General features: G+C 42.1%; 2 protein-coding genes and 1 pseudogene across 2 annotated transcripts; all 3 read right to left on the reverse strand.

The window, feature by feature from the left end:
* Positions 1–2,127: 2,127 nt before the first annotated feature.
* On the reverse strand, positions 2,128–2,972 carry LOC147879605 (calmodulin-like protein 3 pseudogene; annotated as a pseudogene).
* Positions 2,973–18,563: 15,591 nt separating this feature from the next.
* LOC147879606 (uncharacterized) lies at positions 18,564–24,036 on the reverse strand. Its single transcript, XM_087371407.1, has 3 exons — positions 23,772–24,036; positions 22,241–22,269; positions 18,564–18,953 (listed from the first exon to the last, which is right to left on the reverse strand). Exons 1-3 carry the CDS (start codon positions 24,034–24,036, stop codon positions 18,564–18,566), a joined length of 684 nt encoding a protein of 227 aa, XP_087227533.1.
* Positions 24,037–29,168: 5,132 nt separating this feature from the next.
* Positions 29,169–33,960, reverse strand: LOC147879607 (calmodulin-like protein 3). The gene is made up of 2 exons (XM_087372169.1): positions 33,929–33,960; positions 29,169–29,650 (listed from the first exon to the last, which is right to left on the reverse strand). Exon 2 carries the CDS (start codon positions 29,634–29,636, stop codon positions 29,175–29,177), a length of 462 nt encoding a protein of 153 aa, XP_087228295.1. The 5' UTR covers positions 29,637–29,650; positions 33,929–33,960; the 3' UTR covers positions 29,169–29,174.
* Positions 33,961–72,089: the final 38,129 nt, after the last annotated feature.

Consider the following 72,089-nt stretch of genomic DNA (forward strand, 5'->3'; position numbering starts at 1 on the left):
CTCTCTCTCTCTCTCTCTCTCTCTCTCTCTATATATATATATATAAATCGTCTCTCTCTCTCTTTATATATATATATATAGTCTCATTGTTTCTCTCTCTCATCTCTTTCTCTCTCTAAAACTTTCTCTCTTATCTCTCACTCTCTCTTCCTCGTCTCCCCCCCTTCTCTCTCTCTCTTTCTCTCTCTCTCTCTTGTCTCTCTCTCTCTAACTCTTTCTCTTATCTCCCTCTCTCTCTCTCTCTCTCCCCCTCCTCTCTCTCTCCCATCTCGCCCCCCCCTTCTCTCTCTCTCTCTCTCTCTCTCTCTCTCTCTCTCTCCCTCCCTCTCATTCTCGTTGGCTCACCCTCCCGCTCTCTCTCTCACTTATCTCCGACTCTCTCTCTCTCTCTCTCTTATCTCACTCACTCACTCACTCTCTCTCTTATATCTCTCTCTCTCTCTGTCTCTCGCTGGCTCCCCCCCTTATACTCTGTCTCTCTCTTATCTCCGACTCTCTCTCTCTCTCTCTCTCACTTTGTCTCACTCTCACTCTCTTTTAACTCACTCACTCACTCTCTCTGTTCTCTCTCTCTCTCTCTCTCTATCTCTCTCTATCTCTCTATCTATCTATACACACACACACACAAACACACACACACACACACACACACAATTATATCTATATTTTATATAATATACTATTATACAATATATTTAATATATAATTCTCTCTCTCTCTCTCTTAAATATAAATAAATAAATAAATAAATAAATAAAGACTTATTTATAAATATATAAAAACGTTCCCCTCTCTCCGTCTTCATCTCTCTCTAGTGCTCTCTTTCTCTCTCTCTCTCTAGTGCTCTCTCTCTCTCCAGCTTCATATCTCTCTAGTGCACTCTCTATCTCTCTCTCTTTCTCTCTCTCTCCGGCTTTATCTCTCTAGTGCACTCTTCCTCTCTGTGTGCGGCTTCTGGCACCCATGCCGCCTTTTGCTGTCGTGCCACATGGTGCCCTCTTGCGCAATCCACCGCATGTAATGCTCGTAGTTGTGTAGTAACCCACGTGTAAGTTCGCAACACTTTTGTTTAAATTTTCATGTAATGCGCAGTCCAGCTTCCAAGACTCTGAGCAGTCCTCCTTCTGCCCACTTGCAGTCTCGTAGTCTGCCCTAGTCTGAGCAAAGAGTCTGAGCAAAGACTGGTTGAAAGCCGTGTGGCAGTTGCCCTTCATTCCCTGTGCTGGCCACTAGCCAGTGCCCATGTTTAGCACATGGTCAGAGTCTGCGACATGGTTAGAATCTGCACGTCTGTAAGCTGGTGTTGTGCATCAGAGTCTGCATGTCTGCTGCGAGCTCGTGCGTACCCCTGTTTCATCGCCACGTGGTGCCTCGGACCTACGTGAAGCTCCAGAAACCCCTCTCCCTCCCGAACCTCCGTCTAACTCCATCGAAACTCTCGCAAAGCTCCCTTTTGCTCTACCCGAACCTCCCAAACTGCGCCGCGTCAAAACCTCTCTAAAGAAGGCGAGGGAGATGAAGCCCACATCCATGCAAACTCGACGACACGAAGCCATGCAAGGATGTTAATTGGAGGGAATACACTGACAAATCCATTGGAAACACCTGCTGTCACAGCATTACTTAGGCTTCCACATTAAAAGTGGTAGGCCAAAAAGACCTCATTTATAGAAAAAAATGGGCATTTCCCCAAAATAGCTCAGCGATGCGGAGAGTGGGGTCAAGAAAATCAGAATTTCTTTTCTATCATAAGAAAAGTGCCGAGGGAGACGTGCAGGCGATTGTCAACGTTCGAGATCTTGTCACATTGACTTCTCGGAGGAAGGATGGAGATTGACAAGCGCGACCGATTCGTCCAATGGTGAAAGTGACCAATTTGTAAATTCTGCCAATGTAGGGCATGCTTCCATGTGCCCTGGCGCGTGACGATGAGAGATCAAGCACCATTGCGTAGGCCGATCAACCCTTGCCTCCATGGGCTGGATTGGCCACCCGGTGCGCGCACCTAAGGCACGTGGAAACAGCCCGTTAGCCATCGACCAATTTGTAGATTCTCCGAGTTTAGCCGGCACGTTGGAGGACGACCTTGACAACGAGTTTGCTATGGTTGTTGCTCGCAGCGTAGCGTGGTTTTCAACAGACCGGAAGCCCTTGAGCAGATTCACTTGTCAAAGAGCGTTGTGAGATGTGGCATCCTTGGCACAGCATGGCTTTGAACTCCTCCAAATCTACCAGCCCGTTTCCGTCCATGTCCACTTTATCTAACAGAGTTTGACACTTCGCAAGATCCGTTCCCTCTGCGAAGCCCAGGCCGCAAAGAACCTCCGCGAGTTCCTGTGCGCAGATGTAGCCGTCTTTGTTCTTGTCATACACGTTGAACGCATCGAGAAGGTCATCTGAGTCCAGATCTGCTGGATCGGGTCGCCGCACTCCCTCTTCTACCAGGGAGTTCTCGTCTCTGTAAATCGAGTCGTACAATTGGATAAATTCATGAAAATCAACAGACATATCGTGATTCTGGTCAATTGTTTCCATGAGAGACATCAAGTAGCTCCGCGACACTTCTTTACCCACTTTGCTTGACAAGCACACCATTTCATCCAAGGTTACTTTCCCGTCCTTGTTTTCGTCGATCAGTCGAAACAAGGGAAGCAAGTGGTGCCCGGAATCGGCCGTATAGGGGGAAAAAGGAAGACAGTCAGTTTCGTGTAGATGAGAGCACGCATGCCTCTTTTGCGATGGCGTCATGTTATGGGCACTCGGAGGCGAGAGAACGGAGTCGTAATGCCACAAGCTTTGAAAGCAGTCCTCGAACTCAGAGTGGGCGAATCCAGAAGGGGAAGAAGGGGGAGCGAGGCGGGGGGTAAATATAAGGGAGGCGTACTCCATGAAGGAGGTTTGAGGCAAAAACGAAGAAAACGAATATCAGAGGAATTGAGGAATCAACAGATGAGAGGAAGGAAATGCAGAGGCGTTATGTGGATTGAAACAGCCAGCGGGAAGGGGTTAAAGAGGATGCTGAGGGGCGTGGACGAGATCGTTGAGCAGTTGAGGCAAATAAGAATATAAAGAGGAGTTGAGGCAGACTCCAGAGGCGTTGTGGATTGAAGCAGGCAGCGGGAAGACGTTAAATAGGGTGCGGTGGCCCGTGTTGGGCCGTTTGGATAATTTCCCAGCATTTCCCACGGAAAGTTCCTTGTGTCCAATTTCAATGCGCTTTTGGTTTTAGTCATGTATGATGTATAGTATGCTGCTGCCCCATGTGGGTTCATGACAAATTGGATGTCGGTGTTTGCCCCCCACAGCTTTGTCAACGCCGAATTGAAATTGTTTGTGTACACATCCTAGGGGTGTCTTATCAACAAGACTTTTGCTTCATAGAGGCTGCTTCTAATTGCTAGCTCATAATCCTCATCGGTTATTGGCAATACTTGGAGGAAGTCATCGATCGTTGTTGCATCAATTGTTTTTTCAGGCAGGGTTCTTTTAATCTTTTGAAAATTGGCTTTGTGCCCCCATGTCCATATCGACGGACAAAGGTCTTAGGATTTTTGTCTGCCACATTGGGAGCACATTGGCGGCCTGGGAAATCCGAACCTGCAATCCCTTTTTTTCTTTTTGCAAGTTTTCGTGTGGCGGTGTGTTTGCAAATTAGATTGGCTGGCTTCCAACTTGGTGCTTTCTATTGTGATCCACATGTCGATGAATTCAAACTACTCGTCCCAAAAAGTGGCATGTCATCTATCCATAGCAATCCATGGTCATGCCGGCTTCCTTTGTTTTGAAATTTTCTCACGAAAAGGAAATCATTAATTTTTCCTAGAAGGCTTTTATCTTGTCAGAGCAAAGTCTTTCAAGACCTGAATCGATGCACATAATACTACGCCATTGTTATGGGGTCTACCCTAGTCAACTCTTGTGCATTGGCGTCAATGTTGCTTGCTCCTTGAGGATTGCTGGCTTGTCTCAATTGACACAGGCATAGTATTAGCGGCTCCTAGTTTTTCTTAGTAGCAGAATGCATCATGAAGAATGTCAGGGCCTTGAGCTTCCTGACCATGGCAAAAAGGTTTCTTTTGAGTCACTGCTTTTGTAATCTACTAATGTTCAGAGGCAGACGAAGTCCCAAAAACCAATTTTAGATTGCAGTAGTCTTTCAATGTTTGTGTCCATCATCATCGAGCATACCTCAATTGTTTTTCCCGGCAGTTGTGCTTTCCTTAGCTAGACCCACATAGAGGATAACACTTGCCACACTAGCACTTTCATTGTCTTGAATAAAATGTTCTCAATGGAGAGTGCAAATCGTCGATCCTCATTGTGTAGTTCGCACTTGGCTGTCCTGGTAACTTTCTCTATCGAATGCGCAGTATGTTCTTGGGCACCCAAAAAAGAGAGTAAAAAATGCAAGCTCTTCACAATGCTCGTCTTTGAACAGTCCGAGCGGGCAGTAACCCTCCGATGGGGCAACCACATGACAAAACATGTGTGCCTCAGGATCTATAGAACACTCTAAGGTGGATGAAACCTGTGTGGAGACATGATGAAGAGAGTGCTCATGACATGTATCTCAAGTCAATTAGGTTCCAAGATAGATTAGCTTGGACTCATAAAGAGAATCTTGAGATAGTGCAAAGTGCTTGATTGATATTCCTTCAAATGAACCTCCCTTTTATAGGTGAGGGTACTTACATCCATTTGCTTGCTCACATGTGGGATATCTCCTCCATGCCATGTGGCAGCTTTCCCTTTACTCATACCTTTGCTCTACAAGTGCTCATGGCACCACAACTCTCAACACCTCCCCTTGGTGCCATGATCCTTTGGCTACTGCAAGGTGGTCAGATGTGAGTTACATTCCATCACCTCCCCTTAGTGCATGCATAGCTACTTAAGGTGGTCAAGTGTGGTTTTTACATGTCAATACCTCCCCTGGGTGCTTTCATAGCTACTCTCAGGTGGTCAGGCTTGATTTACAAAAGATAGGCAAGGTTGGCAAGGTTTTTGCTTTTCAATACATTCCATTGATGTCACCTTTTGGCTCATGGCTTGATGACGACTCATTTGCTTCTTTGTTTGGTGTTGCTACCTGCATGATGCTGTGTTCTTCCATGTGCCTTGATGCTTTGTGTGTGGATGCCATGTTTCGGGCTATGGTCATCTCATGCACTTGTGCTTTTGGCATGCTTTCTACATTCATGCGGTGCTTTTTCATTTGTTGCAAAGGTCTTACCAATTGATTTCTTTCAATATTGGCAGTGTCTAATTGCATACAATGATTCTGATTCAACAACGTGTAGAGCTTGAAAAGACGATCACTTTTCCTTTTTGGAGCATGTGCAAATTCTTCCTGGATTGGAAGTTATGGCTTGTTGAAGCTTTTGTGAAGAAGAGGGGGCCTGATGATGTGGCACATAGATTCACATGTTGCTTATAAACTATGCTTAGCAGGGGCTGTGTGCTTAGGTGGCAGTTAGCTAACCTTGAACTTAAACTTAACCATGGTTTAGTGTGAGTCGCTTGACCAATGACCAAACCCAGGGTGGCCTAACTTAACCATGATCCAACCCTATCTACCAACCTTGGCTAACCAAATTGAACTGCACTTAACCAAGGTAAAAACTTATCTTGCCACGTGTCAATCCAAGGCAACCTTCAAGGAATCCTTTGAACCAAACTCTGCTGCGAGCGATGGCGCGACGTAGCTGCTGTCGACCGCTCTTTGGATGAGGTCGATGAGTTCATCTGCAATATAGCAGAGCTAGAGTTGCTGTGAAGCAGCTGTTCATATCAAGAGGCTGGCTCGTCGTTAACGATTGGAGCCATGGCATTGAGAGCTGTCTTGTTGAAGCCGTAGGAGCCGCTCAGAGGTGTTTGAGCCTTCTTGTTCTTGGAGGCTCGTTGCTGTTGTCGATGGAGAGCCGCTTATTGCAAGGCGCTGGCATTTCGTGGAGCGACTTGGTTGTTGGACGTGTTTCAGCACTGGGAGTTGTTTCCTTGGAATCTCGAGAGCGTGGAGGCGGCTGTTTTGCAACAGACACATTAATAGAGCAAGTAGACTGGTCGTTGAAGCTGGTCGAAGAAGACGCTGTTGGCTTTGGGGTCCTCGTTCATACAAAGATCCTGGCTGGAGCTTAAGGAGCCTGTTAGGAGTCGCTGCAGTAGGACATGCGGGTCGTGGGAGCCAGGCTATTCCTCAAAGCCTTAGTTGCTAGTTGCTGAGAGCTTTACGGGTTGCTGCTGAGAGCTCAACGGACGTTGGAGGTTGCCCGTGAGGAAGTTGCGCTGTGCGTGGCGTCTGCCGTGTGGAGCTAGCATATGCTGGAGTAGCAAGGTTGTGTAGGGAGAGCTTAGTTACTGGGCACAGTTGCATGGAGCTCATCCATTACAGAGTCGAGGAGCTGGATGCGCAGCTGGGTCAAGGATTCTTGTAGAGAGGGGCCTGGAGCTGTCGTGGAGCCTTGCAAGAGGACCTCTTTCATTGGCGAGGCTTCTTGCTGTAGGGAAGAGTCATTGAGCCACTCCAACCTCAGTTGATGGTCGTAGAAGCCGCTAGGGAAGGCCGTGTGCAAGGCGTTGATGGAGCTTGCAGCCAAAATAAACTCTCCAATCCTCTCTCTCTCTCAAAAAACTGATCTTTCTGTGAGCTGTCTCAAACTTAGATCTATCCGTTACTCTATTTCACAAATCTTTCAGTCTATCTATCTCTTTGGAAGAATGAGCAACTCACTCACAAAAAAGAAACAAGATCTCTCTATGTCATAGAGATGAATGGAATGGACGGAAATTTTCTTACAATCTAAAAACTAAAACTAACCTAGGATGCCTACAACTAATCTAGGAGACTAGACCTAGGCTCTGATACCATGACAAAACATGTGTGCCTCAGGATCTATAGAACACTCTAAGGTGGATGAAACCTGTGTGGAGACATGATGAAGAGAGTGCTCATGACATGTATCTCAAGTCAATTAGGTTCCAAGATAGATTAGCTTGGACTCATAAAGAGAATCTTGAGATAGTGCAAAGTGCTTGATTGATATTCCTTCAAATGAACCTCCCTTTTATAGGTGAGGGTACTTACATCCATTTGCTTGCTCACATGTGGGATATCTCCTCCATGCCATGTGGCAGCTTTCCCTTTACTCATACCTTTGCTCTACAAGTGCTCATGGCACCACAACTCTCAACACCACAATGGGCTTGCTTTCATAGTCCACAACTTGCTGGGATGTGTAAATGCCTTAGACAAGAGTTTCTACTACAACCTCATTTGGTGCGTACTCATCTTTTGTTTCCGGAGTTGATGTCCCAGAATCTTCGGCCCTGCACTGTAGAATGCGCATATGCTCCAACCACATCTGGTTTACTTTGACATTGTTTTCTAAGTAAAGTGGTGTTTCTAGCATTTCATGCAGTGCATGCATTGTCAGTGTCAGGCACACCAAACCACTAATGTAGTTGTGTGTGTACCTCATGCGCCGCTTGATTGCTACCATGACTATTGCAGTATCAGGCAAGAAGCAGGGGAGTATTTGCTGGGCCCTGTAGACATCGGTGAACACATTCACAACAATTCCATGCAAGCCAAGCTGCCCCTCATAAGTCAGTTGCTTGATTTGTGCAAATGGTATTCTTATTGAAATAAGGCATTCCTTGACTTTATTGAGCAATGCGGTATTGGCTCGTGCAGAGGACATCTGCATCTTTGACTTCGAGCGTGCAGGGGTCTTGCTCTTCTTGAGCTAGTTTTGGCACTGCTCGCAGACTACTCTGGGAAAACCTGCAAGGGGGGGAGAGGTTTCGTTGTTGGCTCCCTCCACAAGAATCTCGAGGGTCATGTACTTCAGTTTCGCTTTGAATGTCAGGTAGTCACAACAGGTGCATGTAAAACTAGGCATGTCTTTTGTTTTTCGATGGTACGTATGGTTTGCCTTCTTGATTCTTATTTGGGTTTTGGTTCTAGCTTCTTTGCTGTCTGCTTAGGCCTCCTTTGCAGGATGCAAGAGGATGTTATTTCCTTGCAAAGAATTTGTGTTTCTTGGTATGGTAGCTTCAATTGTTGTTGTTATGCTTGCTTGATAACTAGCTGCCCTGAGCTTCTAGATCTTATTGCAGGTAGCCTTTAGGTCATGGCTGTTGCCCACATGCATCTGCTCATATGACCTCGCTATGTCCTTAGCGGGGATGTCCAAGCTTGTCTTCCTTTTTCCAAGTGTTGTACGCCCATTTTCTTCTGATTTGTATTAATGGCAAGACCACACCGGATGTGATGGATTCGTCAATCAAAAGGCTTTGTGCAGGTCACCATCTGTTTCCCCCAAATCTAGAATGCTGGTAAGCAACATGACGTCATACAAATATATGGAGAAAGAGTGATTGTTTACCCTGTGTAGTGCCTCTATGCACTGGCAGATCACATGTGCATGTCCCCTGCAATGTTGGAGTTGTTGCAGTCCCAGTCATTGGCGTAAGCCATTTTAGGAAATGTTCTTTGCAGGGGAAACAATACACTAGGAGGTACTGTCAACTTGCTGTTACAACGCAGAGTCTCAGCTCTAAGAATGCCAACTATTATATTGTGGGAGAGTGTGGGGAGCAGAGCTTGCAAATGAGCCACCACCTTTGTATTACATGGGTGGCTATTCGAGAACTCCTCGTCCACTTTGAAGTTGAGCTTGGAAAGTGTAGCTGCAAGCCCCATTAGGATAGGCTTAGAGTATTTCCAATGCTTCTTTGGAGTTCTACAATGGCCCTTAGAGGAAATAGTGCATAAGGGAAGCGTGAACTAATTGCAGGCAGCAAGCAAATGTTCTTACTGTTGCGGGGCGGTTGAGGGCATCATGGGGCAAGTGAGGTAGTAGTTTGTACACCCAAACAATAGTGCATTGGTGCCGGAGTCATTGAAGATGGCCCAAAGCTTACCCAATTAGCCCCGAATCTATAGTATCAGAGAAGAGTAGAAAATACTCTTCATGGACTATTAGGCAATGGACTTGTTTACACTAGAAGGCGGAGTTTTGAATATCTATATTTTCTTCGTTACGTGCATATGAACGAAAGCGATTGGAAGAAGGACGTAATACGTTTGCGGTCTTGAAATAGGTTGCCTTTGAAAGCACAGGGGTAGTGGTTGTAATGGCTCGAGTTTCAATAGCTTATGTAGTGCCAAACATTCCACATTGACCAAAGGGTTAATGCTAAGAAGTAGGCAGGGCAATGTGCAGCCTCGGTTGCAACCCAGGGATTGCCAAGAAGTTGCCAAGTTGGTGTTTCTTCATTGTGACTTGCTCTGCAAAAGGATGCAATAGGGGAAGATTTTACTCATGGGTAGTAGAAGTGAGTGCTCGATGGGAAAATTTTGCGTATTTTGTACTTTGGGGGGGGGGGGATGTCTTACAATCAAAGAGAGACATCATGGAGGTGGACGTTATAGAGCAATGAAGGCAATGCATCGTAAGTTTTTTTGTTATATGAAAGCTTTTACATTGGATGTGTTGGTGTGGGAGTGTGCCAATTTGTACAGTGTTTTGCCATGGCTACAAATGCACATGTGAAAAAACCATGGAGGAGGCACAAAATATGTACGTGACCTAACAACTGAAAGCACTGCACAAAGGAGAGCGAGTATTCACAAGGGGTTGGGAGAATTAGCAAGCATCGCTTCTAAACACTCTCACTGAACTTTGTGATGAAGCCGGAACTGTTGACAGTGAACTCTCCCATTGACCTCTTCTTGAGTAACATCGAGCGCGTGGCAACTACGCCATCATGCAGGGATGTTCTCAAGCTCCCTTCGGGCACTGCACCAAGAGTGGTGAAGTCACAAATGCCAAGTGCATGCCCAGCACACATGTAAGATATGTTCTTCGATACGTACGTGATGATCCCCTCATCCAAAAATTCCTGCACTGGGTGCGCAAGAGTCTGGAGTCTATCCGCAATGAAGGAAAGCTGCTTAGCGAGGAAAACATGGGGATCAAAATAGATGCAATGGGGGGGGGAGGGAGGGGGGGCAGGAAGGAGGCCAAGGAAATGTTAGGTTGAGTTTTGCTCACTGTTGCAGTAAGAAAACAATATGTCTGTGCTCAACAGATAACAGGATCTCGTATGCAAGAGAGAAAAGTAGATAGTATGGAGAATAAAAAATTTGATTACAACACCATATTAGAGAATTTGGGAAAATCCTGATAATTTGGGAACTTTTGAGGAGTTGTAATTATGTAACATGCAATGTTTTTCATTGATTTTTCCCATAGATTTGGTAGTCCATCCAAATCTTGCAAATGTGCATGGTTTGCATCAACATAAATAAAATGTCAAATGTTGAGGTTTCGACCAATGCATGGTATTTTTTGAGGGGTTACAATTACAATGCATTGAGTGCACTCCATTGACTTTCTCCCTGGATTTGGCCGTGGATATGAAACTCACAATTGTTTGAGTTTAACGAAGCATTTTTTGCCTCTTCTCGAAAAAAGGTGGTGTTCAAAAACACCATTTTAGTTTAGTTGGAGAAAAAGTAAGAATGCAACACTAGTCCTTGATATTTTGTCGAGTGTGCAGAACTTGCAACCACAAAGCAATGGTCTGCAAAAAAAAAGATAAAGAAAAAAGATCAATGTCATACCTTCCAAATATTTGTCAGTATTCAATTAAATTATTGTTGTGCAAGGAAAAAAAAGTCATGCTTTTCAAGTACCTTCACTCCATTGTGGAGTCAGCATCAGAGTCGAAATCTGTTCTATGAGAAAAATTGGATAAAGCTCGCTTGCGTGCAATGGTTGGTATCTTCACCTTGATGGGGAGGTTGCTGCTCTTTGAGGAAACCTTCTTTGAGAGGTTACATTTTGGAACCCATGACCATACAATAGCATCAACAGATTCCCAACGTGGAGGATCACCTTTATTGCACATCCAAACCTTGTTCCAACAATCTGCATATACCTCCTCAATTTGTGCATTGTGTCTTTTGCATATAGGTGCCCAATATTGTATGAAAACCTTCTTGAAGTTTTTAGATTTATTATCCTTTTGTACATCAGTTTGAGCAATGCCTAGCCAAATCGGGTAAATTTTTTCTGCTGGTCGGACCAAAAGAAAGTGTCCTTTTTGTACATCAACCATTGGATCAAATGATTGTTTTGGCTTTTTCCTTTGAGGTCCACAGTAATGATCATTCAACTCTTCAATTCCTTGAAACTCATCGTTTTCATTATCAACTACTTGCACACAATCAATATGTTGCGTCTTTGGCCAAAATCTCTCGTACATGCCCTCTACACTATTGTTTGGTTTATCAAGCTCATCAATCATGCTCTTCCAGTACTTCACTACTGGCTTGTAAAACTTTGTGAAAGATGCTTCTGGACCTTGCAAGTGTGCCCATTTTTCCCAAAAGCGTACATACTCCTTGATACCAACTATCACATCTAAGTGATCCTTCACATACTTGAACATGGTTACATAAGGTGGCTCTCCACTTGGTAGCATTGGATGACCATCCGGATGTCTCTTCCACAACTCAATGCCACCTTCACTTGGTTGCCAATCTAATGATCGTGGATGCACTTTATATTGCATGATAGGAACTTCATTTCGCATAAAGAACCGAAATTGCAGAGGCTTTGAGTGTCCCACTAAAGAATCTTTCCCATCGCACAGGCATCCATCAACATAGCTCTTGAAATCAGGGACTTCCGTTACCAAAAATGGCATTGGAGAAGACTCCTCACATTGTCTAAAAGTATCCATGAGATGTGCAAATGTCAATGTTTGGCTAGTTCTTAACCTCTCTGAAAACCTGCTAAACATTGCATCAATATCCTCATGTGTATGCCCAACCATCAAGAATCCCAATTGAATTGACTTGAAAATCCCTCGAGCAACAAGTAATGATAGGTATGCAAACAAGTACCTATTCTTGTTTTCAGAACCACAATTATCCAACTGCAATAATAGGTGTTCGGGTAGTTTCTTATAAGGGTTTTCTTGATGGGAACTTCCAAGTCCAAGGTCTTTGAATGTTCCACCCACTGCTCCAAGATGAAGTTGTTGCTTGCCATTAGAAACATAGTGAGAATCCAATGCTTCTCTTGAGGTTAGTGCGTTTAGCAGAGCATTGTCAGACCTTGGCATCCCATCATGTACCAAATCTCCAAGTGCATGGTTATCAAATCTTTCAAGATTTCTCAAACACAAAGCCAATGAACCAATTGTGAAGTTAGGATCCGACAGCCACAAGGATAAAGAAAAGTGACCATAACGTCCTTGACCATGTCCATGGGTTATCATGCGAGTCAAAGCCACTGGGAGCTGAAACGATTTGTCTATGTCCTTTGAACGATTGCGTAATCTAGGGATGGCTGTCTTCTTTTGGTCCATCTTATCATGGATAATGCACAAGTATGTCTGAGGATACATTTCAGAAAATCTGCGCCAAGTGTAGTACACATTTCTACAACTTTTTTGCTGTAACATGTGCTTTCTTCTATCTTCCATCAACTTATTACGTTCATTTTGGCATTTTGTCGCTGCAAGCTGAGCCTTGATTGCACTACATAAACCACACTTAGAGAATTCACTTGTTTTTGACAAAGTTACATGCTTGAATTCAGAGTTCCATATACGGTTGAATGTGGAAGTTGACATCTCCTTACAACCCAAACTATGCTTTAATTGCATGTTAACTTCATAGAGAATATCAACCTGCTTGTATACATCCGGTATCACCAACTGTGTTTCCCTTGATCCATCCTGAAGTGTTCTACTTTTGTGTGGCATACGCTCAGAATTGTTATCCACAAAATCTTGGATTATGGCTCTACCCAGTTCTGTGTGGTCCCAACCTCTCCGCACGATTCCTTTATTACCATGTATGCACCTTCGTATACCAATTTCAAATTGCTCCCTGTATCGATAAAATGTTGTTTTTGGAATACCATGCATTTCATACCATGCTCTACAACAAACTTGAATACCATTTAATGAAAAGACATATTTGAACTGCCCATTGTCATCTTTTCGACAAGCAACCCCAAGAGTGTCATATACATAATTGGTGCGAGCCTCCAAACTTTGGCCCCAATACTCTATGCGTAATTTGGAGATCATTTGACGATCGGCAAATTGACAACAATTTTGTTTACAACAATCAATCATAGATACTTTTATGACTGCATCCCTTGTGAGTGTAGATGATGCTAATGGCATGCCATGTTTTTTAGCTTTTCTCTTTATCATGCAGTAACGCCTCTTTTTTGTGGATTTTTCCATTGGGTCCTCATCTTCCATGTGCTTTTTCCCAGAACCACTTGAAGAATTCATGGTGTCATCGATTCTTAATGAAGTTCCATCTAAAAAGGTTATTTGTGCAATGGGCCATTTTATTAAGTGGATGGTATCAATGCTTGATACATCACTGTGATACTTTTCAATTCCCACACCTAGATTACCTTCACCAAGCATCTCAAAATTTATAGGTTCAAATGGGTAGACATACAAAACAACACCCTCTGCAATGCTCTTGGTTTTCTGCTCATCCCATATTAAGACTTTCTTGTCCTTCCATGATTCTCGAATGGAAAACTCATCATATTCACATAGAGGTTCAACGTCAATGGTATCTAATGTTATATCATTCATTGGTACAATAGCTCCATTGACATTGTCCACACAACTCATTGATCGTGCTTTCCAACGAACAACACTACCCAAAGCCTCATAGACTAAGAATGCATCCATTGTAGGAAATGGAAGAAGTGCACTTTCATCCATACAAATATCGATCGCCACCGATACATTGTTTTCTCCCAAGGGCACACCTTGGCACATGTCATCATGTGATGTAGAGAATATTGTCCCAATGGCAACAATCTTTCCACTGACAAGCAAGTTGACTTTAACCCCCACTTTCAATGTGGCACCTGCATAGTACATAGCATTGAACTGATACAATAGATGGCCCTGCCTCCCAGCCGTGCGCTCCTGTGAAAGAAGCTTCGATGGCAAGTTGGAAAGAGTAGAGGACGGAGGCTGGATGCTAAGGAATAAGGGTTGCTATAGCCATGATAAAATGGGCTTCACGGGCTTGCTCTTACGGTCTTGAAATAGGCCACTGACCACATGATAGAACCAGTGCGCAAAATAGAGCAACCATCGACCACCGACCACACGATAGAACCACCAACCACATGATAGAACCGGCCCAAAGCCATCTGGGATCATCTAGGACTCCAAACGGGCCCTGCAACCCAAGATTGGGCTGCCCTGAGAAATGCTCCATCTACCCTCAGTGTGGTCAGTCATGGGATGCCTTCCTGGACTTGCATGTAGCCTAGTTGGCGGTGTGCCAACTCTATCTGAAGCCGTTCAGCCATCAGGCCACACATGGCCCCCATCTGGTGTCCAAACAAGGACCTACCAGATAACTGAGCTACTCAAGTGCTTTCTCCTCATATGGGAGGCTTACAAGTAGAGTTAGCTGGTTCCCGTGTAGTTACAAGAGAGTGGAGCATTGATATCTAACAAACAGCTCTACTGGTACTGCTTGTGTGCTGTTGGACTCTTTCTTTACTCTGTTCTTCTCATCTACAATCTTCTTTCGGTACTCATTCTGCTTGTGCCCTGCCTTGTTGCAATAGAAGCACTTGATCTTCTTCTTTCTCTTTTTTCATTAGAAGAAGATGGGTTACTAGAGTCCTTACCCTTACCTTTCTTTGATCCAGCGGAGAAAGCCGAATCTTCTCCAGTCCTCATCTTTTGACGCATCTCCTCTAGAAGCATCACGCTGAAATCCTCAAAGTTGAGGGGCGGATTTCTGTTCTGCGTATTCAGCGCTGTAACAAGACCATCGTACTTTGGTGGGAGGATCCATATGCACCTTCGTGCTAGATTCTCGCTGGTGATGGTGATGCCAATCGCAGTCATCTGATCGCACAGATTCTTCACCTTGGTGATGAACTTCTCTTCCGTTTCAGACTTTGACAGTTTCTTGTTCGCGAGTTGAGTCTCTAGATTCTGAATCCGCATCTGATTTTTCAAGACCGTCCATGCCTCCTCCGCTGTGATGACATGTTGAATTAACGCCATGACTGAATCACTTACACTGCAGACAATAGAACACATCACATCTGCATTTCTTCTTGTCCACACGAGAATCTCATCCGCAGTTGGTACTATCTGTTGTCCTGCATTGGCTGGATTCGGTCTCGCAACCGGCTTCACGTCCACCCCAGTAGCAGTATCCCAAATCTCATATGCGCTTAGGATGGTCTTCATCTTGAACTTCCAGAGTGGATAGTTAGTGTTGTCCAACTTTTCGCTTTCGTCGAACAGTGGGATTCACAGTCTTGCGGGCTAGGCCATCTCTCACAATCTGCTCGTAGACAGAAACACACTACCAAATCTTCTTGCTAGAGCCCAAGCTCTGATACCATGTAAGAAAACAATAGAACGTCTGTTCTCAACAGATAATAGGATCTCGTATGCAAGAGAGAAAAGCATATAGTATGGAGAATCAAAAATTTGATTACTGTAAAACTGATACAATAGATGGCGCTGCCTCCCAGCCGTGCGCTGCTGTGTGAGAAGCTTCGATGGCATGCTGGAAACAGTAGAGGATGGAGGCTGGATGCTAAGAAATCAGGGTTGCTGTAGCCAATGATAATGATGGGCTTCATGGGCTTGCTCTTTTATAGCCACTAGTCGTAGTCGGTTAGACCCAATTGGGAGATCGACCCAATCGACCCAAAACGGCCGACTGGAGGTCGGTCCCGAAATAGGCCACCGGCCACATGTTAGAACCGTGGCACAGAATAGAGCAACTCACCTATGGTGTCCGTTCGGCCTAGAGCCATCCGGGATCATCTGGGGCTCCAAACGGGCCCCACAACCTGAGAGTGGGCTGCCCAGGGAAATACTCCGTCTATTGGTCAGTCATGGGATGCCTTCTGGCACTTGCATGTAGCCTAGTTGGTAGTGTGCCAACTCTATCTGAAGCCGTCTAGCCATCAGGCCACACACGGCCCCCATCTGGTGTCCAAACCAGGACCTACCGGATAACCCAGCTACTCAAATGCCTTCTCCTCATATGGGGGGCTTACAAGTAGAGTTAGCTGGTTCCCGCATAGTTCATGAGAGTGGAGCATTGATATCTAATAGGTCCATCAGCAATAGTGATTTGGTTTGTTGGAGGGCCATCTAAATCCACCTTGATAATCACGAAGGCGATTGAGTCAATGACGGACGTGAAATGTGCCCTCAAGTTCTCTATTTGATTCACGGCCCATGGTGTGTATCGGTGAATGAAATTCTTTGGGACAAACAAAAATATTACTCACGAAAGGCTCGCCCTTGATTATTGTTGTTATCACATCAACATCTAAAGAGAACGATGATGTGCCCCCTTCTCCAGGTGCTCTTTTGGTTATCTTAGGCCCTTCCACACGATAAAACTCGTCCACCTAGAAGACTTCTTTGAACTGCATGATGTGTGAGGGGGGGGACATGCAAAGTGATTGTCTCTGAGCAGTCACTGTCTGTGAAATTGATGCACATGTACACAGGGTAGGACACATCCTTCGCTTTGAATGTTCCGTATTTCGCAAGTGCTTTGCCTTCGAAAGCAAAGCGGTATGAAACAAACTCGGAGAGTGTGCTAATTGGAAGCACTTGGAGAGCAAGTACATTGGTTGCTACTGCAGGTGTGAGAGCGGTCTCTTGAGCTACATTGTTTCCATCGGTGGCTGCATTTTTAAATTGGACCTCATTTGGATGGCTCAAAATCTCTATGGGGGTGATTTCTAGAGTGTGGCGTGCAATGTTTGAGATTGCTAAAAAATCAAGGACAATGAACTTTGTGAGCACGAATGTGTGAGAAGAGCCAAATAGTTTGCAGGTGCCTTTCATGACACTGTGTCCAAATTGTGATGCTTGGGACGTTAGTGCATTTACTGTCTCCAAGTGTAAGCAAAATAGAACGTACCATTGCAACTTGAAGTGCAAGGAGATTCTCAACTAGTGTGTGAACAAGTTAGTGGAAGGTGGAAGGTGCGGAGCAAAGGCTTGGTTCCACGACATCAACAAGTATTGGAACTTTGCAACCAATTCGGAGAGGTAAAAATTCAGCATATCCCTCGAGCTCAAAATCTAGTTGCTGATTTCTTGGGACGTGAAGCTTATACTTCAATCACGCATGACGCGAGTAGAAGCACCACCCCAACAAAGCCACAAGCCACGAAGGAGGGTGATCATTTGTAAGGAATGCAAAGGTTGTGGTCATCATGAAACTAGAGGGAGCGATGAAGTCTTTCATTTGTTTTCACATACTTTAAAATTATACTTTGGAAAGCTTTTTTTCAGCAACTAATATCGAGCTTATTTATTAAAGTGGAATACTTTGCCTTGCAACTTTGTCCGTAGAAAGACAAAGGACCTAAACAAAAACATGTGTTCTTTGAAACGTCCGAGCTTTCATGAAATGATAGATATTGAAAAAACAATTTCATGCTAAAAATTTTGGTTGGATTAAAGTAGGGTTTCTGTGATTGCCTTGGCAAATTGTTGGAGGCAGACATTACTTTACTGCAGCCTGGAACACCGTCTTTGGTGAGGGCTTGGGGTGCTTTCGAATACCTCCCTCCTTCCTTGGTGCAAGATTCAAAGGCATACTTAAAATTGATGAGGGTTTGGAAAATGATGCTTCTATTAGGCATGTTCTTGATGCGGACACCATACCATCCCATGCCAGAGCACACATTGCATCTCTCATTTGAGGGGAAAGACCTACGTAGAAGGTGCAATCGGGGGAAAAACTTATAGACAACAAAACATTTGATGTAGGAAATTAACTAAAAATATAAAACACAGATTACCTTCGATCGGATTAAAGGGTTCGCTAGCAACTATCTCTCTCGCTGGGCCTTCTTGATGCTTTGTCATGCATTGAATGCTCTAAATAAATACCAAGCCTTCACATAAGCACTAAACACTAAAGTAATAATCAACATTGGAAACTAGGGTGATTGACAATTTACTACAATGCAGGAGGGAAAAAGACCTTCGTTCGACTCAATTTCAATGGGATATTGCTCTGCTACAGGCATCAATTTTTTATGTTCTACTCGTAGATCACATAATGGAGGATCCTCAAATCCACATAGGCGTTCATCGTTTTTTCCTGCTGATTCTTCAACCTCTTCTATGGGAAGGGAAATTGCAACCCCATTTGCAAATTAGGAAAGAGAGTGAAGTAATTTGTTCACGTGATGATAAGAGCATGCTAGGTGAGATTTTGTTTGTATGCAGTTTCGTCTCACCATAGCACGTAATGATTTAAATTTCTTAAAAAAATTATGAAGCAACACAGCATGAATAATTAATAATGCTCGCCATATAAGATACCCTCTGGATTCTTAGAAAGTGCTGTGAAAGCACCTACTAAAAATTTGGGGAAATGACATGCTTAGAAAAGCACAACTACAAAAACTTTGGGGAAATGACATGCTTAGAAAATCAAGCATGAAGTAGCTTGTAGAGTGAGCAGTGAACGGATATCCTCATTCTCATGGCTCTATTTTTAGAACTTGCATCTCTATTGCAAATACAACAAGAAGGAGACAACGAACGCCGTTGGCCTTGATACACAGCAACGCTAATTGTGTGGTGATTTCTATGGAGCATGGTTGGGAGAAGCAGCTGGTAAGATCACCCAGCGAGGTCAGCAGGATGCAGTAGCAGATAAATAGGAGATCCATGAGAGCTATCGCCCTAAATTTATCAAACTCAAGATCGCATTGAGTTGAGCCCTCCATCAATCCGAACACATACAGGAGGTAGTGACAACCCCGGGGTATAAAGGGATAGATATGCAACGAAAGTCCCATTTGCAGGTGCCAAAAACCTTGCAACAAGGTACCCATATTCAAAGCCAACTCTACAAGGAAGAACTCGAGCTGCCAAGCCAGCAGTCCGGAAACGAGTGAGCAAATTCCTGCTACAACGACAAGCAACACATTGCATTCACTCTCCAATCTGAGGGTAATTTGTTGAGAGAAAGAGAAAGAGGAGAGACATGGACACAAGAGTTGTGCTGAGAGGAAGAGAAAGAGGAGAGAGGCCAACACAAAAGTTTCTCCCAAGAAAGTGATTCTATTCATAGATCATAATCCAAAAACACAACGAGCATTCGGGCATCCTAAAGTATCCTAAAATGTCGCTTGCGCAGTGTAAGAAAGCCATAGCAACATAATAGAAAGGCCCATAATGATCTTGCAAATCAAGAACCAATAATCTAGAAACACAACGAGCATCCGGACATCTGAAAGTACCGAACAATTGAGCATCCTAGAAGTACCGAACAACTGGGTAGCCAGAAGTACCAAACAACCAAAAATACAAGCCCGTAATGATCCTGCAAATCAAGAACCAATAATCTAGAAACACAACAAGCATCCAAACATCTGAAAGTACCGAACAATTGAGCATCCCAGAAGTACCGAACAACTGGAAATATGAACAATTGGGCATCCCAAAAGTACCGAACAACTGGGTAGCCAGAAGTATCGAACAATAAAAAATACAACGAGAATAAGCCATGCACGTATGACAAGAGGCAAGCTTGTGTGGATTAGACACAGCTTACATAATCATAGCGTGAATGAAATAACAACCTCTTTGCATCCGAATGTACCGAACAACCGGGAAGACGAGCATCCGAGATTACAAAGAACATCTGGAAGTAACCAAGAAAATGAGCATCTGGGAAGGGTGATCACGTCCAAACAAGTACTCAATAGTAATGCATATGTGCCACGTCCAAACGAGTACTTAATAAATAATCCATATGTGCCATGTCCAAATGAGTACTCAAGAAGTAATCCATATGTGTTCATATGAAAGACGTTGAACCTTGCCACATGCAAATGAGTACGCAATATGACCATGTCAAAATGAGAACTCAATAAGAAATCCATATGTGTCCATCGTGAAAGCCATATAAATATGTCACATCCAAACGAGGACTTAGTAATAATCCATGTACCACGTTCAGACGAGTAAAGCCTATTCACAGGATACTTAACTCTGGTAGACCTGCGCAAAATAAGCTCACTACCAGGTGCTCTCAAAATATCCCTTATCTTCCTTACTCTAGGTGTAATAACATAAGGAATACCCAACTCATCATCAAGGCTCTGTTCTAAGCCACAAGATTCACCATCCACATAAGAGTGACCTGCACTCACATCAACCATGGGCTGATCTACTTTCTCTTTTCCTTTTCATGATACTTGCATACCATTATTTGCATTGCTTTGAGGAGATCCTCCTGATCTCAATCTACCTGCTGTCCATGGCAAAGTATGTGAACCACTGCTAGAGGACACTACAGGTACACTAATATTTTGTGATTGCTGCTGTGAATTCTATGCAGCATCACCATTTTATGCATCTACATCATTAATCACATTTACTGGTTTATACCAGCTGCTCATCTCATCAAAAATAACATCTCTGCTCAGTGTGAACTTACGAGGAGAAGGGTTATAGCATCTATACCCTTTCTGTTGTAGAGAATAACCAATAAAGATGCACTTCTCAGCTTTTGGATCCAACTTGGATCTCAAATCATTTGGCACATGAACATAGGCAATGCAACCAAAAACTTTCAAATGAGAAATATTTGGTTTCCTACCAGTATACCTCTTCTCTGGCATCATGCCATGTATTGCTATAGTGGGAGTCTTGTTCATTATGTAGACTACTGTAGCAACTGCTTCAGCCCAATAACTGCATGAATATTGCTGCTTTATGCCATGCTCCTGCAGGAACCTTACAAACTCATTTGAGAGGTACTCTCCCCCTCCATCTGACCTTAGGCATTTTATTTGGAGGACTGTTTCTTTTTCAACCATAGCTTTAAAAGCTTTGAAATGCTCAAACACTTCACTTTTCTTTTTCATAAAATACACCCAAACTGCTATAGTCATCAATAAAAGTGACAAAATAATGACAATCTCCAATAGATGCAGCTTTAGTAGTCCACACATCAGAATGGATTAATTCCAATGGCCTCTTACTCTCTTGAACATGTCTAGGAAATGGTTTCCTTGCTTGTTTTTCAAATTGATAGGCTTCACATATCTTATGCATTTCTGTAACCTTGAACTTAGGCAATCCTACAATAATATTTTGGGCCTACATTAATTTAAGTCGCTGTACATCAACATGACCAATGCGTTTATGCCAAATATCAATATCTACAACTACACCGGTCCCATGTGCAAACATTGCTGCACTCAATTCAGACATGTCCGTATCCAACGTAAACATCCTGCCCTTCTTCTTCCCTTCTACTATCAAGCGACCCTTATTTTTCATATCCTCAACAAAGCATCCACGAGGATTAAATCTGACCTCCAAGCCCTGCTCAACCATTTGACCAACAGAAACCAGGTTCTGGGTGATATTCGGGACATGAAATACATCAGACAGGTATTTTTGTCATGTGGTTTGACACACCTGAGTCAACATACCACACATCATTGCTTTCTTCTACACTTGTCACAGAATTGGTCATGTGCTACACCATAAACAAATGCTCATTTTTGTCATCACCCTGTCTACTAGAGGATGCATAATTGCCTTGCTGCAATTTTCCATTCATGACGTCATTCTGCTTTTTGTAGCAGTCTTTAGCCCTATGACCCATTTTATCATAGTAGTAGCATTTTGGCCTCTCTGCCATCCACCATGACCTCTTTATCTCCCCCTACCTCTAAGATTACCACGTCCTCCTCCATAGGACTGGCTTTCTTGAATTTGCTGCATATTCTGATTTCTGCCACGGCCTCCAAATCGGCCTGCTCTACCTCTGCCTCTATCTCTTCTAGCATTTGAGTAGAAGACAATTTCTTTTGAAGTTCCTCCTGAAGAAAATGCACCACCATTTCTCTGCTCTTCAGAAATTAGAAGAGCAATCAACTCCTCAAAATCAAGAAATTTTTCACGGACGGCAATGGATGTCCAAAATTGTGCATAATCCTTTCCTAGACCATTCAAGGTCAGAGAAACTAAATCATCATGATGCTCATATTTTCTCTCTGCACATTATGCAACTCCTACTTGAGCTGCATTTTCCTGGCTTGCATATTTGTGCTATACATTGAGTATACATTTTTGTCAAAGTATCCCACGCCTCCTTCGGCGTGCTTGCACCCTAAATATGCACAATCATAGAATCTGAAATACTGATAGACAGCCAGTACATAACTTTTCTGGCTCTCTCATGCCATCCTTTAAATGCCTGCAACTCTTGTTGATTGGGAACATTAGGAATAACTGGTTCTTGTTCAGCTCTAATAATGAACTCCCAATAGCCTTTTCCCTTAAAGAAATTCGTCATTCTAAACTTCCATGCGTGGAAGTTGTTCTTGTCAAGCTTTTCAGTAACAATCTGTGAAAGAGCATCAAACGCCATTATAGAACACTGCAAAATATTATGTCACTGCAAAAAACACAACTTTTGCCTCACAAGGGCAAATCTGCAAAACTGACGAAAGTAGTATTTGACCACACAGTCACTTCCTAGTGACAATTTTGCATCAACAGGTAATAAGAATGATTCTATCTTTCCCAATATCTCTGCACACGGGCATACGATGCAATTTCTACGATAACTTTTCACCAACCTGCAGAACTGTGGTTGCATAGCAAAAACAGGGCACTTTCCTAAGTGCTTGCGGAAAAGTTCCGCCACCAAAATGGGCCTCGAAATGGCCTCGAATCAAAAAAATAATGTCACCATTTCGAGGCCATTTCGAGGCAATTTCAACACCCTTCGCGGTGCGACAAGAGGGCGAAGCACACTCCCGCAACATATACTGCCCTCTCGCTACACCGCGAAGGACGTCCCAATATGAGACAATGCACTCTTGCACTTTCCGGCTGTGCTACCTACAGAGATTTGCTCCCAAACCCGAAAAAGGACAGCAACACTGATCCTCTTACCAAGACACCACGAACTTGGTTTGCTTTCTTGAGCTCCTTACCACGAATCGAGCTCTGATACCATGTGAAGAGAGTGGGAGAGAAGTAAGGAGTCTCACTTGCAGCTTTCTCACATACACAAAGGGGAAATACACACAAAGGTGGAGGCTGAAAACAAATTTCCTCTTCTTAGCTGTGAAAGCCAAAAAAAATCTCTCTTTCTCTAAGTACAAAAGGATAGGTGAACCCTATATGTGGGTCTCAAACCAAACTGAGCTAACTAAGGTGGCATACTAACTGAGCCACTAACTAGAGTACATAAAGATAACTGTCATCCAGCTATTATTCATGGGCGATGTACCAACCGCATCTATAGCTAACAAGTCGGTGACATAAATACAGATTGGTCACCTTGGCATATCACGAGTGGAGCTCGATATCTTAACATACTCTATGAATGTTGAGTAGTAAAGCACTTACACAAAGACTCAACAAGCGATGAACTGAATAAGAAAACTAGTGAGTAAAGGATGCACTAAATAAAAACTAGCTTAATATATGTGAAGCATCATTGGCTTTTACTTTTGCAAAAGCAACATGAAACCACAAGTGATGAAGCACTCAACTCTTGTGTTCACTGATGACCTAATAGAAATCACTACAAAAGCATGTAGATTGGGCTATCTTACTCTTAACGACAAGATTGAGACTAGGGCAAGCTATATATAGCTCTAACATAATCTGCGAATTGAATTGCAGAAGCTTCCACTCCAAGGCAAAGGCGCAGGAAGCGAGCAAGAAGGGAGCCTCACGGGGGAGAGGAAGAAGGGAGGTAGAGTCACTGAGGAGAGAGGAAAGGAGGAAGATCCAAGACAAGAGGAGGAGGGCGGAGTGAAGGAGGCAGGAGAAGCGGAAAGTGAAGTGAGAACCAAGGACGAGGGGGTCAAAGGCGATGGAGAGGGTGACGTGAAAGGCAATGAAGAAGGGGAGGACAAAGAGGAGGAGGTAGAGCTCAAGGTGTGGGAGGTAGGGCAGGGCAGGGGATACCATGGGTGAGGAGAGAAGGAGGCAGGGGCATGACAAAACTCACCATTAATTCGAGATTGAGCATCCTTCTTGCATTCTTTCTTACATTCGGACATATTCATCATACTTGAAAAAATGTATTGAATTTTATCATGAATATTGGATTGAAAAACACTATGAAGTCTTTGAAAGGAAGTTCGAAATGAATCACGAAAATATGATTTACCTCTTTGAAACTAGCCACTACTTGTGTCCATGGAGTTCCTTCATATTCATTTGGGGAAGAAATTGTTTGTATATCAGATGTGCTTGCTGCTAGTTGCCTGTATAAGAAGGCACAATACACAACAAGACAGCAAAACCAACGATGAAGGTCACGCATGCTCACGGTCCATGCAAACGGTCTTTTATAGATGAATGTGGTTTTAGAAAGCCCTTACTATGCGTGTGAGCGAGCTTTTTTTTCTAAAACGGGTTTTCCACATTCCTGGAAATCTCTGGAGGAAGAAGACAATACGTGGATCTAACCACCGTACCAAACTGAGCTGCGATCAATCCACGATATGAGGAAAGGCTGACCTATATTTAATTAACGATCATTATCTATGAGCAACTTCTTGCAGCAGCGGCCTTCCGCTCCTCCATGCAATGCTCGAGCCACAATTCTGTCTCCGCAGCCGCCTAGCGTCACTATGCAAGCAACCAAACGGTTCCCCATAGCGGCTCACCTCCAGTGCTCGAGCCAACCTCAACGTCCTAGGTCCTCTTGATTGATCCAAGAAAAATCTAAACAACCTGCACGAAACGAACTAAAGAAAAGCTTTCAAACTCTTATGCAGGTGAGTGCTCCTGCAAACGATATCAGAGAGACGGCGGTTAAATGGCTACGATAGGTCCAAAATGATCAGTCTGTTTACGTGGATGCCTCAAAGACTAACTAGAAATCGGCTACGAACCCAGTGCCAATAACGACTATCATCACTCCACACAATCAACAATGCTATTGCCGACTTCATAGAGCATCCTTCCCCAGTTTCGGGATTCAGCCAGTCTGCTTGAAAGACGCTTAAAATTAAAACATCAATAAGGTCCAGTGAGATGAGAAAAACAGCTAGCAGTGACATATGCTGCGTAGCCGAAATTGTACAGACTTTTAAAAAGGATACCTGGAAAAAGGAATCACATGAAAAAGATCACCTCGGCACCGTTTTTCAGAAGCATGCCAAAGCGTAGACGAAAGAACAACTCTTTCTTGGATGCAAAAGGACATTCAATCGTCGAGGAGTAACCCTTGGGGAGCTGTTGCTCCAAAATCTCCTCGAGCCGCATCGATGGGATTCAAGAAGGAAACGATCTGCAGCAGGAATATAGAGAGACAAGTGATCTAGTGGACAAAGGAAAACATAAAAACCTTTCCTTTGTTGTCCAACTATTGACAGGATGAAGTAGTTTAAGGAAGGTGCAAATGTTGATGGGGTAGTTTGCACAGTTGCGCAGTACTGGCTCATCGGTCGCAATGGGTCGTTGGGACACGTTTTAGACTATGGTGCTACAGACTGTTGGATTGAAGGCTCATACCTTGTTAGCTGTTCGAAGATTTATCAGAGAGATACTTGGTTCCAACATCGCCACTGGCCAAACTCTATAATCTATCTACCAAAATGAAAGCCTCATTTCGTCGTCGGCTTCGTCCTCCCCTCTATCTGTTCATTCGAGTGACCATGTCTGGGAGCATGCGCTATTTTCCTATGGCTGGTCACGATGATTGGCTTGCAGGATAGCAAGCGGACTTCAATCCATGCTTTGGACCTTCTTGCGACGACAACAAATCGCTACACTAGTTTTCTTACCTCGGTGGAGATTTGCGCGGGCAACGTAGGTACGAAAACATCCTTCTGAGTAACAAACATGCTTCTTGCAGTCGAGCTTCCATCGACTTCTTTGCCTCACAAATTAATGTGGGTGCTTTGAGTCTACAGATGCAAAAGCCGAGAACTAGACAAAATAGAGGAAACTTCCATTACCTGAGAGAAAATCATCACCTCCTTTCGAATGGCAAGTCGGTTGCATGTCGTGGAAACACCAGCTACGACGTTTCTTGACGTTCATGGAGGAAGGAGTCCACTTCAATTTGTACGTGGACAAACGGAAGCTTGAAAACACAGCTTCGAATGAGAAATCGAACTTGATAAGAGACCTTCCTCGGGAGGCAGTGGACAACTAAATCGTTTCATTGATCCAGACAAAGATGGTAGTGAAGCTGTGGGTGCAGCAACACCTAGCACTGTAACTGGAGGAAACGACCGAAAGTGCGGTACCTTCGCACATGCAAATTGCGAACTCGTTTGACAGAAATCTCCAAGCCACGCTACGGCAAAGAGAGCAAGAGAAAACAACAGGCGGGAGGAGGAGGATGAAGCGACGAGCTGCAAAATGGAAGGAGCGAAAAGTGCAAGAAAAGGGAGAAATCGAGAGCTGGGGAGGGAGGCAATCCATGTAAACTTGACGACTAGGGAGGATGAGTAACCCGTCTACGATGCGCTTCAAAATTAAGGGTGAAATTATTACTATATATATATATAGATCTATATTTATGACCTCTCTCTATCTCGAATCCAAAATTGCTCTCTCTCTCTCTCTTTGTGTCCTCTCGCCTTTCAATATATATATATATATGGTCTCTCTCTTTCTCTCTCTCTCTATCTCCCCCTCTCCCTCCCTCTCTCTCTCTCCCTCTCTCTCTCTCTCCCTCCCTCTTACTCTTTTCTCTCTCTCTTTGTGTCCTCTCGCCTGTCAATATATATATATATATATCGGTCTCTCTCTCTCTCTTTCTCTCTCTCTCTCTCTCCCCCTCTCCCTCCCTCTCTCTCTCTCTCCCTCTCTCTCTCTCCCTCCCTCTTACTCTTTTCTCTCTCTCTCTCTCTCTCTCTCTCCCACCCTCTTACTCTTTTCCTCTCTCTCTCTCTCTTTCTCTCTCTCTCTTTCTCTCTCTCCCTAACTCTCTGTCTCTCTCTCTCTCTCTCTCTCTTACTCTTTTCCTCTCTCTCTCTCTCTCTTTGTTTTCTCTCTCTCTCTCTCTCTCTTTATATATATATATATATATAAATCGTCTCTCTCTCTCTCTATATATATATATATTGTCTCATTCTCTCTCTCTCTCATCTCTTTCTCTCTCTAAAACTTTCTCTCTTATCTCACTCTCTCTTCCTCGTCTCCCCCCCTTCTCTCTCTCTCTTGTCTCTCTCTCTCTAACTCTTTCTCTTATCTCCCTCTCTCTCTCTCTCTCTCTCCCCCTCCTCTCTCTCTCCCATCTCCCCCCCCCCCCCTCTCTCTCTCTCTCTCTCTCTCTCTCTCTCTCTCTCGCTCTCTCTCCCCCCCTCTCATTCTCGTTGGCTCACCCTCCCGCTCTCTCTCTCTCTCTTATCTCCGACTCTCTCTCTCTCTTATCTCACTCACTCACTCACTCTCTCTCTTATATCTCTCTCTCTCTCTCTTTGTCTCTCGCTGGCTCCCGCCCCTTACTCTCTGTCTCTCTCTTATCTCCGACTCTCTCTCTATCTCTCTCTCACTTTGTCTCTCTTACTCTCACTCTCTTTTAACTCACTCACTCACTCTCTCTGTTCTCTCTCTCTCTCTCTATCTCTCTCTGTCTCTCTATCTATCTATATACACACACACACACACACACACACAATTATATCTATATTTTATATAATATACTATTATACAATATATTTAATATATAATTCTCTCTCTCTCTTAAATATAAATAAATAAATAAATAAATAAATAAAGACTTATTTATAAATATATAAAAACGTTCCCCTCTCTCCGTCTTCATCTCTCTCTAGTGCTCTCTTTCTCTCTCTCTCTCTAGTGCTCTCTCTCTCTCTTTCTCTCTCTCTCCAGCTTCATATCTCTCTAGTGCACTCTCTATCTCTCTCTCTTTCTCTCTCTCTCCGGCTTTATCTCTCTAGTGCGCTCTCCCTCTCTCTGTGCAGCTTCTGGCACCCATGCCGCCTTTTGCTGTCGTGCCACATGGTGCCCTCTTGCGCAATCCAGCGCATGTAATGCTCGTAGTTGTGTAGTAACCCACGTGTAAGTTCGCAACACTTTTGTTTAAATTTTCATGTAATGCGTAGTCCAGCTTCCAAGACTCTGAGCAGTCCTCCTTCTGCCCACTTGCAGTCTCGTAGTCTGCCCTAGTCTGGTTGAAAGCCGTGTGGCAGTTGCCCTTCATTCCCTGTGCTGGCCACTAGCCAGTGCCCATGTTTAGCACATGGTCAGAGTCTGCGACATGGTTAGAATCTGCACGTCTGTAAGCTGGTGTTGTGCATCAGAGTCTGCATGTCTGCTGCGAGCTCGTGCGTACCCCTGTTTCATCGCCACGTGGTGCCTCGGACCTACGTGAAGCTCCAGAAACCCCTCTCCCTCCCGAACCTCCGTCTAACTCCATCGAAACTCTCGCAAAGCTCCCTTTTGCTCTACCCGAACCTCCCAAACTGCGCCGCGTCAAAACCTCTCTAAAGAAGGCGAGGGAGATGAAGCCCACATCCATGCAAACTCGACGACACGAAGCCATGCAAGGATGTTAATTGGAGGGAATACACTGACAAATCCATTGGAAACACCTGCTGTCACAGCATTACTTAGGCTTCCACATTAAAAGTGGTAGGCCAAAAAGACCTCATTTATAGAAAAAAATGGGCATTTCCCCAAAATAGCTCAGCGATGCGGAGAGTGGGGTCAAGAAAATCAGAATTTCTTTTCTATCATAAGAAAAGTGCCGAGGGAGACGTGCAGGCGATTGTCAACGTTCGAGATCTTGTCACATTGACTTCTCGGAGGAAGGATGGAGATTGACAAGCGCGACCGATTCGTCCAATGGTGAAAGTGACCAATTTGTAAATTCTGCCAATGTAGGGCATGCTTCCATGTGCCCTGGCGCGTGACGATGAGAGATCAAGCACCATTGCGTAGGCCGATCAACCCTTGCCTCCATGGGCTGGATTGGCCACCCGGTGCGCGCACCTAAGGCACGTGGAAACAGCCCGTTAGCCATCGACCAATTTGTAGATTCTCCGAGTTTAGCCGGCACGTTGGAGGACGACCTTGACAACGAGTTTGCTATGGTTGTTGCTCGCAGCGTAGCGTGGTTTTCAACAGACCGGAAGCCCTTGAGCAGATTCACTTGTCAAAGAGCGTTGTGAGATGTGGCATCCTTGGCACAGCATGGCTTTGAACTCCTCCAAATCTACCAGCCCGTTTCCGTCCATGTCCACTTTATCTAACAGAGTTTGACACTTCGCAAGATCCGTTCCCTCTGCGAAGCCCAGGCCGCAAAGAACCTCCGCGAGTTCCTGTGCGCAGATGTAGCCGTCTTTGTTCTTGTCATACACGTTGAACGCATCGAGAAGGTCATCTGAGTCCAGATCTGCTGGATCGGGTCGCCGCACTCCCTCTTCTACCAGGGAGTACTCGTCTCTGTAAATCGAGTCGTACAATTGGATAAATTCATGAAAATCAACAGACATATCGTGATTCTGGTCAATTGTCTCCATGAGAGACATCAAGTAGCTCCGCGACACTTCTTTTCCCACTTTGCTTGACAAGCACACCATTTCATCCAAGGTTGCTTTCCCGTCCTTGTTGTAAAGCATTCAATGTGTGTGCTCTTGAGACAGAGAACAGAAAACTTCGTAGATGAACGAACTGTTTATTATTATGCCTCAATCGGGCTTTTGAGTAGTTACAAAATTTGGGTTACGTCTGTTGACGTTTCATAAACCATGTCTGTTCGTTTAGTCGTTGTATTTTGCATTGTTTTGTTCATTATAAGTTTATGTGTAAACTTATTAATTCACACACTCCCCCTCCTTTAGAAACTAAGAATATTATCGAGATGTGATAAAAGGATATAAGAGAGACACTATCTATATCATTCCTATAGCTTTGCAGCACCGATCATGTTTCGGTTTAGGTACTGCTTTCATGAAAGTGTGGAACCGATAATACCATTGCCGGGGAGACTGCTTCAGTCTATAGAGTGAACGCTGAAGCTTGCACACATGATGAGGATAAGCAGTGGAAGCATAGTAAGGAGGTTGGGCCATGTATATCTCCTCGTCCAAGCTTCCATGTAAGAACGCTGTCTTAACATCGAGCTGGTGGATGTGTAATTGTAGATGAGCTGATAGTGCAATGAGCAGTCGTAAAGAGGGCGTGCCAAGGACGGGGGAATACGTCTCATGGAAGTCCTCACCTGGAACTTGTGTGAAGCCACGGGCCACCAACCGTGCTTTGTATCGTGATATCGAGCCATCGGAGTTGTATTTCCTCCGCAGTAGCCACTTGCAGGACACGAGCCTCCTTCCAGCCGGCTTAGGAACGAGAGTCCATGTGCCGTTGTGTTGCAGCGAGGAGAACTCGGCATCCATGGCTGCTCGCCACAGATCAGCTTCAGCGCTGGAAAGTGCATCCTTTACACGGATGTTGTCGAGGGGAAGGTCATCTTCAAGGGCGGCTTCAGAAGTGTCGGAGTTGTAATCAAGGGCAGCAGCATTTGCTGTGGCGAGGATGTCAGATAAGGATCGGGTGCGGCCAGAGAGCTCATCAGCACTGGATGGAGAGGAAGATGTTAAGGGAGATGGCGGGGTTTGCGGACGCGTGTCAGTCGAGGAAAGTGTTGCAGCTTGTGGTGAAAAGCCAGTGGTTGCATGGGGGGGTGAGCTTGGTGGGAGGTCCACGTGTCTGGATGGGATTCCATGGACCGCTTCATGGCTGACAGCTGGAGGTGCCAACGGAGCTGTTCGATTATCCCATGCAGGTGACGTGGAACTATTGGAGGGGCCGCCATGTGTCCACCTTGAAGACGGTTGCCATGCAGTAAGTGTGCGCCGTGTGCGTTGAGCTATCCGAGCTGATGGGGACCTCTGTCGCTGTGTCATGGGTGGGGATTGAGCAGCTATCGGAGTAGCAGCGGGTGATACATGTCGCCGAGCTGTGTTGCGAATGGGCACCGGTGTTTGCAGGGCATGTACGTCTGGAGATGTCTGAGGTAGAGCTGGTTGTGCGAGATTCGCCATACCTTGCTGGATAACAAAATGAATTACATCATATGTGTCTTCCTCGGTGTAGGGTGGATCATCAGCGGGTTCAACCGGTGGTTCGTTCTGTGTTTTAGCCAGTGTTGTAGACGTAGAAGCTCCGTCTGACTAAGTAAAACTTGGAAGTAGCGCAAGTTCATTAATGAACACGCTGCGGCTGAATGTAAAGCGCCTCGTCTGGGGTTTATACAATCGGTAAGCTTTGATCCCGAACCTGTCTCCATAGCCAACAAAGATATGTTTGGTCGCACGATCATCCAGCTTGCTCCGCAGTTCGGAGGGAACATAAGCATAGGCAGGAGCACCAAAAATCCGCATATGATGAATGACCGTTCCCAGTCCATGCTTCGAACGGTGTGATTTGAGGAAGCGTTGTAGTATATAGGCGATTTTGTGAATAACAAGCAGTAGAGACGGCCTCTTCCCAGTAGGAATTAGGGAGGGAAGCCATCTTGATCATGGCTCTTGCCGACTCCATGAGGGTTCGATTCTTCCTTTCGGCGACTCCATTTTGCTGAGGGTGATATGGAACACTCAGTTGGTGCTGTACTCCATGGTATTGACAGAAATGGGTAAAGTCATTTGATGTGTATTCACCGCCATTGTCTGTGCGGATGGTTTTAATTCGTGTATTCAGCTGATTTTCCACCAAAGACTTGTATGCCATGAAGTGACTTAGTGCTTCTGATTTGTGAACCAGGAAACTCACGATCGTGAACTTGGTGAAATCATCCACGAAGGTAAGGAAATACCTCGATCCAGTGAGAGACCTCGTGGGCATGGGGCCACACAAATCCGAATGTACCAGTTGAAGTGGAGCTGAAGACCGTGATTGGGAACGAGGAAAGGGTTTCTGTTGAAACTTCCCAAAGATGCACCCTTCACAAATGTCAATAGGGGCAATCTGGAAGTTTAGGCCATCCACAACCATGTTATGTCGTTGCAGATTTCTGATCACATCAATGTGTGGGTGTCCCAATCGATAGTGCCATCGAAGAGTTTCGATCTGTGATGTTTGACCCACAACTGTGTGTGCTTGAGCAGGACCAGTGTCAACACCAAGGGGGTAAAGTCTTCCTCGTTGGCGACAGGTGAGGCTTGTAGTTTGGCCGGTGGTTAATGTGACATGAAAGATGCAGTATTGGTGATGGAACTCAATCACCGAGCCGTTCTTTGTGGCCTCACTCACAGAGAGAAGGTTTCGGGTAAGTGCTGGTACATAGTATACTCGATCAATTTGAGTATGTTGCCCATCTGGTAAGTGAATTTGGAGGTTGCCAAAACCTTGAGCATACTGGGTACTGTCATCACCAAGGCGCACCTCAAGTGGTTGTGCAAGAGGTTTGTAATTAGACAACCATTGTCGTATAAATGTCATGTGATGAGTGGCTCCAGTATCAAAATACCAATCATCAGTTGTGCCATTCTGAGTATCAATTGTTGCTGCAAATAATTGAAGAGAGTTGTGTTCCTGAGATGCCTCATAATTTGGCTGTTGGGTGTCTTCTAGCAATGCAACCCGTGCTTGTGCTCGTGGTGGTTGGAACCGTGTTTGTGGCCAAGATTCACGTTTTTTAGTTCGGCAGTCACGTTCTAGATGCCCAATCCTGTGACAATAATTGCACTGAATGTTTCGAGAGGAGGAACCTTGATTTAAGCCTCTGTTTCCTTGATTAAATGATGGCCGATATGAAGGAAATGGTCGCTCTCGAAAGTTGTTTGTATTTCCACCGGTTCGCGGGTTGGACCGTCTGAAGTTTTTGTGAATCCTTGTATTCATGGCCATGGGTGTGACAGAAGGGGTTGATTTGGTCGTCTGGTCATTCATGACCTGCTCTTGCTTAATTTTGCTTGCCAATTGAGGAACCATTTAATTTATGACTGTGGTTTGTGTAGTAATGAATGAACGCCATGTCGAAGGTAGTGCAGCAAGAAGTAGCATGACCTGGAGCGTGTCTGGGATCACTAGGCCGGCAATGATCGCATTATCCAAAAGAGTTTGCCACTCATCGACAAATGTATCCACGGATTGATCAGATTTCATTTCAAGGTTGATGAGGCGCTTTAGAATCGTCACTTGTGATGGCAGGTCAGTATGTTTGTATTGAGATTTCAAATGATCCCACATTGCTTTGGACGTGGGAAGAGAGCGTACCAATTGCACCTGTTTGTCGCTTATGTGTAGGTTGATTTCGGTGCGGGCACTCAGGTTTTTGAGATTCCATACATCTTGAGCAGTGGCTTGGGCAGCAACTTGAGCGGCCGTAAGTGGAGCAGCGCCTGGAGGAGGGACAATAGAGGTTGGGCTAACCTCTATACCAGAAACGACGCTCCAAAGGTCAAGTCGGGTGAGACACATCTCCATTTTGACGCGCCGTGCAAGGTAGTTGGAACTGACCAACTTGTCCAACTTGTAGGTGCGAGCAACAGCAGCAGCAGCCATGGCGTGAGGGGATGGAAACTGTGTAAGGCTTGGATTTGTAAGAGTGTATAATTGTTGTAACGGAAGTTCACTCTGTCCGGATCAGAGAAACCTCTGTCACAAGCGAAAGTGGAGGGGGATTAAGGTTGCTTCGTAGAAACTGATACCATGTAAAGCATTCAATGTGTGTGCTCTTGAGACAGAGAACAGAAAACTTCGTAGATGAACGAACTGTTTATTATTATGCCTCAATCGGGCTTTTGAGTAGTTACAAAATTTGGGTTACGTCTGTTGACGTTTCATAAACCATGTCTGTTCGTTTAGTCGTCGTATTTTGCATTGTTTTGTTCATTATAAGTTTATGTGTAAACTTATTAATTCACACTTGTTTTCGTCGACCAGTCGAAACAAGGGAAGCAAGTGGTGCCCGGAATCGGCCGCATGCCTCTTTTGCGATGGCGTCATGTTATGGGCACTCGGAGGCGAGAGAATGGAGTCGTAATGCCACAAGCTTTGAAAGCAGTCCTCGAACTCAGAGTGGGCGAATCCAGAAGGGGAAGAAGGGGGAGCGAGGCGGGGGGTAAATATAAGGGAGGCGTAGTCCACGAAGGAGGTTTGAGGCAAAAACGAAGAAAACGAATATCAGAGGAATTTAGGAATCAACAGATGAGAGGAAGGAAACGCAGAGGCGTTATGTGGATTGAAACAGGCAGCGGGAAGGGGTTAAAGAGGATGCTGAGGGGCGTGGACGAGATCGTTGAGCAGTTGAGGCAAATAAGAATATGAAGAGGAGTTGAGGCAGACTCCAGAGGCATTGTGGATTGAAGCAGGTAGCGGGAAGACGTTAGATAGGGTGCAGTGGCCCGTGTTGGGCGGTTTGGATAATTTCCCAGCATTTCCCACGGAAAGTTCCTTGTGTCCAATTTCAATGCGCTTCCAGAATCACACATGCCACAATTACGTAATCACAACGAGTTCTGACCTGGGCTTCGACATCACATTGCACAATTACGTAATCACAACGAGTTCTGACCCGCGCCTCGACATCAAGATGCGCTCGTATCATGGAATTGGAAAGACGACCATTGCTTTGTGGACGGTGAACTCTACTTGCTTCCCCATTCGCTGCTTTCGCTCCCCCCATGACATTGTCGCAACAATAAGTTAGCACAGTTTCTGAACTAGATCCGAGCAGGTAGCTGTATTGAGCTAGAATATATATGAATGAATTTAGTGCTATTTAGTAAAAATTGTTAAATAATATTTTTCATCTTGACTTGATTGTTAAAGTGAATTTAGAACTTAGATTTATGTAAACTTGCAATTTGAGAAGAATTAATTATGATATGAAGAAGAGCACTGTAATAGTAGAATTTTTGGAAATACACTATAATATTATTATAAGAGTAACAATACATGAAACTTTATATAGTATACCTAAAAGTGGTTATTATTGGAATTGTTATAAATGGAGTTATATATCATTAAAAACATGATGCTTTTGAGTAATATATGTTATGAATTAAGAGTCCTTGAAGAGTATGATGTAACTATAGTTTGAAATAGGAAGACCTTTACATGTATTGAAAATGGGCTTCTACTTAAATATACTAGATTATGTCTCTATTTTTGAGAAAGTAAAAATTTTTTGTAGATGCTGGATTTCCACTGAGGTTATTGTATCCATATTTCGAGTCGGTTGTGTTTAGTTCTCTTATGTATTTCTCTTTGAGTGTATCAGCTTTGCTTTTAAAGTTTGTGGTGGCTAGGATTTCTGTTTTGAAGTTCGAGTCAGACGGTTTGTACCTGTTAACATCATGTTTCAATTTTAATGGAGGATTGGTTTAGTGTTGTGCTATCCGTTTTTCAAGATTTCTAGTTTGTCCAATATATATTTTTTCTGTAGCAATACATAGAATAGAATATATGTAATATGGGCCTTTTGTGCCTTTTTCTTTGTCTTCTTCGCGATTTCCTACTCGGGGGGGTCACTCATCATATGTAACCCTATCATGTGAGTTCAACAGAAGGATATTTTTTATTTCTAAAATTTACAGAAATAAATATACACAAGGGACTATTTAAAATAGTTATGGGAAAAATTTACAGATTTGTATAGAAAAGGGGTACATTTTATTAACAAAATCTTTTACAGATAAGGGATTTTAAATATAGGCCTTGAACGCACGTGATATAGAGGGTTTATACATAGTGACCCCCCTGAGATTTCCTATTTGAAATAGCAAAATGAAGTACGATGAGTTTTTCTTGTGTGTTAGAAGATGAAGTTTGTATGTATTTTAAGATATGGAGTCAAGAATGTACCTGTAGGGGGCTGAAATATATTGTTCTTTGTTGGAGTTGGAAAAAACTCAAAATGTTCGCCATATGCTTCTTTTGCAAAATTTAAATCAATAATGGAAGTTATACCTTCTATGGTAAATGGCAACTCTTTTGCTTTTTTTTTATCATCTGTTTGGAACATGTTGTTGAACTCTACTAGTATGACATTTCCAGTCTTACGATCTATTTTGAGGAGTTCGGCTAAGCTTACATTGTAGCCGAAAATTATTGATGAATAACCATGAGGAGAAACTTGGTTGTAAGCGTCTTTTCTTGTTTTCTATGCTAATGTAGGAAGCACGTTCTCTCCTTTCAATAAGAGACCTTTTCATATTTGTAAAGTAAATTATATGTTGAAGTAGAAGCACCTACTTTATTTTCCCGTTGTGGATGAGAGCATTAAAAATTACTTGAAATTCACCAATTCGAATAATCTGCAAACAAAATATCAAGGTTGTTAACACTTTATTATTTTCACTCAAAATTTATAACGTCTCTAGTTTATGTTGATACCAATTTGAATATAGCATATAGGAATTGCGGGCTGACACATGTACTGCAAACCAGGGCAGCCATAAGGGTTAGATGAGCTAGGCATAAGGGATGGAATGCCTTTGCAAATAGTCACAAATAGGCAAGTAGTGTGGGCATGACAATTGGGTGGGTGAACTTGCTATCCAGCCTGCATTGTGGGGTGCTAGCAATGGGCATTACTTGCAGGCATTGGAAAAAGTTCATTTTGTAGAATGTAATCTCCTTGAGTGCCATGATTGTAGCATGTTCTTACTGAAATTGGAAAGAGTTCATTTTGTAGGCAACACCTTGGTTGTTGTGTATGCCAAATTATGGTTCCTTGTGAAACCAAGCAATGTATTTCATAGGCTTATGCTCATGATTTACCCTCATGGACTGCAATAATTTGATAATATGTTGAACATGGGCTTTGTGAGGAAATACTAAACTGTTTTACAAAAATGCAACTAGATAGTGTGTCTTGAAATTTTGTTTATGGCTTGAAGGCTTGTGGCAGCATCAGACCCATAGATAAGAGCCAAACATACATGCTGAGATTGCAAGATGGTGGATAGCGGTCAGCAAGCCAGCCCATAGTCTTAGCCCTCACCCCTTCCCTCTAATCGATCCCACACTCACAGAGAAGGCAGTAAAGGACAGCCACAAGGACTGAGGATCAAGAGACCTACTCTAGCCATTAGAAGTACCTCATGGTACTAGAGAAGGTTGAGGCTACAGTAGCAGCAGGCTTGCAGCAAAAGCATAAGTAGCAGCAGCAGGAGGCATCAACAATTGTGTAGATCCACTTGAAGAGCACTACCCTATCGTTTTTATAGATTTGTGCCATTGCTGCTATCCACTATCTTGCTTTCCTAAAATGTTTGTGACTGCATTCTCATACACCACCTCTATTCTTGGCCTTCTTGGGCTTGCACTCTTAGTAAGCCTCTCGAGAGATCCTCTGGCCTTTGTCAACCTGTGTGTTCAAGCTCTAGAGAGTGTTGTGAAGTATTCTTGGCCTCCCTGCTGCTCTCGATGCCTGAGCCAAGATGGATGCTGATCACTGGCATCCCTGCTGTGTACAAGATAATACCTTGGCTCCATCAGTGGGCCCTGTTATGGGGCAAATGCCCACCTAATCTGGCCAGCCACAATCTGTGTAGATACTCGACAAACGAGCCCTATGGCGATGGCCTGCCACATGACAGGAACCTATTGGCCCAATGAAACTCGTTACTCCTTGCAAACTGCTCATGTCCATTATCTGTAGTCTACCAACGTGTCCTCCTTCTGCAAAGTACCAAGCATCCTTGGTTTGTTTCAACCCGATCATTCTCCAACATCTGCAAACTCGAGCCTCTGAACATATAAAGTGAGAACCTTGGAATTGCTCCACGTACCTCTTCCAAACTGATCCCTTTCTAGTAAATCTAGAACTCCTCACAACTGTCTTTAGAACCAATTTGTTGTTGAGCTCCATTCAAGTCCCAATCCCAAGCCTTCCAAGGTAACATGTGATCCCTCTTGTTCACTGTTCAGAATCATGTTGTTGGTCCATTGCAGCCCGAGAATATTTTGAACAGTTTGCACTATCTCGGTTGCGTGCAACTCCCAAATGGCTATCTGGGCAACCCATCCATCGTGCAGGCCTATATGCAGTGTCTTTAGACTGCTTTGACTCCTTTTGTAGAAAGCTTGTGGTAGCATCCGATCCATAGTAAAAGTCCAAGAAACACACCTTGAGAATGATAGACTGAAATTAGAAAGAGGTCGTTTTGTTGGCAGCAACTTGGCTGGTGTGTATGCCAAGTTTGGATTCCTTGTGGGATCAAGCGATGTATTTTGACAGGCTTGTGCTCATGAGGTAGTCTTATGAACTACAATCATTGGAGCATATGTTGAACATGGGCTTTGTGAGGAAGCGCTAAACTGTTTTGAACGTATGCAATTGGGGAGTGTGTCGATGAGTGATCCTAGAGTTCTCTCCCTTGTTTGGGCTTTGCAGGCTATGCCTGGCCATGTGGCAAGCTGCCACTAGCCCAAGCTCTCTTGCCGTGAGCCTGACTTGCTTCAGGTCCATTTTAATGGCCCAATCCTTGCCCCTTTCCATTGCATACCAACCCAAGCCACATCTGCCCTTGTACTAGCACTTGTGTAGCCTTAGATCTAATGCTCTGTTTTTGTGCAGCCATTGGTGCTGATCCATACCATAGGTATGTCCGATCCTAGCTGTGGTCCAGCAACTCCATGATGTTGTCTCCTCCAGACTTGCCACATCAACAGACTGAATCCATATGGTTCTTTTTAGTCTCCTCTCCTAGGTTGTAACAGTTCTGAGCCATCTATAGGAATTGGCACGTGTTGGTTTACTGATTAAACATCATCACGAGAAGATGCCTATGGTATGGATGCCTATATCGAAATAGAGCAAAAAATTCAAGGTTGCACAAGTGTAGGTAAAAATCATTGAGCCAGAAAATATTACGTTTGACTCGTTGGCCGGTATGGAATCTCTAGAACAAGGTTAATAACTAAGAGATTCACTCAACTATGACTAGCAACAAATAGGAGTCACATGGATGTGTCCAGGCAACCTCAAAGTTTTTTGTACTACAAAATTGATCCATTGAATTTTCAAAAATGCAAAATACTATGTACAAAATACAAAATCATACATTTCTAAAAACAAAGTACCATGTGCAAAATGCAAAGTGCTATGTTCTATATCCCAAACTCAAATTGCTACATACTATATGCAAAATGCTATGTGCAAAATGCAAAATCATATGAACCCAAGGAAGGGCACGTTCATTGGTCTTATAATTTTTAGAGAGGAAATGTGCCGACTCTCCCCCCACACGAATGTGTGGTTAAGTTTATTTGTTTATGTGTTGGATACAAAGTGCTATTTGCTAAACACAAAAATGCTAGTTGATCAATGCTAAGTGCTAATTCTAAATGCAAAATGATATGTATGAAATTTAGAGTGCTATTTCTCAAATTCAAATTGCTACCAAATATATACAAAGTGATAAATGAAAACTGCTATATCCCAAATTCAAATAGCTACAAATGTTTGGCTTAAGTTCCCTGTCCTTTGAGTTACAATCACTATCACTTTCTTGGTTGAAGAGATCCGGTGAAGCCTTCCAAGGTAACATGTGATCCCTCTTGTTCGCTGTTCAGAATCATGCTGTTGGTCCATTGCAGCCCGAGAATATTTTGAACAGTTTGCGCTATCTCAGTTGCGTGCAGCTCCCAAATGGCTATCTGGGCAACCCATCCATCGTGCGAGCCCATATGTAGTGTCTTTAGACTGCTTTGACTCCTTTTGTAGTCCGTATGGCTGCGTAGGGCAACCTTCTTTAGCCACAATCTGAGTCAAAACAGCCGCAAACTATTTTGGGCGGGAAACAAGAGAAGATACCAAATGGTGGTGCTAATGGTATAAATGGATGTGGGTGGAGGGTGTACCTCCCATGGCTGTCACATGTATTTGCATCTTGAAAGCTTGTGGTAGCATCCGATCCATAGTAAAACTCCAAGAAACACACCTTGAGAATGATAGACTGAAATTGGAAAGAGGTCATTTTGTTGGCAGCAACTTGGCTGGTGTGTATGCCAAGTTTGGATTCCTTGTGGGATCGAGCGATATATTTTGACAGGCTTGTGCTCACGAGGTAGTCTTATGAACTGCAATCATTGGAGCATATGCTGAACATGGGCTTTGTGAGGAAGCACTAAACTATTTTGAACGTATGCAACTTGGGAGTGTCTCGATGAGTGGAGTTCTCTCTCTTGTTTGGGCTTTGCAGACCGTGCCTAGCCATGTGGCAAGCTGCCACTAGCCCAAGCTCTCTTGCCGTGAGCCTGACTTGCTTCAGGTCCATTTTAATGGCCCAATCCTTGCCCCTTTCCATTGCATACCAACCCAAGACACATCTGCCCTTGTACTAGCACTTGTGCAGCCTTAGATCTAATGCTCTGTTTTTGTGCAGTTGTTGATGCTGATCCATACCATAGGTATGTCCGATCCTAGCTGTGGTCTAGCAACTCCATGCTGTTGTCTCCTCTAGACTTGCCACGTCAATAGACTGAATCCATATGGTTCTTTTTAGTCTCCTATCCTAGGTTATAATAGTTCTGGGCCATCTATAGGAGTTGGCATGTGTTGGTTTACTGATTAAACATCATCACGAATAGGCGCCTATGGTATGGATGCCTATATCGAAATAGAGCAAAAAATTCAAGGTTGCACAAGTGTAGGCAAAAATAATTGAGCTAGAAAATATTACGTTTGACTCGTATGCCAGTATGGAAACTCTAGAACAAGGTTAAGAGATTCATTCAACTATGACTAGCAATAAATAGGAGTCACATGGATGTGTCCAGGCAACCTCAAAGTTTTTTGTACTACAAAATGGATCCATTGAATTTTCAAAAATGCAAAATACTATGTACAAAATACAAAATCATACATTTCTAAAAACAAAGTACCATGTGCAAAATGCAAAGTGCTATGTTCTATATCCCAAACTCAAATTGCTACATACTATATGCAAAATGCTATGTGCAAAATGCAAAATCATATGAACCCAAGGAAGGGCACGTTCATTGGTCTTATAATTTTTAGAGAGGAAATGTGCCGACTCTCCCCCCACACGAATGTGTGGTTAAGTTTATTTGTTTATGTGTTGGATACAAAGTGCTATTTGCTAAACACAAAAATGCTAGTTGATCAATGCTAAGTGCTAATTCTAAATGCAAAATGATATGTATGAAATTTAGAGTGCTATTTCTCAAATTCAAATTGCTACCAAATATATACAAAGTGATGAATGAAAACTACTATATCCCAAATTCAAATAGCTACAAATGTTTGGCTTAAGTTCCCCATCCTTTGAGTTAGAATCACTATCACTTTCTTGGCTGAAGAGATCCAGTGATAGAACGTTTAGGAGCCACTCTTGTCCTCACACCTTTTGGCTAGCTCACCTTCCTCCGCTAGCACTAGTCCTCCATCGATTTCAGTCTGCACAGTGGGGGAGCTCCAATCTGTGCATTGAGTATCCTTGATCTCTTCAAGCTGATGTAGCTTCGAGTAGTCAAGTAGCTCTTCTGCGCCAAGTTGCTCCTAAAGGTACTTGCGCTTGAAAACCTTGTAGAGGCAGCTTGATGATTCAGAGTTTTCAATTGGCATTAGCTTGACGTTCTTCTAGCTCATCCTTGTTGCTTCGATGGCCATGCTATTGATGCTTGCAATTTGAGCTGCTACGCATGGGTGATTGCCAACAACCTCAAAGTATTTTGTACTATAGAATTGATCCATTAAATTTTCAAAAATGCAAAATACTATCTACAAAATACAAAATCATACATTTCTAAAAACAAAGTACCATGTGCAAAATGCAAAGTGCTATGTTCTCTATCCCAAACTCAAATTGCTACATACTATATGCAAAATGCTATGTGCAAAATGCAAAATCATATGAACCCAAGGAAGGGCACGTTCCTTGGTCTTATAATTTTTGGAGAGGAAATGTGCTGACCCTCCCCCCACACGAATGTGTGGTTAAGTTTATTTGTTTATGTGTTGGATACAAAGTGCTATTTGCTAAACACAAAAATGCTAGTTGATCAATGCTAAGTGCTAATTCTAAATGCAAAATGATGTGTACGAAATTTAGAGTGCTATTTCTCAAATTCAAATTGCAACCAAATATATACAAAGTGATAAATTTACTCCTTAGATGCAGGATAGAGCTATCTTCTTCTAACTCCATGTTCTACACAATCTGCATACGTTTAGCCATTCTCTGGCTATTTTAGTGTGTATTTCTCAGCCTCTATCTCTTGCTCCTACGTTCCCACAAACTTTCAGGCTATAAGCAAATGTGATAGCATCTAGAGAGAGACTCTCCAGTTGCATCTGTTCTAGATGCCCAAGTGCTTCCTCACCAAGCCCATGCTCGACATATCCGGCCTGCAACAATCATTGCATTCCACACCATGATTGCAATGTCCACTAGGATGCCCTACATGTCTTTCCAAATGTAGGAAAAACACAACCTTTGTCTGTGTTCTCAGTGCTAGTGTAGCAACCTTAGAGAAAGATCAAGAGATCCATGCTCTTATTGTTGGCAACACATGGGAGTCAGATGTGGTGGTGGGGATAGTCATCGTCAATATGTATGGTAAGTGAACTAGCCTGGATGATTGCAGGCTGGAGGTGTGAAGCCAGACATAAACTACTGAAAGATACAGAGGACTTGATCATGATGATGCCATTTAAAGATGCTAGGTCATTTCAGGAGTAGATCCAGGCATATTGTCATGTGTACTTAAACAATAGATAGATATACAAGCATGTAAATAGGCAATGCTAACCTGAATCCTTTCGACTCCGTACTCCTATAGAGCATCAGTAGCTCTCAAGATGACGTAGATGGAGCACCTAGGCAAGGTGACCCTTGCTCAGCAAGCTTCACCACCTATAAATATCCAAAAGTGGTCCTTATACCATGTTCAAAAATAGAATTACCATGTAGCAGAAGCTTTCTCACACTCACAGATCACCTTTCTTTGGCATCTCTTAGTCTAGCACAAGCCTTCAATAGATCCAAAACATATGCTTGCATGATGTATACAATCCTCCTATATTTTCTAGTATAGATTGAGGGCATGCTTTGATTTCCCACATTCAATATAGCCCATGATGAGGGAGGTCCAAGAATGCTCATATGGCTCAACCAACCTATCAAAAACTATAGAGCATTGCACATGCTTCCACATTCCATCAACATTGGGATAAGGTAGTTCCCGAGAGATCTGTAAGCTTCTAGCCTAACTTTGAACAAATAAGCAAGACATTTGGCATACATATTAACCAAGGTGTTGCCAGTAAAAGGATCTCTTTCCAATCCCATTGTGGCAATTTGAGCATGTATTTGTTGACCTTTTTTTGTGGCTCCTACATTGGCACAAGCTTTCAAGCTTTAAAAAATGAGACACAATGTCCTTTTCAAAGACGTGAAGACAATAAATCAAGGCTGCCTATTCCTACTTCTGTCCACTTCATGTAAAACTGCAAAGAGGCACTTGCCTCCACTCCATGTAAACTGCAAAGTCACCTATGGTTCGATTCAACATCATCATCTCTTGGCCCCACAATGACTCCCCCCCTGGCCCCCTCTTCTCTACCTCTTTAATGCTTTTGCTTCTCAGTCTTTCTACTAGCTGTACCTTCAGCTATAAGAATCCTTCTACTGGAGCACAACAATCCATGGCCAAAGTAAAATAGTTTGAACAATATCTTTTCCTTGGAAGCCAGATGTAATACGTTTAGTCAGATTCAATAGAAAAGGTTCCTTATGTTAGCCCAACTAAACTAGCCATTCCAGTCTGGTTGAGCTGCTTGGTAAACTTACATCAGTTTACCGAGTAGAGGAACAGAAAAGCCTCTTACAATTCATCAAGCTCTTTAAGTTTCATCCTCTATCTATAAAGAGAGCAGAGTATCTAGAAACAAGTAACACTCTAGGCCACCTGTGCTCTCACCCTATGTTCGTGTATTCTAGCTAAACCAATGCAATACCCTATGTTTGTGTATTCTAGCTAAACCAATGCAATATATTCTAGGATTCTCTTGAAGTATTTCCTTCCAAAGTAATGTAGCCTTGGGGATGGTTTAATACTTACATGCTCCTGCAAGACTAACACATTAAGGGTGAGTTACTAACAAATTCTTCCATTGCATTTTTGTTCTTCAAGGCTGTAATACACGCCCTGCCATTTTCAGGGTCAAAAAAAGCAGGAAATTTCTTTGCTAATTGAGGCAAGCTCGCTAGAGAAGGGGAGAGTTCTTTTAAAATCCTTCCCATAGTGACCTGAGATTAGACGAGTGGCAAATTAGTCTACTGGGAGACGTGGATAAGAATAATGCAGCATTGACTAGCAACAAACAAAATTCGATGAGCTTGCATCTTGAGCTTCATCAATGTAATGAAATTCTGCTCCAACTTTCTCCCCTTCTTGAAGGGCAACCTGCATGATGAGATTGAGAACACGGTACAACTCCATGGTAAATCCTTTCACCAGGTACTACTTACCTTGAATTCCTTTTCGAGGCTTAGACCACTTCCCAATACATCGGACAATACCTCTCCAAACAAGCGCCCAAGTTCACCTGGCAGGTTCGTGAGGTAAGAGGGTTCGATGGTTTCTGACATCCCTGATCGTAAGTGTACAGCTCTAGCCGCACACAACTCAAGCTGCAACATTTACACTCGAGTTTCTGATCACGAATGCCTTGTAGCTGATAATGGCTTTGGACATATAATCCCAAAAGAATTCGCCAACCCAAACGAGAGATTGAAGCCTAAAGAGAGCTCCATACTTATAGCTACCGCATTGGGCTTGACAACCGTGATCACTTGCAGGGGAAACACAGAAAATGAGGGATCTATGCACAAAGACATCGCCAATCGTAATACCCAAGTAGAATGGCCCTTGAAAGCCCCACTTTCTATCATCAGGTCGGCGGGCTGAAGCCTTGTTGAAGCCATCAAGCGATAAACTAGAGTCCATTGTGCTATGGCATCGATAGCTCAATGGAAGGGTGTTCTTGACACAATTCCTTCCGATGACAAATGAATCAGGGTGCGAAGTTGGAAACTCTGAAGTATGCAGAAGCATAGATATAGTAAAGAATCAAACCTGTAGAATCGAATGCCACCTACAAAGACGACAAGCGCTATTGCCAGCAAAACGATAAACCCAACCCCAGCCCATGTTCTGTTGAATGGTCACGAATGTGGTGAGGGCTATCACATTCGCACACGACTGTGCAAAAATCCACCAGTTGAAGAAGGAAGCCTTTTGAGTCCTGTCTGTGAGATCAGAGTCGTCGAACTGGTCACCACCGAAGGCTGATGCACAAGGCTTGCTACCTCCCGCTCCGACTGCGACCAAGTGACAATAGAGCGCAATAGCAAGCTTTGAAGATCAAAATGAGATGAGATTTCAAAAAAGGGAAATCTAGAAGGGTGGACGACGAAAGAGAGCAGAATAAGCTTCCAGGGATGAAGAAACCAAGAAGACGATGCCAAGAAGATGATGGGAAGCACCGTTTGATTTGGAGGCAGTTTCTTGAATCATTGAAAAACAAAAATGAAATTTTAAACAACACGTGGCTTCATGAGAGGCCAAATTTCCTTTTTATGTCACAATGCTACCTACCTAAAAATTCAGTCCTTATTACCCGTAGAGCGGAAAATCGCACATGGTCCCTAGTACCACCAAACCAAAATAGAATTCAATTAGTTGCAAATGGATCCTTAAGCCCTTATGATGTGGGAAAAATGAAAAGTCAATTCCCCATAATGAATATCATATTGTTTGGTGGAAACCTCTAGTAGCTTCACTAATTCCTTTTTCCCACAAATCCCCTGAGCTCAAGAGCTCGTTGGTTTTTTTGGGGAAAAATGGGGAAAAAAGGTGGGGGACCATATGTTAAAGTTCCCATTTCTCACAAAACTCGCACCATGTCATAAGGCCTTTAGACTAATATTGCTTGCTCCATGGCTCCAAGCATTGACTTGGCTCCATGTATTCTCATGGCAATAAACATTTTGAATGAGCTATATGAGCAAAGCTTAACAGTTACATTGCAGAAGATCACTAGCATAAGATTGCACTCATATATATTCCATAAGATCTCCAACTATATATGATCACTGCACTCATATACATTACAATCATGTAAATCCAATGTTGCATGCTTTGTTGAACATAGAAAGCATAAGATAAAATGCAATGTTACGTAAAGACATAGCATTCAAAACATAACTGAAATGCAATCTCATTTTTTTGCTTAAAAATAAAAAGCATAAGCTAAATGCAATGGTATGAAAAGACTTAGCCTCAAAAACAAGTAAGAGAATGCAATGTAATGTTCTTTCTCAAGCATAAAGAACACAAGCTGAATGCAATGTTATGTATATAGTTTGCAAGGAAAGCATAACTAGAATACAATGTCTTGTTCTTTGCTTAACCTAGAAACCATGTTCAATGTTGCTTAACTTAAGATTTTCATGTAATGACTTAGCATTAAGAAACATATAATGCAAATGCAATGTTCTCGAACCAATGCAATGTCAATGTTTTTTCTTAAACATAAAAAGCATAAGTTGAATGCAATGGTAGGTAAAGACTTTGCATAGAACCCAATAATAACAATGCAATGTAATGCTTGATCTCAAACATGAAAAACGTAAGCTGAATGCAATGTCATGTACATAATTTGTAAAGAAATTATAACTGAAATAAAAAGGCTTTGAACAACATCTTAACATTTACATTCAATACATGAGATGTTTTAAACATAATCTCACATTCATATATAAGGGCAATCACCAAAGGTGTTACAGAATTATTGCTAGCACAGAAAGCATAGAACTGCAAGGTATGACATTGAATAAAGCCACTTATAAGTACTATCACTTTTAAAGAGAAAGTCCACAACCCTTAACTTGCATATGAGCAATAAAGATTGTTTCAAAATTTTGTGACAATCCCAAGTCCCACTTTTATTGTAAATCACAAATTTTTATACAATAGAATCCATAATTTAGCTACTTTTATACATAGATTTCTTCATCTAGGAGTCAAGTTTTTGATAAGTTTTTGCATTGATCTATTCTTCCTGAGACTACTTGATTGAATATTTGGGAGTTTTTATATGACATAATTCTTCATTTAAGGGCTTTTAAATGATAATTTGGACCTCAGCCACTATATCAAGAGACAATGTGCATGTGCACTCGTGCACTCTATCATCAAGACCAACATTCCATATGATCTTTTCAAGGAAAGAGATTCAAATGTCTAAATTTCATTACACATAAATATAAATTTATTTGGACAATAGATTATTTAATTGACAACAATGTCTTTACAAATACATGCAAATGCCTCTTGGGTCAACGTTTGCTTGGGTGTAACCAATTACAAAGCCATTTTGGGGCTGCGACGCGACACCCTCTTGGGTGAGATGTTGAGTTTTTATGCAAACCCGCGCTCTCGTTGAAAAATTTTTAGACGTCATGATGCCGTACTAGAATAATATAATGAGACGCAATATATTTATTCTCAACACCATAGAGCTCGACACACGACAACTCTACACTATATTGTGCATCTCTGCACTACTTCGTGTAGCGCAGTTTCTAACCTGACCACCTGTCATCGTGCAATCTTTTGTCGTGTAGCTTTGCCACCTATCACAAGGCAATGCGCCCATGCAGATCATGGAAATTCAAGGTTGGCTTGAAGAGACCACCAAGCTGGTTCTTGGTGTAATAGTGAGACACAATCTATCATTTTGACCACCATTGTAGTGTAGTCTCTAGCCTGGCCACCTATTAGCACCCAACCTTTTGCAACAACTTTGCCACCTGTCACCAAGCAGAGCATGCCCATGCTGATGAGGAAAATACAAGGTTGGCTTGGAGTGACCACTGCGCTGGCTCTTGGAGTTATGGAGTTACCTATTTTTACTTATTTTAGAAGGAGATCTATGATAACCACCATGTTGGCAAACAAAAGGAGGACTATGACAACCAATGCGATGGTTCTTGGAGTTATATATTAGTGCATCAAGGAAAATTTATTTCCTTGTGCAACCAAGGAAATTGCAATTGATGATATGGCCCTTGAGGGTCCCCTTTAGGGGCAAGGGCCATATTAACATGCCATGTCTGTCCAATGGCATCCTGTTTATTATATAATGCATTTTGATATGGCCCTTGCCCTTAGAGGGCACCCCTCAAGGGCTATATCATCAATTGAATTTTCTTAAAGTTTAACTATATTCTTCTATATGTATCTCCATGCAACCATCGTGCTGGGTTGTTGGACCTATTTTATCGCCATTTTGGTCCTAAACCAAGGAAATGTAGTCCTACTGTACTGGTATTTTAGTCCTTGTTGCAATAAATCCTAAATGAGGGTAGAAGTATTCTGAGCCACTGCGGTGACTGGAGACCTACTGGTGCCATTCAGATAACCATCTACAATTCATTGAGTAAAAATTGAGCAAAAGAGATTACATCTACATCCAATAATAGGTTATAAAAAAATTAACAACACTTTATACTAAGGGAAAAAATTGAATAGATCTTACGTTTATAAAAACTCAGCAACTGTTGAAAGCCTTAGAGGCCAAAAGATTACATCTAGCGATCATAACTACTCAGCCATTGCTACGTGGTTTATATAAAAATTAATGATAGTTTATAGTGAGAGCCTCAAATTGAACAAAAAAGATTATATTTGTTAAAACTCAGCACTTGGTGATAGGCTTAGGGACCAAAAGATTACATCGAGTCAAAAGATCACTGAGAGACTTAGAGGCCAAAAGATTATAAGTCATCAACACAATCATGAGGGAAACCATGTTCAAAATCAATAGGCATCTCAACATAAATATCAACACTATCATCAGAATCATGTGTGTGTGCAGGATGCAAATCAAGATTTCCAACACATTGCTCTACAGATGGAATAGTAGTGATAGCGTCAGATGAAGGAGCAGTAATTACATCAGAAGTAGAATCATTATCAAATAGAAAAGGAAAGCCAGTAATCAAGGACTTGGTATCCTCTGCATCCTTGGTAGACCATGTCCCTCCCATTAATGAATATGGCATCACAACTAATTATCACCTTCTTAGAAGAGGGATCATAGAATTTATAACCTTTAAAATTAGGAGAATATTTGATGGATATGACCTTCAAGCCAGGAGGATCTAGCTTTTTCCGTGTCAATTTTGGTACATGAATATAAGCAATGCAACCAAAAGCTTAAAAATGTGATATAGAAGGAGTCCGACTTGTGCAAGCTGATGATTGTCAGAATTGCTTCTACCCAAAAGCTCTAAGATAATCCAAAATGAAGGAGCATACATCGCATAGCATCAAAAGAAGTGCGATTCTTATGCTCTGCAACACCATTTTGTTGAGGAGAGTATGGAACAGTATATTCATGATGAATACCACACTCAATGCAATAATCATAAAAAAGATTAGAAATATATTCTCCACCGTTGTCACTACAAAGGGTCTTGAAAAACCAGTATGAAGTTCTCTAGTTGTTTTATATTGCTTGAATATTAGTAAGGCCTTTGACTTATGTCACAAGAGAAATACAATTGTATATCTTGAAAAATCATCAATGAAAGTGATGAAATACATGTAGAAAGACCTAGATCAAGGAAAATGTCCACCCAAGAGCACAATATTCACAGAGACCCATGTGAGGACAAGTCGGGAGATTCATACCATCCACAAGATAATGACGATTGATAGCAAGTAACTTGGAAAAATCAAAATGAACAAAAAGATGATGCCATAGCTTGCAATCCAAATCACTAGGGCTTGTAACCACATTGGCAATATCATCATCTTAGGAAAGTTCAAAGAGGTTATCATGCTGAGAAGCAACTGCTATAGTATGTCCATCTTTTTCAATCCAACACTACGTGTGGTCAAAGACAATAAAGAGACCAAGATCAACAAGTTGTGCAATTGAAACAATATTTCTCTAAAGATATGGAACATGAAGAATGCCTCGCAAGACTCTTGTTGAAGAAAGAGTGCGAAGATATAAATCACCAATACCCATGACTTGACAAGTAGTGTCATGAGAAAGATAAACTAAATTCTTGTGAGGAAAAGCATAATAATTATGTAGCCTTTGAGATTGATCATATGTCATATTACCAGTAGCACCAGAATCAATGATAAAAGTGGAACCATCTCAAACATGAAGTATCCTCTTTGGAGAGACATCAGAACATATATGATTTTCCTCTTGATGTGTATGGGCATCGACAGGAGTATGTTGAGCAGCATATGCTTGATTACATTCGTGATCATAACGCCTCTTGTAACATCAAAAGGATGGATGATTTCCACCACAATAATCACAATATATAGCTCTAACAACTATTTCGTATCGTATATCCCTCTTGACCATTTCTTTCTCCCTTGCACTCTTCCTACAACTTCTATCCCCTATCATAACGGATCCCTCGAGACACACTAAGCTCCAAAATGTGTTTGCACAGTTTGAAATCTCCTCACATGATCTTTCCTACCCCCCTACACCGTTCGATAGCTGCTCACACAATCTTTGCTCCCCCTCTCTGTAGCACATTGTGAGAGCATCTCCTCTCGTGATCTTGAGATCGAGACATCTAGGAGCTCCTCACTTGCTCTTCAAAATTGCAATTTGGATGCTCTCATCAGCAACTTCACTAGGTTGGTATAGGAGGTAGATGTGAAGGAGGGACAAATAGTCTGTCAAGATCAGAAGATTACCATCATTGAAAGTGTGATTGAAAATGCGCTAGGCATTCTTGGAGGCAATTTGCAAGAACACTTCTTCAAGAAGTAGTGGAAGAGACCTGATATTCTAGATGTATACCCCAATGGTTAGATTAGTAAAGATGGTGGAGTTAAGCTTTCTAGCTTGCTTATAGACCTCCAAGATGTGCTTAAGAACACAATGCACTTCTTTCTTGATACGAGAGGAATTGTGAAGTTCTAGTAGGCTCAAGTAGCAATAGAGCAACTGAAAGGACGTGATGTCTCTTTCTCAAGGGCGATCTCCAAGAGTGTGATAACCAACTTGAAGAATTGTGTAGATGGCAAATCCAAACATCTCCATCTGCTAGGTTGCAATATTCCTGATGACATCTATCCTCAAAGGGATTTTTGAACAATAAGATAAGAAGATGTCTCAAAAGGTGACTTTTCTACAAGAGAAAGCCACCAATGTAGCAAAGGTAGTGTAACTTGAGAAAATTCTTAGGGAGGGTGCATAAGCCAAGGTAGAGGAGGTAGAAGTGAGGGCCTTGTAGGCATAAAAGCGAGCTGAGGCCACTGCAAAATGGTCAACGTGGAAAGTCAATAAGAGAACAAGCAAAGAAGCACATCAAGGAGCTCCATGATAGGCTTGAAGATGTTAGAACCGAGGGGGACATCGCAGAGAAGGAGCCAGCAGCAGCGATGCAATAACACCTTGAAGATTAGAGAGCCGAAAAAGGAGGGTCTTTATAAATGGCTCTGCAACATGCAAAATGCATTGAACATTGAAAAATACCAAATGATGGAGGAACTGGAAAGGGAGAAAGCAAAAACCAGAGCAGTGATGTGGGAGTTGCGAGAGACATTCAAGGATAGGAAGAAAGGGACAGAGAGTAGTCATGGTGGAGAAGACAATGAAGTAGCTCTCCAGGCTAGGAATGATGCAGAGAGAAGCCACGATGGAGCAAGTTGTAGCAACCACAGTGGGGGTTGTTATCTAAAAACACTTTTGAAAGTTCAAAGATTAAGACCCTGCAACAAGATTATGATAGAAATTTAAGCAGGTTCAATAGATGCTTAGGGAATCAGATGAAGCTATTGTTGAGATATGGTGCCATGAGCACATAGATTAAATGCTAAGGTATGGTATAGGAAAGAATTAAAGTAGCCACCCTAGGATGTGGACTACATGATGCGGAGATGTGGATTGAGGATATCCACAAGGAGAGATGTGGATGAGAGGATCCCACATGGTTTGACTATTCTAAAGGCTCTCTCTATATAAGAGGCCTATCATGTATTATTTAACACACATATTTGCAATAGATTGAGTATTGCCTACCGTATGTCTCTCATGGAGTTTCTTCTATGGTTTGATCCCCCTTAATCTTTTGCTAATTCCAGGTTGCACTAGGAGAGCACGATCCACAATTTCTCATGGTATCAGAGCATAGGTCTAGCTCTTCTAGATTACTTTTATAACAGCACAAGAAGGCGACTCCTCACATCGAACAAACAACCTTCTTTGCAAGCTCACCTTCCTTCTATGCCTCAGTGCGACTAAGCTACCTCTAGTGCAACCCTAGCCCGAATCTGTAGCAGTAGCAGTGACTCCAGCTTCAACACCCATGCCTCCTCCAATGAGCAGCTCCTCACAGCCACCACCGCTCCTAGTCAACCTCCAAGGTCTCCGCCATAGCTCTCCAAGGACCTCTTGTGACCTCTGTGCGAAGGAGAGTTGCTGTGTTTAGTGCCTTCCTAAACCATGGAACCACAATACTATGCATGAGGCTATATCATTCGGGCACGGCAAGTTCGTGAGCGAAGAGCTCAACCACTTTCTCCTCGGCGTTGAAAGCTGCAACAATCTGGATGTTCTCGAGAGCTTTGCCAGAAATCATGGTGGTGTGCTCGTGAGTGACGACGACGTCTCTAGATAATCCCTTCATGCAAAATTGCTGTTCAAGGACGTAGCTGCATAGAGAAGCCAGGCTCACGACGAATCTCTCCTAGCCATGGCTCTGCCCACGACGAACAAGATGACACAGAGCTCTCGTAGACATTGACCTTTTTACAAAGTTCTCCTAAGGTTCATCAAAAAAAAAATTTAACACATGGCAGATAGCTTTTGACTTGGGTTGGTTAAAAGTAACCTTGGGTTAGCTTGGTGTGGTCAATAAGTGCTGGTCAACTTAACCTTGGTAGGATTAACCCTGGTCAGCAAGTAGATAGGTTTGGTCAAGCCTTAGGTCAACCCACTATAACATGGTTAAGGTAAGGGTTAGTTAAAATGCCATGTCACCAAGTGCCACCTAAGCACAACTTCTTGCCAAGCACAGTTTGTAAGAAGCATGTGAATAGCCTCTGCCACGTCATCATCAAAGGCCTCTTCTTCACAAAATCAACGTCATCATCAAAGGCCTCTTCTTCACAAAATCTTCAACAAGCCATAACTTCCAATCCAGGAAGAATTTGGACACGCTCCAAAAAGGAAAAGTGATCGTCTTTTCAAGCTCTACACGCCCATCATGTCAAATTCATTGTTAGGAATTAGACACTACCATTGAAGCAAAACAAAGCTCATGGTAAGACCTTTGCAACAAATGGAAAAGCGATGCATGAATGCCAAAAGCACAAGTGCATGAGATGACCATAGAAAAAAGCATGGCATCCACATAGAAAGCATTAAGGCACATGGAAGGACAAAGCATCATGCACGAAGCTATACAAGGAAGAAGTTTGTTGAATTAGCAAGTCAACTACACAGCATCATCATCAAGCCATAAGCGAAATGGTGACATCAATGGACTGTATTGAGAAACAAAAACCTTGCCAACCTTGCCTATGTTTTGTAATCAAACCTGACCACCTGAGAGTAGCTATGAAAGCACCCATGGGAGGTATTGACATGTAAAAGCCACACTTGACCACCTTAAGTAGCAATGCAAGCACTTAGGGGAGGCGATGGAATGTAACTCACATCTGACCACCTTGCAGTAGCCAAAGGATCATGGCACCAAGGGGAGGTGTTGAGATATGGTGCCATGAGCACATAGATTAAAGGCTAAGGTATGGTATAGAAAAGAATTAAAGTAGCCACCCTAGGATGTGGACTACATGATGTGGAGATGTGGATTGAGGATTGACTATTCTAAAGGATCTCTCTATATAAGAGGCCTATCATGTATTGTTGAACGCACATATTTGTAATAGATTCAGTATTGCCTACCGTATGTCTCTCATGGAGTTTCTTCTATGGTTTGATCCCCCTTAATCTTTGCTAATTCTAGGTTGCACTAGGAGAGCATGATCCACAATTTGTTAGCTATTGCATGGAGTGAGCAAAGAGTGGAGACGATGAAGGAGAACATCCGCAGGCTTAGGATGAGGGAGGAAGGAATCAACAACAACTTCTTCATGTATAGAGCTAGACTATGGTATTGACAGCTGCAATACTTAAATCAGATGCCTATCCCGTTATGCTGTAAGGTCTAAAATGCATGGTTTGCCATATCCCCATCATAGATGACTACATGATCTGATGGCCTGCATGCTACCACCCTGTGCATGTTTTTTCCTTTGGGGTTTTTATGCATGCAAGATTGGTATGTAGAGTATGTCAATTGCCATTGTCTAGGTCATGGACAGATCAAATGTGCCTGCCTGCTACAACTATCTATGACGAGAAAGTAGATGACGTTGCGTCTCAATTTGCCATTTGGGCAAAAATTGCAAAAGACATGGAACTGGAATCGCAAAAGCCCAAGCTCGAGCCTGACTAAAAAGAAAAGGAGTTTGAAGGGAGGAACTAGCCCCCTTCATTAGAGGATCAAGAAAGATCTTGAAGGGAGGAACTAGCCTCCTTCATTAAAGGAGAAAGAAGAGCTATGCATGCAACTAGGGAGCTCAAAGCAAGGAAAGAGGAAGCAACATGAAGGGAGGGTCCAGACCCCTGAAGGGAGGAACTAGCCCAAGCTAGGAGGAAGCTCAAAAAGTAGAGCTGATTAAAGCAATGTGGAACCATACCCTGAAGGGAGAAACCAGCCCCCTTCAGGAAATGAGCAAGGAGGGCCGAGCCTGTAATCGAGGAGCTAAATTAAAGGCGACCTAATCAAAGAAATATGGAACCAACCCCCTGAAGGAAAGGAGTCTTAGAGATGTAATCTGTATAATCTCTTTGTAATCTATTGAATTATAAATATTCTCCAAAGTTTACTTAGGCAATGTATCTATTTTCTTCTATTATTACTAAGATATTAATTTAACTACCACCAGTGTGGTGGTGATTGCACATTAGGATATTAACTGCCACCAGCACAGATCCGCTTCCATTATTACTAGGATATTAACTTAACTACCACCATTGCGGTGGTTGGTCGCTAAAGCACTGGTTGGTTGCATACTAGGATATTAATTGCCACCAACGCGGTGGTTTACTTCTATTATTATTATTACAAGATTAATGGCATATAATTCATTCGTTTAAAGACATTGTATTTGTGGATTAGTTATGGGATTTCATATTTCTCAATGTAAGTGCAGCTCTGTTAAGATATATATATTTACGTATAATAATATATGTATATGTATATATGTGCAATATTAAAATATTTCCAAAGTTATTGAAGTGATATTTTCTCAGCTATGTGACTAGATAGTGTCATTTGATAGGCCAGGCAGGATAATGTGAGACAAAAGATTTCGATTAAACTGAGTTGATCTTTGCATATCTTTGCTAGAGTTCCAACACATTGACAGAGAAGATTACCCACCTCGGCTGAATGATGAGAGGTGGACATAGTAAGGTCATATGAAAGAAGAATGAGAACGATGGTCTTAATGAACTCTCTTGCACACTAGGATATTAAATGCCACCAGCGCAGTGGTTTTCTTCTATTATTACAATATGAATATGAATGTCTTACAATTCATTCATTTAGGATTTGAGATTCATTTACAATTCATTCGTTTTGGAGTCCACATAGATTCTTGTGACATCACCCCATGTATTTGTGATTCTTTCTATAACTTCCATGTATGAAAGTCAATGCTTGCACATTATCTTTTCATATCTTTGCTAGAGTTCCAACATGTTGATAGAGAAGACTACCAACCTCAGCCAACAAATGAGAGGTGGACATGTTAAGTCGTATGAAAGAAGAATGATAAGGCTGGGCTCAATGAACTCTCTCCCTATTTAAGTGTAGTGCAAACACAACTACGCTTAGCATACAAGATCAGTTCAATCCTTTGATATTTACAGCAACATTATAATACTATTGGATGGTTTAGTCACCGATTTGAGCCACCAATTAATCATGTACCCTTAGCCAGCCACCTCGATGGCTACTAAATAGGCCTTAGCCAACCATTGCGATGGCCTCACTCTACTTAAGCCTCCAGAGGAAACCAAAAAATGGCAAAAAATAAGGACCTTTTCTCTCTCACAACCAACTTGATACTCTTAGATAAGACCTTACAAACCTTACAAATATGAACGTTAGAATTATGAAGAGTCGACCTCTGTCAGTGAAGTGTTCTCATTCACACACATGGATATAACATGAAAAGTTCAACAAACCATAATCTAACACAATCTCCTTAGATACAAACATTTGATAATAAGGAGTTGAAACTAGGCTAGGAGAGCCAGACCTAAGCTCTGATACCGTGTGAAAATGTGGATTGTGGTCTCATAGTGGAATGGAAAATTAGCAACAAGATCAAGGGGGATCAAACCATAGAAGAAACTCCATAAGAGAGATAGGTACACTCCAGTCAATGTATTCCAAGATGTACTTATCAACAATACAATAGAGGCTTCTTATATAGAAAGAGCCTTTAGAATAGTCAACCCATGTAGTATCCTCTTATCCACATCTCTCCTAGTGGTAGCCCTTGCTCCACATCATCTTATGTAGTCCAAATCCTTGGGTGGGTACTTTAATTCACACTAACACCATACCTTAGATCATACATTTTCCTCTAATTATGTGCACATGGCACCATATTCCAACCACCAGGATGGTTTAGGACAATCAAATTTAGTCCAAGCCTGGTTTAAGAAATGAAACAAGTAAACTATCCCAAAGCTGAATCACAAATAACAAATGGCCTACAAAAAGTTAAAGGAGTGCATAGCTTAAATCAACTAGCTAGAAAGAGGGCAACATTAGCTATGTTGGTGTCCCTTGAAAAAAAGGAGAAACGGCTTAGGTGCACAATGTTGAAAATTCTGTCAATCAGAAGGACCAATGTGGCTCCAACGGTTGAACGTAGAGTAGAGGCAATGCACAATAATCCTGATTGGAGAAGTCTGTGGGCTTCAATAGAATGCAACAATAGGAGAGACAAGTGTGGAAGTCATTGCTAGAGTGACAACGTTTGGGCAGGAAAATACAAGAGTTTCTCCAAATGGAAAGCACATCTATAAAAAGCAACTGGGATGCAAGGTGTTTGATGAGCACATCATACACATGCTTAATACAACTGAGGTCAATGGTGCCTAAACCAGCATGATTGAGCATCACCTCTTGGGTGTGCATCTCCCAAGGTGTTGGTAGGGTTATTACTCTATGAACTTTAGGGTACAGGCTAAAGCTTGTGAAGAATTGAGACTGGTATTCACCTGAATGGCCTGATATTGCTGCCTTGAATGCTCCCACTGATCGTGACACATAGATCATGTTCTTCGTTCCGATGGCAATGATCGAATGCGTCCATCTAAAAACTGCTTCTTGTTGCTGCTCTGCAAGGAGTCTTCCTTCTTCTCATTGTTTCTCCCTTTATAAATGTTGCAAAAGTGTCTTCCGTTGCGGTTTCATTGATACCGTGCCATTGCTTTCCTCGACCCACAATCTGTTCCTTGTGCCACATTTCAACTTTCCTATCTCACAGCCTCTGTCTGCTTCTCTTGCAAGCCATGGTGAGCTGCATGTTGCCATTGATGCCATGGCCACAATCAATCCAGAATAGACCCAGATAAGCTAGCTTGTGAGGCGAGTAAAGAATATAAGGCAACTTAGCCGAAAGAAGACAATGCCAAACCAAAGTCTATGCAAGGTCACATCAAGGTGCATGCGGGATGTTTGCAGGGTGGGAAAATGTTGCAAGTACTTAATATTCAGCCGTCGCCAGGTTTCCCCCTTCCAGCGATACACATCAATAGAATTCGATATCCCAAACAAGTGCAATGTGGCCTAAAATTCTTCAAAACACAAATAGGCCAAAGGACATGCTATCAAGTGTGATGCCATGTATTATGAAATGCAATGACCTTTGGAGTGCTTATGAGCCATATAGCAAGCAAGTGCATGGAAAAAGAAATAATTCAGAACTGTAAATAGTGTTGGATTTATTAAAAGATCTTTGCACATGCACAAATTGCACATTTTCAACTTCTTCCATTTTGGGGTGATGCTTTAAAGGTCTTGTTCCAGATACTTATTCCATAATTTTTTGGTCTCATGTTCAAGTTTTGAATTGTACTACACCTTGAAGGCAAAGTTTGCCAAATTCCGTTGAGCAATGCGTAAGTTAACAATGACCCTCTTCCCTTTTTTGTCTAGAAGACATTGAGATCCATACAATAAACCATACTTCAAGAGCTAAATCCTTGTCTCTAGGCTTCTAATGGCTATAAATATCTCTTAGCTGTATGTCTAGTTGTGTATGATCTATTATTATAACCAAGTTCTAATACTCTAAGTATAGCTTCCATGTCATGCTCATTTGCTGAAGAGGTCTCATTTCTCTCAATATTCTAGTGCAAAATGGATGTTTTAATAGAAGCTATACTTACATATTAATATAAAATCTTGATGAAGCTTGTATTTAGTTTTTTAAGTTTCACAATAATGATAGAACATAGTATGATTTTATATATCTTCTTTTGAATCTTAAAGTAAAACCTTTAGAACCTGGTGAAATGTTTAATTTTTTCATATGAAAGTTTCACATCATGGCAAATGTTTCAAACTTTTATTTTTATTAGGGAATTCAAACTTTTGACACCAATATAAAAGTTTCACTTGTTAACGAAACTAACATCCTTGATTTGCACTCGTCTCAATTATACTGGTGGACCAAGTTTCTGATTCCTTTCATGCTCTATAATGCTCTTTGTTTGAATTCTTGTGTACAATGATCTTAGGGCTTGGGATCCTTGATATAATCCTATTGTATATCTTTTGTCGATTGTATTGATGGGTCGAGTTTGTCATTCCTTTGTTGCTCTACTAGGGGTACTTCAGTGCTCTTCATTGGACTTCTTATGTATAGCTCTCTTGGCTCTTGGGATCTTCAACATGCTCCCTGGTGTTGTTATTTTTGGAATTGCCTTGTGGTATTTGGACTACTTTGTGTAGTTGAGTTTTTGGAGTCTGGTTTTGATGAACTTTCAGTACTTGTTCTATTTGGCTGCATCCTTATGACATGTTTAGAGTGTTCCCAAAATGGATGACCTGGTATCATAGGTTGTTGCGCATATCCTGTTGACTCGATGATGTTCCTAACATCATAATTTTTTTTCAATTTCAATAGATAGGTTAAAAGCCTTGTCATGAGCTCATCGTCTACAATTGCACCTTTGAATGGATTTGGGAAAAGAAATTTCTTCGATCATTGAGGGACCCCTTGAATGGAATATCATCTATAAGGATGATGAAAATTTCTCTTTCTAAAAATATTTGAATATTGTGCACATGTTTGAGATAGGGGCTTGAAGTGTGCTTCCACATAACAATTGCTCTAGAAGAAACAAGGAATCGAATCCTTTACACAATCTTCTTATCCCCAAGTCATGAAGAAAGAAAATTGATCCAAAATCTTGATCATTGGCACAACCTTTCACTTCAAAGCACATGACCACACTCCAACATTAAAGTTACTACAAATAGCACTTATGAATTCATTGCAATCTACATGACCTGCAACCCTTTTTTGCCTAATAGCAAATGTTTGAAGGCTGGTTGAGCTGGTAGATTTACACATCAAGAGTCCATCAAGCTCTATTATGACTTTGTGCGAGTATTCAAGCACCTTCTCAATCAGCAACTCTTTCATGGAATCATCTTGGATGTCCATTGAACTTGGAAATTGAATACATTCCTCAAGCATAACATGTTCAATAAACTCAGCTTCTTTTTCATTTGCATTTCCTATTACAAGATTCATACATAACATCGGTAGCCAAACTTTCTGATTAGTAAGCACACATGCAAATTATTGTTCACATAACAAACACCTACCAACCTCACATGGTGTATGTCTAACTAGTTTATATCCCCCAAAACATGTGTTTGTATGAAGAATACATAAAATCATAATAATTTTCACCTTGTGGTGGTTGCTCCTAGTCATCAAAATTACATGGTGTGTTACACTACACTCTGCATTTTCCAATTGAATATTTTTCCAAAGTTCACCCGCTTCCCCAATGATATTGTTAATGTTTGTAGCATGCGTGATAGCGAGCAAAATATGAACATCTCCCAACGATTGTACATGCATTGCACATTTCAAACCTGCAAACTGAGCTACTGATGGATTTATCTCAATTAGTTGAGCCACAATTTCCTCTAGGGCATCCTTCTCCATCTCATTCAACACCATTGCAATTGATTTTCAAAGCAATCCCCCCACCAAACAAATCCAACACATACTAGTTCTCTAGACAAAATGTGTGCACGAGTTGCATAATGTACCCCTCATCCCTAACGTTCTGCACCATGAATCCTAATCTTTGCAGGTGATGGATTTTAAAGGTCATTGTTTTCTTCATCATCCCCCCAAGACACAATCGATGAATCAAGCATGAGGTCATGAAATGCTGTGAACTTTGGATCCTTGCTAATAAAAGCCATCATGGTTGCCTTTTTGTAAGATCCAGTTATGAGTCTTTTCTCCTCTCAAGACTTGTAATATCCTACCACACATTGAAAGCATCCCTTGATGTCCTCAAATGCTGAAAATAGGTTTCCAATGAGCTCAAATCCCATGAACACCACCAAAACCAGCTCATTAGTCCCATTGAGATTTTGAACATGTGAGACTAAATTTTTAAAGTACTTCTACCATGCCCTGGATATATTTTCTGCAATTCTGATTGGAATCTGGCCAACAAATCTCACATAAACATTTGCCATCTTCTCTAGATGTAGCTTGACAATAACAATTGTCCAAGGGTAACTGCTGGTGTCTGAGAATCCTTTAGCCTTTATGTACAATGAGTGCACGTAGGTCCTCACCATGGCATGCAGTTTTAGAGTCATCACCTTAGACCAATGCAGAGCTTCTTTCAACCAATCTCAGACCATGTATATATCCTCTCATACTCAAACTCCCCTATACCATATATGTCATGCAATTATTCCCATTGATTGTTCTCATCACCTATGTATTCAGTCGACTATACATGCCATAATAGTCCCTGTTAGAGATTTGCCACCTTTCATCAAGTCCTACAGAATTCCTCCATGTCCATAATCACCGACACACCTTTTTCCAGCTTTATGATCATGTTTTCATTCAAAAGCTCTTATTGTAGCTTCCAAATATGCCTAGCATGGAGCCCTGCACACAACGAAAGAATGTGGCATTGAGGCTTGTTGTGTTAGGCACTTGCTTCAACCTCCCAATTTGTTGCTTTCCTTTCACAACCTTGTTCTCCTCTAGGTCCTCCTTAAGACCCCTTGTATTCAATAGATTACTAGAGAAATTCTTTTGCATTACATCAGCCCATGTGTCAAAAATTGTAAAGATTGTGGGAGAGAGGGAAGGAGTCTCACTTGAGGCTTTCTCACAATCACAATGGGGGAATACACACAAAGGTGGAGGCTGAAAACAGTTTTCCTCTTCTTAGTTGTGAAAGCCAAAAGAACTCTAGTACAAAGAAATAGAAGAACCCTATATGTGGGTCTCAAACCAAACTCAACTAACTAGGTGGCATACTAACTGAGCCACAAACTAGAGTAGATAAGGATAGCTGTCATCTAGCTATTATTCGTGGGCGGTGTACCAACCGCATCTCCAGCTAACAGGTCGGTGACATAAATGCACAACAGTCACCCTGGCATATCGCGAGTGGAGCTCGATATCTCAACACTCCCCCTCGAGCTCAATCCCAATTCCTGCACACCAAGCAGGTCTCTGAACTTGCACAGGTTCTCTGCACCCAATGCTTTCGTGAAGATGTCTGCTACCTGATCCTCTGTGCTGACATAAACTAGATCAATGAGACCTAGTAAAACCTTCTCCCGCACATAGTGATAATGTACCTCAATGTGCTTTGTTCTGGCTTGAAAGACTGGGTTCTTTGCCAAATGTATACTACTCATGTTGTCACAATAAATGACAACTGGCCCATCTGTAGACTGATGCATATCATAGAGTAGCTTATGCAACCAAGCTGCCTCACATGCAGCCATTGCTGCACCCCTGTAGTCAGCCTCTGTGCTCGACAAGGCAACTGTAGGCTGTTTCTTGCTGCTCCAAGTGACTGCAGCACTCCCAAAAGAGAACACATATCCACTGGTAGATCGTCTATCAGAAATGCTACCAGCCCAATCAGCATCAGTGTATCCATGCAACTGTATCTGAACCCCAGCCTCATAAAATAGTCCATACTGCAATGTGAACTTCACATACCTGAGTATGCGTCTAGCCGCATCCAAATGCGGTTTCCTTGGAGCCTGCATAAACTGACTTACCAACCCAACAGCATAGCTCAAATCTGGCCTGGTAATAGTCATGTAAATCAAACTTCCTACTATGCGTCTGTACATAGTAGGGTCTTCCAGAAGCTCACCTGCATCTGTGCTCAGCTTTTTATTCTGCTCCAAAGGAACTGAAATAGGCTTACAGCCTGTCATCCCATATTTGGACAGCATGTCCAATCCATACTGCCTCTGCAAGAGCTGTATCCCACTTGGTGATCTAATCACCTCAATGCCCAAGAAATAACGCAGCTCTCCCAAATCCTTCATCTCAAACTTCTGCCTCAATAGCATTTTCACATGAAGGATATCTTCATCACTATCACCTGTGATGATCAAATCATCAACATAAATGACCAGCAGCATAATCCCTTTCTCTGTTTTTCTCACATAGAGTGAGAAATCTGCCTTGGAAATCTGAAAGCCAATAATGACAAGATACTGTCCTATCTTGTCAGACCATGCTCTAGGTGCTTGCTTCAAGCCATACAAGGCTTTCTTCAACCTGCAAACAAACTCAGGATGAATAGCATGAACATAACCTGCTGGCTGCTCCATAAAGACCTCTTCTTGCAAATCACCATGCAAGAAGGCATTGATTTAAGTCGCTGTATATTAACATGACCAATGCGTTTGTGCTAGATATCAATATCTGCAACTACACCGGTCCCATGTGCAAACATTGCTGCACTCAATTCAGGCATGTCTGCATTCAACGTAAACATCCTGCCCTTCTTCTTTCCTTTTGCTATCAAGCGACCATTATTTTTCATATCCTCAACAAAGCATCCATGAGGATTAAATCTGACCTGCAAGCCCTGCTCAACCATCTGACCAACAGAAACCAGGTTCTTGGTGATGTTCGGGACATGAAATACATCAGACAAGTATTTCTTTTTCCCATCCTGCATAGACAAAGGAATTTTGCCAATCTGCACAATAGGATGTGCAGTATCATCACCAGTCTCCACAAATCCTGGTTTTTTCATTTTTCTTGCATCTTGCATCCATTCAGCGTGACCTGTCATGTGGTTTGATGCACCCGAGTCAATATACCACACATCATTTCTTTCTTCTGCACTTGTTACAGAATTTGTCATATGCTACACCATAAACAAATGCTCATTTTTGTCATCACCCTGTCTACTAGAGGATGCATAATTGCCTTGCTGCAATTTTCCATTCATAATGTCATTCTGCTTTTTATAGCAGTCCTTAGCCATATGACCCATTTTGCCACAATAGTAGCATTCAATATTGCTGTTTGCATTTTGGCCTCTCTGCCATCCACCACGGCCTCTTTGGCTCCCCCTGCCTCTAGAGTTCCCACGTCCTCCTGCATAGGACTGGTTTTCTTGCGTTTGCTGCATATTCTGATTTCTACCACGGCCTACAGATCGGCCTCCTCTACCTCTGCCTCTACCTCTGCCAGCATTTGAGTAGAAGACAGTTTCTTTTGAAGTTCCTGCTAAAGAAGATGCACCCCCATTTCTCTGCTCTTCAGAAATTAGAAGAGCAATCAACTCCTCAAAATCAGGAAAGTTTTCACGGACGGCAATGGATGTCCGGAACTGTGCATAATCCTTTCCTAGACCATTCAAGGTCACAGAAACCAAATCGTCATCATCCATTGGCGACCAATGGAAGCAAGTGCATCTGCAATTTTCTTCACTTTCATGTGGTAGTCATTTATGCTCAAATTTTCTCTCTGCACATTGTGCAACTCCTGTTTGAGTTGCATTTTCCTGGCTTGCGTATTTGTGCTATTTATACATTTTTGCCAAAGTATCCCATGCCTCCTTTGGTGTATTTGCATCCTGAATATGCACAATCATGGAGTCCGAAATACTGATAGACAGCCAGTACATAACTTTCCTGGCTCTCTCATGCCATCCTTTGAATGCCTGCATTTCCTGTTGACTAGGAACATTAGGAAGAACAGGTTCTTCTTCATTTCTTGTAATGAATTCCCAATAGCCTTTTCCCATCAAGAAATTCGTCATTCTAAACTTCCATGCCTGGAAGTTGTTCTTGTCAAGCTTTTCAGTGACAATCTGTGAAAGAGAATCAGATGCCATTACAGAACACTGCAAAATATTCTGTCACTGCAAAAAACACAGCTTTTTGCCTCACACGGGCAGATCTGCAAAACTGATGAAAGTGGTATTTCACCACACAGTCACTTCCTAGTGACGATTTTGCATCAACAGGCAACAGGCATGAATCTGTAACTCCTAATATCTCTGTGCATAGGCATACGATGCAATTTCTGCGGCACCTTTCCACCAACTAGCCGCGCAGTGGTCGCACAGCCAAAAACAGGGCCTTTTTGTGAGTGCCTGCGAAGAACTTTCGCCTTCAAAACGGGCCCCGAAACGGCCTCAAATCAGAAAACGGGCCCTGAAATGCATATACTGCGCTCTCGCCACACCGCGAAGGGCGTCTCAATCTGAAACAGTGCACTCCTGCACTTCTGGCTGTGCTACCTGCAGAGATTTGCTCCCAAACTCGAAATAGGAAAGCAACACTGGTCCTCTTACCAGGACACCACGAACTTGGCTTGCTTTCTTGAGCTCCTTACCACGAACAAGGCTCTGATACCATGTGAAGATTGTGGGAGAGAGGGAAGGAGTCTCACTTGAGGCTTTCTCACAATCACAATGGGGGAATACACACAAAGGTGGAGGCTGAAAACAGTTTTCCTCTTCTTAGTTGTGAAAGCCAAAAGAACTCTAGTACAAAGAAATAGAAGAACCCTATATGTGGGTCTCAAACCAAACTCAACTAACTAAGGTGGCATACTAACTGAGCCACAAACTAGAGTAGATAAGGATAGCTGTCATCCAGCTATTATTCGTGGGCAGTGTACCAACTGCATCTCTAGCTAACAGGTTGGTGACATAAATGCACAACAGTCACCCTGGCATATCGCGAGTGGAGCTCGATATCTCAACAAAAATGTCATCATGACATGTGACCATGTGAATGTCATGCTTATGGAATCCCCTTTGCATCGTGCACTTTGTAGTCTCCACAAAGTCGTCCCAAGTTGTGGTAGTTTGATCAATTCTCTTCACACTCACCTTTGGCTTCTTTGGTCTATTGATGGCCACATGTTGACCTTGCCCTTGCCTTAGCTGCTCAATAAAGGGCTCTTTCTGCATCACCTTCATAACCATAAGTAATCATCCTTTGATATCAGTGTGCTATATTTGCTATGACAATTCATTAGAATCCTTTCTTTTCGGGTCCTGTAAAGTTGTGCTATGGATTTTGATTTCTCTTTTGGAAGACTTTGCAACAACTTTACTGCTTGTATGGAGTGTAGAAATGACCCAGTAGCTCGCCTTATATATCTGAGTAGAGATCAAAGCTTGCAAAGGTTGGTTTGTATTTCGGTCAAAAGGCATGACATACACCATTAATGGATTGATGTATGGGTGCATGTGGTAGTCCTTTAAAAGATCAAAACATGAGAACTTGTCACTCCTTAGTACACCCTATGTTGTGGTTCTTGACAACACCTTGTGACATCAATGTTAAAATTGGTGTGCATGCCAAATGGGAAGTAAGGCCTCCACTTTTCCAATAGTTGGTTCCCTTCATCTGATCCAACATGATTTCCACCCTCCAAGGTTGCATCTAGCATTGCAAGTAGGTTAATGTCATATGTTACTACTTCCTTGTTTTGGAGCACAGCCAACTCCATTGTAGTATCTTATTTTCTATTATCATTTGAACCCCAAACATCACTCCTTTTTCTTTTTAACACTCCCCTTTTTCTCTTTCTTACTCCATCTCTAGGACCATCCTTATCCGGATTGGAACATGTAGAAGTTTCCTTTACACTGCCAAAGCTATCAATAATGTCCGATATTTTTCTAATTCCTGTAGCCTCAAGGCTATCAAAGTAAAGCAAACCCCATCCTAGGTTCTTTATTGGTTCATCCATGTCATCCTTGCTTGCCTGCATGCCCCCAACTTGGTATCCTCGGAGCGGAAGGTTGTATTGCATATAGTATGAATGTTTTGTAACTCCAACAACCACTCCAAGGCAAGGAGTAGCATGGCTACCTTGCACTTCTAAGACATTCCAAACGATCTCCATATCCTCATTTGCTTTACCCTTGGTGGATACATGGAGATGCACATACCCTTTGTATGGGTCGACCCAAAGCAATCATATGTCTCAATGAACCAAGAAATTGGCTTTGGCTTTTCATCACAAAAATCCATCAAGTCTACTTTTGTCACTACAAATTGAGGTGTCTTGTATCTTCGCTTCTTGATCAATGAATCTTCCATAGCAGTGGATTGAATTTGTTTCGTTTTTACCATAGCACCTACAAAAAATTATATTCATGGAAAACTGATAATGATCTTCATCATCACACACTGGCTAAATAATTAATTAGGTCACAATTCGTGTAATCCAACTAACAATCAGGAATGCACATGCTTGGGGGATGCACCAATAAGGAATCCTAGGTATCACATGCATTCAAGGGTTATTAAAAAAAGACCTCAAGTAAAATTGTTTTACCCAATAAAACCACCCCTATTTACTTATGAACAAATGGATTTTTTTCTAAAGCTGAATAAAAACCCCCCTTGTGTTGTTGTTAACCTGTTAAAATTTTTCCAAATGTGGATTTCAAATACCCCTCCTTTTGAATGCACGTGGTACACCGAAGCTTTGGGAGGTGAACCCCCGAAGTGTACATGAAATTCTTTGTAGATTTGAGCATGCCTCATAGCTAATTTAAAAAGATGTTACCAAATTTAAATATGTTGCATGCTCAAGCTTCAGTTTGAGCATGCTACAACCACATATGCTCAAGCCCCCCTTTCACCTTCCCTTCATGGAACAAGACCTTCGATGTACTATGTTGCAACCAAGAATAACATGATGTTGAAAAGTAGATGGAAAAGAATTTTATTAGAAAACCCTCACAGATAAGTTGCAACATTCTCAAGCCAAATTCACAAAGATATCACCATAGGCACTCAACTGCAAATTCATCATCTCAGAATAGTTACAAATTTCCTATTCTCAACAAGAGCATGCTCAAACTTAAGTTTGAGCTTATTCTATCTAGAAAGTGTTGAGGAGAAATATGTCACCAATGACCATCCTAACATCCCCCCTTCCACATCTCTAAACTTCAAAGTTCCAGTATAGTAACTACCTTACTATATGCCCAATATAGTGAAGTCAATTCACATACCCCACTAAAAAAATTCTCACTAACTTACTGTAGTCGTAATATTCAATATGTTAAACTGAATGTATAGTTTTTTAATGGGTTTTGTAGAAGCTTAATGGTTTAGTCTTTTTAGAAAGTGCAACATGACTATTGATGATGCAAACAGACTATACAAATTAAGTAGAAAGTGGTTTACATGAAGGTTATTAGTAGTATTGAGTTAGAAAGTGCCACATGACTTTAGATGGATCTAAATGGACTACACATGAATGAGAGACGAAAGACTTCCCTTTGTCTCCGGAGTCATCATTGATTTGTCCTCTAAATTGCAGAGTGCGAGCTGCATCAGGGTAATAACATGGGTCATCTCCATCACCCACTTCAAAGAAGTTGTAATACTGCAAATGTAGGTTTTGAAGATGTTGAATGAGGTCCTTGTCGGTATAGGTAGCATAGTCCATTGAAAGCCTGAGGAGATGTGGAATGCAAGGGGAAGCGAGTTCCTAGGCAAGAATTACTTTGCATGTTGCCACTTTCTAATATTTCTAATGACAGGATGATTGTGATAGCCCCTCTCTAGTCAAGATGCATTTATGTGCACCAAAACATAGGCAAATGACCCAATATTGGTCAAGATGTGGGTTATGCACGAATCTAAATTCACGAGTCTTAAGAGTGTGGTAGTGTCCACGTAGTTTAAGAGCAATCGGGCATGTTTTGGTGCCCTCTATAAATGGATATCGATTGTTTGGGATATCACATTGTACTAAAAGTGCACACTGTAAGCTTTGAGGTGCGATGAGTCATTTTACAAAATTTTCTAGCATTAGAACTTATGGAGGAGCATGTTAAGATTCACAATGATGACGGGAAGTTTCCCCAAAAAAGATAAGAATCTAGGGTGTCAATTAGGACAACTGCCACCAATAAGTAAATAACAAGATTCACGGGAGTGCCTCAGGACCATGTGCTGACATGGCAGTTCAACTGATTGATGGTGGTTTAGCTGATCGACGTTGCGGTGAATTGTGCAACTATCGTGCAAGTTGATGTTGTTATGTGAGCAAGTTACTGATTGAGTTGATACATGTCCTATGCTGGCCTCTCTACACACTCACCTCCAAACCATGAAGGTCTGCAAAAATGTAGTGACAGTAATGAAACCAGACCATTAAGGTCTAAAGAGCTTCTACTCTAAAGTGTGAGGGTCTTCAACGATGAAAACCAAACCCACATCAAGGGAGATGGTCATCATAGCTCATTCAACAACACTTCTACATCTTGAATTGTTTTGTCATATGAGTTTTGTCTCTGCTATTTTTTCTTCTCTTGCTTTTGAGCCTGATTCTTTGTGATCTCTTTGTTGGGTTGAAAACTCATTCATTTTCTCAAATTTTTTGCCAACTTGTGTACAAAGTAGCCATGAGGCCATAGAGGATGAAAGGAGTGTCTCCTCTTTCAGTGTAGAATAGGACATGGCAGTTTATTACTCAGTGGATTGTAGGAGGGAAGATGAGGTAGTCTTGGCTTGGTGAAGGAATGAGAGCATGCCTCTACCAATCACAACAATGATAAGCTCGATGCAAAGGCATCTCACAGGGTTTATGCTACCTTTGGTTAGGTTATATTAGGTTTAGTCTTGGTAAGGTTAGGCTATAGTCTAACAAACCCAAGACTTTTATAGTGTTGCCCCATAATTTTTAATGTCCCCCAAATTAAAAGAAAAAATTTTCACTCCTCCCTACCAAAATCGTCCTTCCACTTTTCCTCTCCCAAATATTTCATTCTCCTCTATCCCAAAATCATCACGCTGTTCCCTTCAATTTCCCTTTCGACTCCCTCCCAAATCTTTAATTCCTTCCTCTCATGCTCCTTGATCCTCAACATGCCCTTTCCCTATACCAAAATCTTTCTTGCTTGTCGATCCTCCTTTGCTCAACGCTTTGTTGTCAATGTCTTCTTCTTAACTATGTTATCAACATCATCTACAAGCCAACAAAGCAACTGTGCCACACTTAATAGAATAAGGAACAAACTTTGATCTATCAACATAAGCCAGCCACGCTTAGATAGTGTATCTACATGGTGTCCATTGTTCCTATTGGTAGATACTATCTCTTATCTTCACTACTACACACGGGTCCTATTCTGACACTTAAGCATCGATGTTTTGTGTGCATGGGGCACTAATCATTGGTAATCAAAGCAAGATTCATTAAGTGTCACTATATAGCAACGTTTAAAGAGCATCGCTATATAGCGACACTTATTAGACTTGTGAATGGTCGTTATATAGCAACACTAAGATAGTTTCCTATAGCGACGTTTTACAAAGAGTGTTTTTTCCCATATTGACCTTAAAAGATAGTTTTTCCCAATGACAATTTTTTTCCTTTTCATACATGTTTGATCCTTTGAGAGAATAAAAGTACAAGAGCATGTATATCAAGTTTGAAGCTCGTATATTCATGTCCAAATTTGAGATAAAAAAGTTCAATGAAGAGCATTTACATCAACGGCTTCATCGTGAGCCAATGCGCTAAACAAGTAGATATCTCTAACTCTATATCGAGTTGATCTCCTATATCATCATCGTACTCTAGCATCGTACGTTCACCTAAGACTTGATCATCTTCTTCAATAAAGTGTGGTGATTCTTGATGATCGTCATGTTCTTCCTCAATATTGTGATCTCCATCTTCCTCCCGTACGATGTCATTATGCGCATCTTCCTCTTGCCTCATATTGTGATCTTCATCTTCTTCACTAGATCCATCTGGATCAATTGGATCCGGCATCTCCATATCCACATCTCTATCTTCAAAAATTTGCTTACTTCGTGGTGCAACTTGGATCACGTACCACCATCTTGGATCAAAACAATCCGGATGAAAAATGACCTATGTTGAAGATGGCTGCCAAATGCCATCAATTATATATATGAAATTATTCTTAAGTACATGTATAAATGGATCTTAAAAAACAAAAGCTTTGATTACTTAAATCATTGGTATGCACCTACTCACAGTGCTCGGGAAGAATAAAAGTATCACTTTCATCGGTCCAAAGTTTGGTGGAGTCTATTGCAAAGAAACTACTACTGTCTTTTCTCATTATTGCATGGGGACCGTTGTAAATATTTCTAAACCATTTTACATCAACAAAGAAAATACTAAATCATCTAAAATCAATTTCATAGATTTCGCGTATGGTTCCATAATAATCCAACTATGAGGAGAGAAGATTGGTATCCAAAGCACTTGCTCGACTATCTTGTGTGAAGTTAGCCATGACTCCACAATCATACATGACTCTCTTTGAATCAATGCATTCCACATGAAAATGTCGTCCATATGACCATAATGCACTGTACTTTTTGTACTACAAAAGAGCATCATTAAAACAATGAAGATGTATCTATTTTATAGCGTATATTGCCACAAATAATTACTTAATTATGTTAAGAGGTAAGAAACTTACATGCATCATACATCCAGATGATAACTCTCACTCACGCTCCTTTATTGTCTCTCCATCAATTTTAGCTTTACATAGAGCAAGTTGTAGCCAATCAAGTGACATGTGAGTGGGGAGAAGGGACAGATCCCGTGGATATGGATGCGATCGCCTGTATATCACTCTGAATCTCTTCCTTGCAACTATTCTTTTTGCTTTGGCTGCTTCATATATCTCAATCCACTTCTGCATCTCCTTGCTATTGAGGATACAAAACTTATTGAATTTCTCCATTTGCTCTTCACTCATCTTTCTTTCAATCCCTTTTCCTTGGGGAACCTCACCAACGATGCGATCATCATCCTTGTTATGCCAAGCTTGTGGCATATCGGAATCTGTGGATGTAAGAAACTCCATGATATATACTAATGACTCTTGCACAAGCCATCCCTCTGCCATGCTTGCTTCTGGTCTTGGTCCTTGTCTTACAAATCCCTTCAAAGTTTTCATAAACCGCTCAAGAAAAAACATCCACCGACTATGAACGGTACTTGCAATGGCCACCTCATCAACTATGTGCACAAGCAAGTGCACTTGAGTTGTTATAATGCTCGAGGGAAAGTGCTTCTCAAGCAAGCATACGGCTTCGATGGAATCCACCCTAGCCTTCTCGATGCTCGATATAGAGATCTCTTTTTGAGATATCCACCTATTTCACATGCCCATGTAAGATATATTCATAAGCAGTCTACATATTATTTAGCTTGAATTGAAGAAAATGCAATCAATGCGATTTGACATTAAGCGTACCTCACAATACCACTGATCTTGAATATAGCATTTCTAACATCTTCTTGTAAGCACCCTTTTACTGTAATTGGGAGGATGAACTATCAAAGCAACAAAGAAATCATGTCAATAATATAACATAATCGTAATTACACTA

This window comes from Dipteris shenzhenensis, chromosome 33, assembly GCF_047967505.1.
Source record: "Dipteris shenzhenensis isolate YYH24624 ecotype China chromosome 33, Dip_SZ_1.0, whole genome shotgun sequence".
NCBI lineage: Eukaryota > Viridiplantae > Streptophyta > Polypodiopsida > Gleicheniales > Dipteridaceae > Dipteris > Dipteris shenzhenensis.

Excerpts from the sequence above, each read along its gene's own strand:
- LOC147879606 (XM_087371407.1), bottom strand. The coding sequence starts at position 24,036 with ATGGTATCCCCTGCCCTGCCCTACCTCCCACACCTTGAGCTCTACCTC. Across the intron at positions 22,270-23,771 it reads TCCCTTCTTGCTCGCTTCCT|TTATGTACTGGCTGTCTATC; the intron begins GCGCCTTTGCCT and ends GAGCCAGAAAAG. Across the intron at positions 18,954-22,240 it reads GGCTGTCTATCAGTATTTCA|CTCGAGTTCTTCCTTGTAGA; the intron begins GATTCTATGATT and ends CTGGCTTGGCAG.
- LOC147879607 (XM_087372169.1), bottom strand. The coding sequence starts at position 29,636 with ATGGTGTGCTTGTCAAGCAAAGTGGGAAAAGAAGTGTCGCGGAGCTAC.